The 58,856-nt window shown below is 44.1% G+C and overlaps 2 protein-coding genes and 3 long non-coding RNA genes across 9 annotated transcripts; 4 read left to right on the plus strand and 1 right to left on the minus strand.

Annotated features, from left to right (window-relative positions):
- The first annotated feature begins 7,350 nt into the window (after positions 1-7,350).
- Positions 7,351-10,787, plus strand: LOC137817548 (uncharacterized). 5 transcript variants are annotated; one of them, XR_011081981.1, is made up of 5 exons: positions 7,351-7,701; positions 7,806-8,288; positions 10,033-10,142; positions 10,245-10,275; positions 10,501-10,787. It is a non-coding gene; the product is annotated as an uncharacterized lncRNA (long non-coding RNA). The 5 variants fall into 5 exon arrangements; XR_011081980.1 differs by having other exon boundaries at positions 7,817-8,288; XR_011081982.1 differs by having other exon boundaries at positions 7,820-8,288.
- Positions 8,170-9,380, minus strand: LOC137817549 (uncharacterized). Its single transcript, XR_011081984.1, has 3 exons — positions 8,969-9,380; positions 8,704-8,778; positions 8,170-8,296 (listed from the first exon to the last, which is right to left on the minus strand). It is a non-coding gene; the product is annotated as an uncharacterized lncRNA (long non-coding RNA).
- A 1,092-nt stretch (positions 10,788-11,879) lies between the features above and the next one.
- Positions 11,880-13,028, plus strand: LOC137817546 (uncharacterized). Its single transcript, XM_068620834.1, has one exon. The coding sequence runs from the start codon at positions 11,880-11,882 to the stop codon at positions 13,026-13,028; it is 1,149 nt and encodes a 382-aa protein (XP_068476935.1).
- Positions 13,029-16,620: 3,592 nt separating this feature from the next.
- Positions 16,621-17,499, plus strand: LOC137817547 (uncharacterized). The gene has a single exon (XM_068620835.1). It carries the CDS (start codon positions 16,621-16,623, stop codon positions 17,497-17,499), a length of 879 nt encoding a protein of 292 aa, XP_068476936.1.
- Positions 17,500-17,570: 71 nt separating this feature from the next.
- Positions 17,571-18,274, plus strand: LOC137817545 (uncharacterized). Its single transcript, XR_011081978.1, has 3 exons — positions 17,571-17,818; positions 17,897-18,100; positions 18,182-18,274. It is a non-coding gene; the product is annotated as an uncharacterized lncRNA (long non-coding RNA).
- Positions 18,275-58,856: the final 40,582 nt, after the last annotated feature.

A 58,856-nucleotide genomic window follows, 5' to 3' on the forward strand; every position in this document is an offset into this window, starting at 1 on the left:
GGAGACCGGCGGCGGGGCCTTGTTGGCTAAGTACTGTTCTCTGAACAATCGTGACAATTGGCGGAAAGATGTGATATGACCCTCTGGGAGGCTAATGAACCAATCCATAGCCATCCCGGCATGGTGCTCATGAAGAGCTTGCACTTGGCAGCATCAGAACCGCCTATCAGGACCATCTGTGTGTGGAACACAGCAAGGTGTGTCTCTGGGTCCTCCATCCCGGTGAAGATCACCTTGGGTCCCGCGAACGTGTTCGGGATCACTGCGTCTAGGATCTCCTGTGAGAAAGGAGTGGAAAACTCCCTTGGTGGGGAATGGTTCTCCATCTCGTCATGCCCTTTCTCAGGCCCTGGCGCAACTCCTCATTCACACGGTGGAGCTCTTTGTTCCGCTCATGCGAGGCGTCAAGGTCTGCCTGCATGCGTTCCTGCTCCATTTTCGAATCCGCCATGTCCTGCTGCAGCCCCCTCATTATTTCCAGGACCTGTTGCATGGATAGTTCTGCTGGGGCTGCGCGTGCTGTGCTTCGTCTGGTGGGGGCCATTGTCACTCCAACCTCCTTCAACGTTACTGTAACTTGGTAGATTTTCTCGAACTTGTGATGGGACTGATGTTTTATATCGGCCCCACGGTGGGCGCCAAATGTTCCGTCCGGTTGACCGGGACGTCTTCGTGCGCGACCTCAACCGTAAGCTAGGGACTCCTTCCCACTGGTTACCTGTGGATTCCTGCAAAAAAGAGGACAAAGAGGCGCCCTAGCGGCCATTTGCACTCCGACGCTCAAGTCAGCCAGCAAGAAACACCAAAACTGTTCACCTACGTCTCTGAGCGCCGCGTATGGCACTCTGAAGGTGGTAAGAAATAACCGTGTATTGTGTATCTGTGTTCTCTCTTTCAGGCAAAAATATTTCCCAGTCCCTTGTTCGTAACTACTGGAGCACGAGCAAGCTACTAGAGAGCTCTGATAAATTTGCAGAAAGTTCGAACCCTCTTTCCAACATTCTCCGCGCTATTTAAACTACCCAAGCATTTAAAGCGCCTTAAAGCGCTTTTAATCACAAACGTAACGCACTCATTAAAGCGTTTAATTAGAAAACGTAGCGCATTTAAGACGTTGAAACGCTTGGGAGCCATTATAGTACCTGAATGCTCGAAAGGGGAACCGTATTGAATGATTTAATTACCTGGCACCTGACTAAAGGGTGTTTCCATTTTGACATGGCTGTTGTACACGTGGAGGGCCTCACGACGCCGTGACCCCATCTGGGGACGTTTCTACGCGTGAGTCCTCCTGCTTGGGAGTGCTACTGCGCTAGGGGTGACTTTTTGGGTGCCAACTCATGCCCCCAAGTATCTAGTCACTTACTTTGAGAGCGTATCTGCCTTCCTTTTGTACTCTGCACCCGGTTGCCCTGGGCGTGACTATCCTCTTGAGTCGTATCTGCCCCACAGGCGTCTCTGGGGCGGGAGGAGCACTTCACGAGTCAGGCTGCCCTACATTGGTACTATTACTATGGCCTTGAAGCCACATTTTCCTTCTCTTTATCACTGCCCCGGGTTCTCAAGACCTGAGCCCTTCCCACGGCGTCGCTCCCTCCATGGTCTTTCCTACCCATGGGTATCGGGGAACCACACCGTGATTGCCTTGCTTTAGCACTGTTTGATCTGGCGACGCCCTGGTTGGGCGACGCCTTGCCTTGGCGACGCTTCCTCTTGGCGTCTCTCCACCTAGGCGACGCCTTGCGTTGACTTTGACTCTCCAGCCGTTGACTTTGACTTTGACTTAGTCAACGCCCGGATACAGGACGGTACGAGTGTATTCTAGGAAAATTTGCCAAAAGTTCGAAACCCATTTCCAACATCCAAGGTTCTATTTAAACGCCTCTAGCATTTAAAGCGTCTTAAAGCGCATTTCATTATGAAACGTTCCGTGCCTTTAAGACGTTTAAACCGCCTGAAGCATTTAAAAACGCTCGAAACGTAAACTTTAATTACCTTTAAATAGCTTTAATTACCTTATACCTGACAAATAGATCTTGTTGTTCTGACTTGGCTGTTATTACACGTGGAGGGCCTCACAGCACCGTGACCCAACTTGGGGGTATTTCGTCGTGTGAGTCCTCCTTCCTTGGAGTGCATCTGGCGCAAGGGGTGACTTTTTGGGTGCCAACTCATGCTCCCAAACCTCTAGTCACTCGCTTTGAGAGCGTATCTACCTTCCTCTCGTACCCTGCACCTGGTTACCCTTGGGCGTGACCCTCTCATGAGTCGTATCTATCCCAAGGGCCTCTCTGGGGTGACATGGGCACTTCGCGAGTCAGATTGCTCTCCACTGGCGCTAGTACTATGGCCTTGAAGCCACCCTTCTCTTCACTTTATCATTGTTTCTGCACTTGGCGGGCCCGAAGCCTCCGTGGTGTCACTCCCTCCATGGTCTTTCCTACCCACGGGTATCGGGGAGCGACACTTCCGGTGGCTTGTTTGGCGACGCCGTATCTTGGCGGCACCTTGTCTAGGCGACGCCTTATCTCGGCGACACCATGTTACAACGACGCCCTTCTTTGGCGACGCCTTGTGTAATTATTCTGTTGACTTCCTTTCTTTGACCCCTTCGCATGGTCTCACCACATGTTGACCTTGGCCCCGACGTTGACTTTTGACTTTGGTCAACGCCCGGGGGCGGGACGGTACACAAGCCCCCCAGTCTTGAGCTGATGACTTGTCTTCAGCGAAAAGACAAAGGCCTCGCCCATGCTATCCACGTGGCATCCTGATGACGTGTCATTCTTGCTGACGCGGCACTCCTCAAACCATTGACGTGACATTCCCTGAGTAGTTGAAATGTTCTTAATGGCTGTTGGGACATCCTCTGAAACGAGAAAAGTGACGCTTTTTGGGCCATGCTTAATCGCTCGCCACGTGGCCCATCACGCGGTCATCATCAAAAGTCCCTTGCGCTCCCAGCGAGCGCCTAATCCTACGACACGTGGCATCATCGAACGGTCACCATCTATTGCCCCTCGCGCTCCTCGTAACTTTTAAGTTACCCAAACTACGCGCTCGAAACCATTGTTTCATCCACTCTCTTCGCATTCTTGCACTGTTCATCTTCTTCGAGCTCTCTCTCTACAATCTCTGTTCTCCCCTTCGCATTTCCAATCCTCCCCTACTTCGACACCCAAAGGTACGGTTTTTCTGCCCTTGCTGACTCTCTTTCTTCATTGCATTGCTATAATGTATGTATGAACTGCCTGGGGCTGTTTACTTTCTTGTGTTCTCGTGCTGTTCGTGTGTTTCTTTGTTTCCCCTCGTTCTTCTTTTTCTCGCGTGGGTAGGGTTTGCCTAGGGATTCTCCTTTTTCCCCCTTTTTCTTCTTCAACAACCCCCTTTCGCTGAACCCTTTCTTTTTTATTAACTCTTCAGCTTGTGACCTGATGACGCGAGACAAAGCTACTACCGATCCTCTGCCCCCCATGTCCCCCTACAAAGAGGAGTATCGATGGGCCTCAGATGACCTCCTCGAGGAGTGCTTCACATTGAACTCCATCACAGACGTAGAGGCCCATAGGGGTGACCCCACGGTCTATAATTTCAACGCCTTCCACAAAACTCATGATTCCCATGTCTTAGTATGTCGCGTGAAGCCCGGGGAACCCGTTTGTGTGGACGCAAGGGCTACCGGGGGAAGCCCCTTCTTCTTCGTTTACCAAATGGTATTCAAACGAGTGGGCCTGCGTCTCCCTTTTACTCCCTTCGAATGGGAGTTGCTCACCGAAATCAACACTGCCCCTGCCCAGCTTCATCCCAACAGCTGGGCGTTCGTGTGGGGTTTTCGAATCCTTTGTGGATATCTGGGCATCCCCTCCTCCGTGGATGTCTTTCTTCACTTTTTTGAGGTAAAGAAGCAGGGCAAAAGCCTATGGATGAGCTTTTCTGGCGTCGCCGGGCGCATCATCCTTTCTCTCTTCCAGAATTCATTCAAGGGGTGGAGGGGGAAGTTCTTCAAGGTGCGTGCCACCAAATTCGATCCCACTGCACTGGAGGGCTTCCCTTTGTACTGGTCGGAAAGGCCCATATCGACTAAAGCCCTGGCCTTGGATGATCTCGCTCCCGCTGACAGGGAGGTGTGCAAGGCTTTGGCTGGGCTTGGGGTGGTCTTTGATACCGCCAAGCTCGTTGTCAACGAGTTCAACGCCCACGGTCTCTCTACCTATTTTGGTACTTGCTTTTGATTTTCCCCACTAGAACTTGCTGGTACTCTGCTTGGTTTTATTTGAATGTGATTGCATTGCTTGATTGCTGCTCCCGTTCTGCCTTATCTGAATTAGTCTTTGCTACGATTTTCGCAGGTTCGGTGATGGCTTCTTCAAGGCGCCTTGCACTTGCCAAGTTCCTGAAGAAGGAAAAATCCACCAAAGGAGGTGGGGATTCCGTCACTCTTGATGTACCACCCACCACTCCTTCAGCTCCCGTCGCCTCCCTACTGACTCCGCCATCTTCTCCTCAAACCTGTCAAACTCCTACCTCCACTCCTCCCATTGCCGCCGCATCAACACATGCTCCAGCACGCCCAGACAATGGAAAAAGGGTGCTGGAGAAAAACTCCGACAGTGAAGACTCAGGTAGTCCCCTGGTCTTCAAGAAGAGGAGACCTGCGAGGGTTCCCACCCTGCCAGCCACATCTCCCGGTGGCAGGAACTCTCTAAGGGATGACCCTCCCAGCGCTACGTCGCCATCGCCCCAAGCAGTCCAAGAGGAACAAGATGAAGGGGCTGAGTCGGTTCCCCCGCCACTAACCCTGTCTGACGTGGCGGCGGCTTCGAGCTCTGTTCCTCTCGCGCCCGCTCTCGCCAACTACTGCTTCCCCCCTTGTCTACGGGCAGTTGGCACAGGGGTTCAATGAAGGGATGTCGCCAGAAAACCCTCAGAGGGGAGGAGGCATGCCTTACTATATGGGGGCGTTCTTGGCAGTAGCCCTCGATTGGTGCTCACAGGCTCAAAGTGCTGCCAAAGGAAAAGAGATCCTCCGAAAACTAAAGCAAGAGGTGGGGGCGCTAAAACAGGAAAAGCAAACTTGGGGGCTCAGGGAGGAAGCTCACCAAGCTTCGCTGAAATTGGCTCATGAGGGTAAGGAGGGGGCTGAATCATACGCGCATGAAATTGAGCAAGCATATGTTGACATGCTAGCCCACCTTACCTCCCAGCAAATTCAAAATATTGGTCTTCAGGAGGCGGCTCGTGCCTCCGAAAAGCAACAGGGAAAGCTCGAAGAACTGGATGCTGCTTGGAGGCAGAAGCTGGCTGAAAGAGAGGACGCCTTGGGGGTGAAGGTCGAAGCCTTGGACCTTCTCCAAGCAGAAGCCAATAAGCTCTGGGTGGAGAAGGAGTTCTTGGACAAACAGCTGGTGTCCAAGGACTCTAGGATCGCCGAGCTGGAGAGGGAGGTCCAAGAGCTTACTGGAGAGATGGCGGGCGTATTTGACGAGGGCTTCCAAGAGGCTCTGGTTCAGGCGTTATACCGTCCCGTGCCCGGGAGTTGACTAAATCAAGGTCAAAGTCAACATCAGGGGTCAAAGTCAACGCAAGGCGTTGCCTAGGTGAAGAGACGCTAAGCGCCAGCGTCATCAACCAGGGCGTCGTCAAGATGAGGCGTCGCCTACGGAAAGGCGTCGCCCAACCAGGGCATCGCCAGATCAAACAGTGCTAAAGCAAGGCAATCACAGTGTGGTTCCCCGATACCCATGGGTAGGAAAGACCATGAAGGGAGCGACGCCGTGGGAAGGCCTCAGGTCCCGATAGCCCGGGGCAGCGATAAAGAGAAGGAAAAGGTGGCTTCAAGGCCATAGTGATAGTACCAGTGTAGGGCAGCCTGACTCGTGAAGTACCCCTGCCGCCCCAGAGACGCCTTTGGGACAGATACGACTCAAGAGGAAGGTCACGTCCAGGGTAGTCGGGTGCAGGGTACGAGAGGAAGGCAGATAGGCTCTCAAAGTGAGTGACTAGATGATTGGGGCATGAGTTGGCACCCAAAAAGTCACCCCTTGCGCAGTAGCACTCCCAGGCAGGAGGACTCACACGTAGAAACGTCCCCAGATGGGCAGAAACGCCCCCAGATGGGGTCATGGCGTCGTGAGGCCCTCCACGTGTATGACAGCCATGTCAGAATAGAAACACCCTTTAGTCAGGTACCAGGTAATTAAAGTCATTCAATACAGTTTCCGTTTCGAGCGTTCAGGTACTATAATGGCTCCCAAGCGTTTCAACGTCTTAAATGCGCTACGTTTCCTAATTAGACGCCTTAATTGAGTGCGTTACGTTTGTGATTAAAAGCACTTTAAGGCGCTTTAAATGCTTGGGTAGTTTAAATAGCGCTGAGAATGTTGGGAACGGGGTTGGAAGTTTTGGCAAATTTTCCCAGAATACACTCCAGTTGCTTGCTCGAAGTCGTGAGGCTACGCACAAGGGACTAGGGAAAGGTTTTTGCTAGGAGGAGAAAAACACACACACAATCCACCGTTCCTTTTTATCACCTTTAGTCAGGTGCCAGGTAATTAAAGTCATTCAATGCAGTGTCCGTTTCGAGCGTTCAGGTACTATAATGGCTCCCAAGCGTTTCAACGTCTTAAATGCGCTACGTTTTTTAATTGAGTGCGTTACGTTTGTGATTAAAAGCGCTTTAAGGCGCTTTAAATGCTTGGGTAGTTTAAATAGCGCTGAGAATGTTGGGAACGGGGTTGGAAGTTTTGGCAAATTTTCCCAAAATACACTCCCAAAATACGCACAAGGGACTGGAAAAGAGGTTGTTTGCCAGAGCGAGAATACACACACAATACACAGTTCTTTTTACCACCTTCAGAGTGCCATACGCAGTGCTTAGATAGGGAGGTGCACAGTTTTGGTGTTTCTTGCTGGCTGACTTGAGCGTCGGAGTGCAAACGGCCGCTAGGGCGCCTTTTTGTCCTCTTTTTGCAGGAATCCACAGGTAACCAGTGGGAAAGAGTCCCTAGCTGACGGTTGAGGTCGCGCACAAAGACATCACAGGTCAACCGGACGGAACAGTTATCAAAGGTTATCAAGAACAAAGAAAAAAGCACAAAGAGTGAAGGTGGCAACTGAGAGTTGGCGCACTACAACATTTTTTACTTTAGGCAACGCTAAAATAGACCACATGTATAAAAGTGTTGCCTAAACATAGTAGAGCCCACGTTTTATAAATGTAGCTTAAAAATTATAAAAAACCACGCCTATGAAACCGTTGATATTTTAGGCCATGGTTTTAAAACCGTTAACCCTTTAGACCACGTTTATTTACGTGTGGCCATTTGATTTAAAAAAAGTTAAAATAAAATATAAACCAAATGGGAAACTCTTTTCGTATTATTCCCTCTCAAGTGAAAACTTACGTCTTCACCTTCAGTATTGCATTTCCCGCTCTGGTTTCACACTCCGACGAGCCCCTTCTTCTCCCCAAATTCCAGCGCCTTCTTCTCCCCAAATTTCATCACCTTCTTCTTTGTTTTGCGTGCGTTCTTCTTCACAAATTCTGGACTTGGCTGGTGTGCGCTGGAAACCCTAGGTCAGACGAAGTTCTTCGCGGTGAGGAGGTAGAGGGTTTCGATGAAATTGGTGACCACTCGAGCCAAACGAAGTTGTTCGTGGTGAGGAGGTAGAGTGTTCGCCGTTTGCAGTGAAACCCTAAAGGTTAGTGATTTCTTTGACTCGTTTTTTGTTTTTTTACCCAATATTTTCTTCTACCACTTTACCTATTTGCATACTTAGTTTTAGTCTTAATGTGTGAAATCTAGATGTGCTTCAGCAGGGACAGGTTATAGCTTCCAAGACTTATTGATTTTTTCACCAGGTCTTTTTCTGAATACTGGCCGAACTGTGGTAAAATGACATCTAAAAAATTTAATCATACGAATCTTCTGCATTTCTAAGGACATAATGACCTCAGTTTGGTGCTGAATTTTGGGAGTGTTTTGGACTTGTACTTGAATATGTAAAAGGGGGATCGGAAGCGAGCAATGGAAGTAGATTTAGAGGACAACCGTTCGACGTATAGATAGTTGCACACAAAATTGAATTGAGTTTGCTAGGAAGTAGGAAATATATGTATATCTAAAGGAAAACCTTTGCAGTTTATAGACTGCACTTAGTGGTTTCTGTTTCAGGTGACAGAGGCGAACCAAAGTCTATATTAGGAAAGACCCCAGGAGGCCTCTCCGGAGGCTCAATTGAAAGTAATTGGGTTGAATCACCCACAACATCCGCCCGTCCATAATGAGGTTCGGCCCTAAATTTGAGACATTATCAAATTCAAATTAGCAATATGCCTATCCTCATTCATAATGACAAACGTTAATGACATTATCAAACTCGGAATTTTAAGGATTAATTTGATAATTCAAAATATATTCTATTTTTAATGTGTACAAAGCATAGAGTGAACTATTACGTTTCATCCCGATCTAAGACATCTGTCACTGTATTGTAATGCTCGAGTATTTTGTGGCAATTTTTTTCTTTATAAAAACAGAAAGAATGTGTACTTGTGTGTTACCCAACAAGCAGTAGACACATACTTCTATATGGACTAAACCATTTAGATGCATCAAAGGCTTTTTTAGATTAGATAAAGGATGGATATACTCTTTACATTCAGTTTTTCATCTAGTTAGTAGTTGAAAAGAATGTTCTTACTCGTAATAAGTTTCTTCATCTACAACTATATCCCAGCTCTCACCAGTTGTGCTATTTCCATACTTATGGACTTTCCTGTTACAGACGAAAGCAAAACCAATCACCAATACGGCATACAGAATAAAAAGCTGAGGCATGGGATACGTATCTATTTTTTTTTTATCAGCAGGGATACATATCTATTTAACACTAAGAGCATTTTTAAACTGTTGCCATGAACAAATAATTCAACTAATCATATTTAAGTAAGCTTTAGATACCATACCCATTTCCAAAGTGTTCTTCTCCCAGGTTGTTGACCAACCTTGTAACAGAAAACCATGTTAGCAAGCATATAAAAGCAGGAGAAAAAGAGAGAAACCCAGCAAACAGTTCGATGCAGCTGCTTTCACTTGAAATATGAACTTATTGGGGAAAAAAACTCATCTCCAGAAAGAGAAGACCAATTTCCGGACCCAAGATTTGTTTGAACAAACTTCTTTATAAGCATTTGTAGGAGAAAAAAAAATCAGAAGAACTTTTCCACAAACTCAAATTAGTTTATGCGCAAGCTGATTTGTAGAAGTTCTTTCATATAACTTTTCTAAATTTTTATTTTGCACAAGTTAATTTTAAGTTACGAAAAAGCACATTTCACTTTTTTTTTATTTCCTATAACTTATAAGTTGCATGATTGATTTTGGCATGTGAAATCTTCAAACCTTGGTAGGTGTCACTGCTATTGTTGTAGAATATATGTGGTACTCTTGCCTAACTACTGCATAGTAGATAGAATCTGTTTTTGGGTAATTTGTTGGTGAGATTTTTATTTGTATCTTAGGTGGAAAATCTGTACTTTGGCCTTCGTTATTGGCTAATGTAGATTGACTTGATTTTCTTTGTAAAAGGGTTAAATAAATTGAATAGTATGAGTGGGATGGGAGGTTATGATTAAGTGAAGGAAAGGTCCTAGGTGTGAATAGGGAAGTTAGGTCACGTGTATCCTTACAAAACTTTTCTGAGACAACAACTGGTTTTCTTAACAATAAAACTGTACCCATCACTAACCCCATAGGCTAAGACAATATCCTTACAAAATTCTTCTAAGACAGCAACTGCACACAAATTAATCAAGGGCTTTATCATCATTTGGCTTCACAAATTCATATATATATATATATATATATATATATATATGTTAATTATATGTATTCATGGTGGCGTCTCGTGAGGTGATTTGCCTTTAAGGGGACTGGTGGGTCACATCCCACGTGATGGCTTAATGCCAAAGATCATTTGAAACCATATTCTACACGTTTTTTCCCCTAATTTACTTATATATTTATGCAGGAACCAAACACCAAGACCAATCACTATTGATCTTTTCCTTGACTTGTGGTTGAAATATGAGTTAGCATTGATCACTCAAATTTGATGATTCCCTTTTAAACTGTTTACTGGTATGTCTCAGTCTACTTCATTCACATAAATAATGACATTTCATCTTATATGTATTAAATTTTATTTTACTTTTTGTGATTTTTTCCATTTTTCAAATGCAGATATTTCTTTGAGGTTGAAATTAGAGTGCAGGTACAATTCTGTGTATTGCAATTTATTTTATTGCAATTTTGTATTTGCAGAAAAATTACGATTTATTTTATTGCAATTTTGGTCTCCATTTTATTCCTTTGTATGTGATCTTGCTCTTTGTTTTTTTTATTATTTTAGTCTTTAATTTTTTAATGAATTTCGTCTTAATTTTGCATAATTTTTTGGTTAGTACTCTTTGGATGATTATCATAGTTGAACTTGCAGTTTTGGGCCAAAAGTGAAGTTGGGCTTACATGTTTGCAGAGGAGGGATTTCTTTTTGCACTCCTATGCTTTCCTCCTACACTCCAGAGGGGTGTGTGAAAGACAAAACTAACCTTAGACATCCCTGTTTTTATTTCTTCTCTCTCCACTTCCCCTGTCTTGTTAGTTCTCCCTTGTGATCCAGGATTTTCCTAACTTGTAGAATTTGAAAATGTTTTTTAGGAAGAGTTGCTTCCGTATATTGTAAGTCTATTCTAAATTGTACAACATAAAACTTTTTTTTTTTTTAATTTTTAATTTTTTATTGTAAAATTCAGAAGTTATTTTAGAAGTCTAATGTAAATTATATAATTTAAAAGTCATTTAGTTTTATTTCAAATTGTATAATTTAAAAGATATCTTTTATTATACAATCCGAAAATGATTTTGATTGAGAAGCCTAATTTGAATTGAACAAGTTTTCGTGTAAGAAGGTAAAAAATAAAATTTTAATTTTTATGGAAGTGCACAAAATAAAAAACATATATGCAGAGGCAATAGCAGGCCAACTGAAGTCACATGCCATGAGAGCACCCCTTACCTTTTTTTGGCTAATTTTCCCTGCACCAGATCAAACTACACAAAATGTGTTGTATATTTTGAACAAATCTTTACAAATAGACTATAAAATTTGTTTCCATTGTATGTATAGGCAAGATTTTGATAAGACGTATAATTGTAAATAACAAACAACAGTGTCTCTGAATATATATCTAAAATTTTGTGCGGAAAGATTTTTTGTTTGAGTATCCTGTGACTGTGGCTTAGTTATATGTATTTTGTTAGTTTTGAACTTTATTATAATTATAAATATGAAGTTGATATTATTAAAAAAATGCATTTATGTGTATGCATATTGAGTTTTTAATGGTTTGGGATGTTTACAGGACGCACCCTGCCAACTCCAAAAACATCCACCGTGGAGGTTGGGCCAAACGTTTCTTGCTTATCCAAAAAAGAAGAGGTTACATTGTTGATTAATTATAATATTCATATTATTATCTTGTATTTTTAATTATTCAAACTTTAGATTTAATTTTTAAGGAAAATAAAGTTTAACCATAAGTAACAATTGATTTGGGTCAGTCTTTAGGTTTAACGTGTTTCCTTATATTTCTTTTATAAATGTTAATTATGCTTTGAGATTCATTTATTTGTTACCATCTTCTCTCACCAACAAACATACTAGCTATTCTTCCAAGAATTTCACTTGCTACCTCCAAGTCAAGTTTTGTAACTTGTAATTAATTCATATTAAATTGGAAGAGAACAAGTATTTATTTTCTTTTATTCTTATTATTCTTCAAACTTATTAATTATTTTTTATCTATTAGATTAAAGATGGTGGACAAAGAGTGGACTAAATTTCCAAGATTTAGTAAAGAGTATATCAATGGTGTTGAGTTATTTTTAGATTTTGCATACAGTAGTGGAAGAGCTCAAGGGAATGAGATTTTATGCCCTTGTTCTAAGTGTAGAAATTGTTGTTGGGCAAGAAGAGATGTGGTCTATGATCATTTAATAGCTATAGGCTTTTTAAAAGGATATAAGATTTGGGTAAACCATGGGGAGGAAATATCATCATTGCCTATTGTAAATGATGATGACATGGAAGATGATATTGACGGCTTATTGCATGATACATTTAGAAATGTGATAGAAGAAAATGGTGGAAATGATGGTCCTAACGAGGAAGCAAAAAAATTCTACAATTTGATTAATGAGGCAAAACAAGAGTTATACCCTGGATGCCAAACTTTCTCCACTCTTTCTTTCATAATTCGATTGTATCTTTTGAAATGTCTTCATGGCTGGAGCAATGCCTCATTTTCTGACCTATTACAGTTATTGAAAGAAGCCATGCCGAATTTAAACATTCCTGAATATTTTAATAAAACAAAGGCCATGATTAAAGATTTAGGCCTTGATTATAAGAAGATTCATGCATGTCCAAATGATTGCATGTTATATTGGAAGGAGCATGAGACTGACAATTTTTGTGAAAAGTGTAAAGTTTCAAGGTGGAAGGAATCTTGTGATGTAAATTTTGAGTTACAACAACAAAATGAACAAAAAGTGCCTGCAAAAATTTTGAGGCACTTTCCATTAATTCCTAGACTTCAAAGGCTATTTATGTGCTCAAACACTGCAGAGTCAATGAGATGGCATGAAGAAGAGCGGTCAAAAGATGGTAAATTGAGACACCCTGCTGATGGTGAAGCTTGGAAAGACTTTGATAGACTCCATCCTATTTTTTCTTCTGAGACACGAAATGTAAGACTTGGTCTAACAAGTGATGGATTCAATCCATTTAGGACTATGAGTATATCACATAGTACTTGGCCAATCATGACGGTGGTGTACAATTTTCCACCATGGTTATGCATGAAACCCGAATACACAATGTTGTCACTATTAATTCCTGGACCACAATCACCGGGAAATGATATTGATGTTTACTTGCAACCATTAATTGAGGAATTAAAGTGATGGAGATCAAGCTCAAGAGAACATGGAGGCCACTCACCAAGCTCAAGAAGAGGTGGAGGCACAAATGGAGGACGCCCATGGAGGTCAAAGTCCACCTCAAAGGATTACAAGAAGCATGTTTAAAGCTTTGGGAGCTAGAGGACATTTATTTTCTCTTTTTGTAGTTTCTTTAGTTGAAGGTGCTTAGAGGGAAACTTTAGAAACCTCTTTTGTTATAGCATCTTTTAGGTTTTAGTTAGGAGCTTTGGGGGGGTGTATTAGTAGATAGGTGTAGGAGTAGAATAGGGGGTGCCAAAGTGAAGGAAAGGATCACACCTTCCTTGCTTTGCAAATTAGCGCCGGTTCTAGTTTGATTTGGGAGGGAATTTTGAATTGTTTTAGCTTTCATTTTCAGCACCTTAGGCTATAAATAGAGGTGCCTTCCTTGTAAAATTCAGATTTGAATTTATCTAAAGAAACTATACTCAAAATTGGAGTGAGCATTTGGAGAGCTTTTGAGCTTCTACTCTAGTCTTATCTTGAAGGACCATGGTTTCCTCAAGTGGCGGCTTGCACACTCATCTAGGAGCATCCATACTTCTAGTGGCGTGATCATCCAACCATTCTTCCATCTTCATGAGCATTCTCTTCTCCTTCCTTTCTTCTTCTTCAATTGTTCATGTTGCCTTGTGTTTGAGTTGTTTTTTAGTTTCGGTTCTTCCAATTTCCAGCACCTATATTCTGTTTTGTTTCTTAATTCTGTTCGGTACAATTGATTGTGGTTTAATTCTGTTCGGTCTTCTCTTTTTAAAATTCCTTTGTTGATTCAATTTGACAATATTTGGTTCATCCAAATGAGTTTGGGATTTGGTACTTGTTATTGGTGAGTTCTTGACTTAGAACCATGATCCAACTTCTAAGAAAGTGCCTCTATATTTTCCAGCTCAAGGTGATTTCTAAAAGTGTCAAGAATCTTGTTCTATGTGGCTATTGGAATCACATCATAAAGGAATTATGGGAAATGGGTGTAGAAACATATGATGTGTCAAGAGATCAAAAATTTCAAATGCATGCAGCTCTTTTATGGACTATCAGTGACTACCCTGCATATGCTATGTTGTCAGGTTGGAGCACTAAAGGAAGGTTGGCATGTTCATGTTTCAATTATGACACTCATTCATCTTACTTGAGACACAGTCATAAGATGTGTTATATGAATCATCGTGTCTTTTTACCAGCAAATCATGCATGGAGACTTAATAAAAAGTCCTTTAATGGAAAGAAAGAGCTTGGGTCTGCACCAACTATGTTAGAAGGGATTGAAATCCTAGAAATCTTAAAGGATTTCAACAATGATTTTGGAAAGAATAAAAAAAAAAAAAGATGGCCCGTGGAAGAAGAGATCAATCTTTTTTGAGTTGCCCTATTGGTCACAAAATAAATTACGACACAATCTTGATGTAATGCACATTGAGAAAAACATATGTGATAACATTATTGGAACTCTTTTGGACATTCAAGGAAAGACAAAGGATCATGTTAATGCACGCTATGATTTACAGGATATGGGAATTAGAAAGAATCTTCATCCTAAGGAGATTGATGAAGGTCGTGTACAATTTGCAAGATCTTGTTTTTCAATGAATGCACATGAAAAGTCAATTTTTTGTGGTGTTTTAAAGGCTGCCAAATTACCGGATGGGATTGCATCAAATATTTCAAAGTGTGTGAATGTTAGTGAAAAGAAAATTAGTGGTTACAAGAGTCATGATGCACATTTCATGCTACACTACTTGTTACAAGTTCCTATAAGAAGCATAATGCCTCATGTAGTGGCTAACCCTTTAATTCATTTGGGGTCCTTTTTTCGCTCTTTGTGTCAAAAAGTTATCCAGTTGCATGATTTGGATTTCTTAGAAGCTGATATTGCAGAAGTACTTTGTCAGATGGAGACAATATTTCCTCATAGTTTTTTTGACATAATGGTTCACTTGCCTATCCATCTAGCAAATGAAGTAAGGTTAGGTGGGCCGGTGCAATTTCGATGGATGTATCCAATTGAGAGATATTTGTGCAGACTTAAAAGTTATGTTCGAAATAAAGCTTATCCAGAAGGTTCTATTGCTGAAGGGTATTTAGCAGAAGAAGCTTTGACACTTTGTTCAAGATATTTGCATAAAGGCGTAGATACAAGGCTGAATAGAAAAGGGAGAAATTATGATGATAATGATTTATGTGATGTATATTTGTGTGATTACTTTTCAAGTAGCGGTCGTCCTTTGGGGGGGAAAAAAAGGTAAACCATTTTCTTTGGATTTTAAATCTAAAGATCAAGCACATCGATACCTTTTATTCAATTGTGACGAACTAGACATATACATCAGGTATGATAATAGTTTTTTTTTTCATTGTCTCATTTATAAATTATAATTCAAATCACTAACAAAGTGTGTTTTTATTTATAGAGAGTATGATGAGATTTTAAATAGGAAGACTAAAAGAAGAAAGTGGATTAAGGCCAAGAACCAAAGTCAAGATTTTAGTGAATGGTTCAAAGATAGAGCCATGAAAGATGACGTATCACTTCAACTTAGAGAATTCTCTTGTGGTCCTAATAATGTTGCAAAGAGATTTTCAGGTTACCTCATCAATGGTTATAGATTTCATACTACAAAGAGAGATGCAACACACAAAACTCAAAATTCTGGTGTAACTTTGGTTTCATTGACTCCAAGTTATGCAAGTTCTAAGGATGAAAATCCTAGGATAGAACCTGTCACTTATTATGGGGCAATCAAAGACATAATTGAGTTAGATTATTATGGTCATTTCAAATTTGTGATGTTTAAGTGTGATTGGTTTGAGAGTGGTGAAGACAAATATGGACTTACATGTGTCTACTTTAACAAAAAATGTTACCAAAATGACCCCTTTCTGTTGGCTTCTCAAGTTCACCAATGTTTTTATGTTCAAGATCCTTTTGACATAAATAGACACTATGTTTTGAAGACAGTTCCAAGAGACTTATTCAATATGGGTGACCAATCACAACTAAATGCTTCTGATAATGATGATGAACTCAATTGGGTTAGGGAAGATATGCCTGTCACTATAGCTGAGAAACCTTCTAAACATTTGGAGAAAAATTATTCTGATGATCTTGATTTTGATGACACTTTGTTTGACTACATGGATTAAGAGGAGGATTGTTAATGTTGATAGGAGGATTGTTCAACACTTTCAAATATGCATTCAAAAACTAAACTTTACTTTGTAAATACCACCTTCTCTTACATATTTAAATTTCCTGTTATATTCTATATCTACCTTCTCTTACATATTCAATTGTAAAAATGCATGCGTAGATAAACCAGCGGTTGGATCAAAGTTTGAAACTAGAGGAGATTGACCATATTGAAGACAAAGTGTTTGCCTTTTAGTTAGTACAGGTTTGAAATGCAAAATTTATATTTTATTGTTTCATATGTACTATTATCTACTAATGTTACACCTTTGTTGTTTGATTGTCCTTCATATAACATGTTAATAAGATGACTAATTATGTTTTTTGCTTAACTTCCATGGTGCTATATCAAATTATTTTTTTCAGATAATGAATATGGAAGCAAACTTAAAACGACAGATGAAAGCTCAAGACAAGATTCAAATGAGTGCTGCAAATTTGGAACTTCCTCAAGTAAAATCAAGCAAAGAATTGCTAAGGAAAATGCAAATCAAACCTGAAAAAATGACAAACAAAGAATGTACCACTGCACCCACTATTGCTGCCCAAAGACAAGTGTACTTGCCTAATCTCAAGGTCAGTGACATGACAAATTTGGACAGGAGGTTTAATTCAACAAAACAAAATGTTGCAGTTGCAGGCTCTGTTCAACATAAAATTCATAGTCAAAACAAACTCCGATTGGAAGAATTGACATCTAAGAGCATCGGACATAGACAACTCCAAGAACCAAACCGAAAACTCATGAAAAAGGCAGCAATTGCAAATGATAAGTCAAAGGAAAGGCTACAAGAACTTGAAAGAGCATTCACTCAACTTAGTAATTCTAATGCCAATGAACAACTCAAGCAGCAAAAGGCAGTCTCACAAGAGGAGAATTCTAAGAAAAGACAATTGCATATGAAATCAGTACAAGCTGAAGTTGATAGTTCAAAGGTAAAAGGTCAACTTAAAAAAAAGACGAGAATGATGGATGACAATGAAAAATCTAAGGAGAGAGAAGTGATTGAAGATGTTGAATCAATGACAAAACAACAAGATGCTCCTAGTAAGTCACAAACAAAATTTTGTCCATCAATGTCAATAGATCAATTTCTTAAAGAAAATGGAAACAATGAAGATGAAGAAGAAAATGTTCAAAATGGAAGTGAGGATGAAGAACAATATGTTGGAGAAGAAAATGCATACCAAGATGAAGATGTTGAAGTGAATATGATAGAAGGTAAATGTTTTATTATTACAAGTTGACATTTTGTTTTCATATTTATGTCTTCTTTTTAATATTTTATTTAATAAGTTCAATGTTAAAATAGGAACAATTAAGAAAAAAACGCGAGGACCAACTCAATGTTTAGCAATACATGGAAGATCTACTCAAGAGCGTCCAGAAGTTATCTTAGACAGTGATGGAGAACCAATTGGTCCCACTGACAAGATTGTAACTGACTTAAGTTATTTCCTTGGCACGATAGCTAGGAATTCCACCTTTTGGCCATTGATTTACACAAATTTCAAAGCTTTGTTGAATGATAAAGATAAAAAGGCTCGTATATGGACATATGTTATGGTATGAAAAATAATTTTATATTCATTTATTGATCAAATATTTATGAAAATACAATCACTCTAATGCTCTTTTTTGTAGGAAAAGTTCATCATTAGTGATAAAGGAGAGAAAGCGATATTTACTCGCATAAATGATGCATGGAGACGCTACAAGAGTTTTATAAAAAAAAGACACTTTTTAAAGTACTCCACATTGAAGGATCGCCTCAAGCATCGTCCATTATTCATTTTTGAAGATCATTTCAAACAATTGTTGAAATATTGGAACACTAGCACTATGAAGGTTAGATAATTTAAAGTCTAATTATTTTAAAATTTCATTATTATATAAATTCATTGTTATTTTTATCTTATTACAATGTAGAGAATTAGTGAGCAAAATGTTGCAAATAGGGCACAACAAAAGTACATTCATCGCATGGGACCAACCAATTTTGCTAGAATTCATGCTGAATTAGTAAGATACTTCTAATTATGTTTGAATATTTTAAGTCCAAACAAAAACATTCTATTACTTTTTTGTTATTGTTTTTTAATATGTAATTGTTGTAGCATGCCAAGAAAAATGTAGGAGAAAAAGTTACCCAAGCTGAAATGTTTATTACAACTCGTCAACGTCGAGAAGGCCGAAGAGGAAAAGAAATGGATGAAGAAACATATAATATCATTGTAAGTTTACAAATATTTATGATGTACATATAAATATATTCTTTTTAATAATTAAAGTTCATTGTCTTTTATTAGACTAAGCTTCAAGGTTCTATAGAAAACTCAAGTGAATCTGCGGAACAAGCATTTCAATCAATATTTGGTAAAGAGAAACCGGGGAGAGTACGATGTTATGGAAAGACTATGACACCATCAACATTAAGAAAAAAGGAAGAAATTCTTGCTATAAGAAATGAACATGCAAATGAAGTGAGTGGCATGGCTAAGAAAATTGAAGTTTTAGAGGAAATGGTAAAATTTGTGGTAAAGCAGCAAAATCCAGATTTAGAAGAGGATGACATAAATAATATGATGACACGTGTTTTAAATAAAGAAAGTAGTGGAGTGGGGCTACATTCATCTGCATCCACTCATGATCCTCATTATGAGCAGTTATATATAATTGAAAATTGTTTACTGGACTTTGAGAAATATTTTCAAGTTACACATGAAATTACTTTGATTTGTGATGTTGGAGGAGTACATTAAGTTACTGTTTTGTCCTTAAGTTTCGTTTTTTTCATACATAATCATAATCATATTGGAATTTCAATCATGTTAATAAGTTTAGTGATATGGATTGGAATATGTGGTGCTCTTGATTTTGTGTTGTAAACACATACATGCAATTGTCTAGTGTTACATCAAAGTGTAATGGATTTGATTAAGACATGTTATTAACTATTTATACAATTATATTTTGGTAGTTGTTATATTTATTTTGTTTGAATTAGATTTAATTAGTATATATTTATGTATTTTTTGCAGCTTGAAGGCAATGAAGACTATGAAGACAAACTTGAACAAGAATGAACTTATTGATATGTAGTAAAGAAACAATAGAGTATGTTTTTTTAACTACGTTAGTAGTTTTAACTTTGAAGACATGATTGTTATCAATATACTTTAAAAAAGTTTTTGATTATGTAGTTGGAACACATATATTTAAATATGTGAGATTTCTTGTTGAGATATTTCAATACATATTATCCTTCAATATTTATTCTTGTTATCTTGAACCTTTATATAAGTAATTCTTCTAAAATTAAAGAAATGTATTGTTGTTTTTGTCAATACTTTAAGCAACGCTTTTAAAGTTGTGGCTGTTATCAAGGTTTTAAGCAACGGTTTTAAAGTTGTTGTCTTTATAAAAACCGTGGCCTATTACCAACAGCCACGCTCACCTAGACCACGGCTAAAAAACCGTTGCCTAAACCTTATGCCACGGTTTTAATGCTTTAGACCACGGTTTTATGCTGTTGCCTAAAGTAATAATTGTTGTAGTGGCGGTTCAGTCGTCCAATTCGAGAGGCACAACTTTTTCGTCGACGACATGGTGGGTAGGGTCAAAGTTGGAAACATTGATTCCCGGGTTCTTCCAAAACTCTTATATTCCGTCCGGTTGACCGGGACGTCTTCGTGCGCGACCTCAACCGTCAGCTAGGGACTCCTTCCCACTGGTGACCTGTGGATTCCTGCAAAAAAGAGGACAAGGAGGCGCCCTAGCGGCCGTTTGCATTACGACGCTCAAGTCAGCCAGCAAGAAACACCAAAACTGTTCACCTACGTCTCTGAGCACCGCGTATGGCACTCTGAAGGTGATCAAAAGGAACGGTGGATTGTGTGTGTGTTTTTCTCCTCCTAGCAAAAACCTTTCCCTAGTCCCCTGTGCGTAACCTCAAGGCTCGAGCAAGCAACTAGAGAGTTTCTGGGAAATTTTCCAAAAGTTCCAACCCCGTTTCCAACATTCTCCGCGCTATTTAAACTACCCAAGCATTTAAAGCGCCTTAAAGCGCCTTTAATTACAAATGTAACGCACTCAATCAGCGTATCTAATTAGAAAACGTAGCGCATTTAAGACGTTGAAACGCTTGGGGGCAGGGGTACTTCACGAGTCAGGCTGCCCTACACTGGTGTTGTTACTATGGTCTTGAAGCCACCTTTCTCTTCTCTTCATCACTCTCCCAGATCATCGGGACCTAAGGCCTTCCCACGGCGTCGCTCCCTCGAGGGTCTTTCCTACCCATGCAGTGCTCCCGAACACGTTCACGGGGCCCAAGGTGATCTTCACCGAGATGGAGGACCCGGAGACGCACCTTGCCGCATTCCACAAACAGATGGTCCTGGTAGGCGGTTCTGACGTTGCCAAGTGCAAGCTCTTTATGAGCACCCTGACCGGGATGGCTATGGACTGGTTCATCAGCCTTCCAGATGGTCATATCACATCTTTCCGCCAACTGTCACGATTGTTCAGGGAACAATACTTAACAAACAAGGCCCCGCCGCCAGTCTCTTACGATCTGTTTGATGTGAAGCAGTATCAAGGGGAGACCCTGAAGGAGTATATCAATCGCTTCGGGGCCCAGGTCGTGAAGGTTGGTACGACAGAGGAGCCTATGATTGTGTACGCGTTCGTGAAAGGCGTGTGCCCCGGGCCTTTTGGAGAATCCATCATCCGCAACCGCCCTAGGACCTTCGCTGAGCTACGGCGTAGGGCGGTAGAGCATATTGCTTCTGAGGGGGAGGTGTGCGTGAAGCGCACCAGCGTCGTACCCTCGCGCCCGAGGGGACCGGCGCGAGCTCAACCCGTCAGGGTCAATGAGACCACGACGGGAAGAAAGAAACCAGAGGCGAGACGCCCCTATGAGGCCAGAAAGCCCCAGCCCCGGGGTTCAGCAGGAGGCGATCGCTCGGCCAGAGAAAGGGGAGACCGGTGAGGTACAATTTTGTGGTAGAGCTGAAGGACCTGATCGCCGTGCCTAATATAGCCGAGAGGCTGAGGCGGCCAGCGAAGACTGACAAGGTGTTGGGGCCTCGCAAAGACTCTTGGTGCGAGTTCCACGGGGCTTTCGGGCACCACATTGATAACTGCCTGTCGTTGGGTTACCAGCTAGATGAGCTGGTGAGAACTGGGTTTTTGAAGGATTATGTCGCAGAGCCCACAACGACCGCCACCTTGCCGCCGGCGGAAGAACCAGCACACGAGATGCCTGTGCTTGGCGAGGTCCACACCATTGCTGGAGGTTTTTCCGGCGGGGACCCACCGCCTCCCAGCGGAAGAAATACGCGAGGGGGGTAAATTCAATCGAAGAGAGACTCTCGGGGGAGCCATGGGAGTCGAACCTCGTGTTCACGAGAAGAGACCTCCGAGACGTGGTACCCCACGACAACGACCACGTTGTCATCTCAGTCGTCACAGCCGGAAGGAAGGTGCACAGAGTGCTTGTCGACCAAGGAAGTTCGGCAGACGTTATGTTTCTGTCGACCTTCAATAAGTTACGGTTGTCCCCCGATCTGTTGAGTCCCTACACGGGGTGCCTGTATGGGTTTGGGGATAACCAGGTGGAAGTCCGGGGTTACCTGCAGTTGAGGACTACGTTCACGGACGGGGAGGCCTCCCGTACCGAAAGCATCCGGTACCTGGTCGTGAACGCCAACTCCGCCTATAATATTTTGCTGGGCAGGCCGGCGTTAAACCGTTTGAACGCGGTGTCCTCCACACGCCACATGAAGATGAAGCTGCTGGACCTCAGTGGCCAGGTGATAGTCATCAGGTCAGACTAGGAGGAGGCAAGGAAATGCTATGAGAACAGCCTGAAAACGAAGAGAGGCCACATCAGGGAGATTCAATACCCTGAGTGGCTTGCCAACGTCGTCTTGGTGAAGAAGGCGAACGGAAAATGGAAGATGTGCGTGGACTTCACGGACCTGAATAAGGCGTGCCCAAAGGACTCGTACCCGCTGCCCAGCATCGACGCCTTGGTAGATAGCGCGTCCGGCAGCAAGGTGCTGAGTTTCTTGGACGCCTTCTCGGGGTACAACCAGATCAAGATGCACCCAAGAGATGAGAGCAAAACTGCATTCATGATTGAGACTTGTAGTTACTGCTATAAGGTGATGCCTTTTGGGCTGAAAAACGCGGGCGCCACGTACCAGAGGTTAATGGACAAGGTCCTGGCGTCCATGCTCGGGAGGAATGTGTACGCCTATGTAGATGACATGGTGGTGGCGTCGCAGGATAGGGCGCAGCACATGGCGGATCTGGAGGAATTGTTCGTCACGATATCCAAGTACCGCCTCAAGTTAAACCCTGAGAAGTGTGTTTTCGGGGTAGAGGCCGGTAAGTTCTTGGGTTTTATGCTCACAGAGAGGGGGATAGAGGCGAACCCCGACAAATGCGCGGCGATTATCGCCATGTGAAGCCCGACGTCGGTAAAAGAGGTGCAACAGCTGACGGGGCGGATGGCGGTGCTTTCAAGGTTTGTTTCCGCCAGGGGAGAGAAGGGGCATCCATATTTCCAGTGCCTCAAGAGAAACAGTCGCTTTGCATGGACTGATGAATGCGAAGCGGCTTTCATTAAGCTAAAGGAGTACCTGGCGACGGCACCGGTCCTCTGCAAACCGGTAATGGGCGTGCCCCTCCGGTTGTATTTTACTGTAACGGAGCGGGCCATCAGTTCTGTGTTAGTCCAAGAGCAGGACCAGAGTCAGAAGCCCATCTATTTTGTAAGCAAGGCATTACAAGGTGCTGAGACGAGATACCAAGCGCTGGAGAAGGCAGCGCTAGCGGTAGTATTTTCTGCCAGGAGGCTCCGTCATTACTTCCACAGCTTCACGGTGGTGGTGATGACGAACCTCCCTATACAGAAGGTGCTGCAGAAGCCTGATGTGGCCGGGAGAATGGTACGCTGGGCGATGGAACTGTCAGAATTCGACATCCGGTATAAGCCTAGAGGATCCATCAAAGGGCAGGTATACGCGGATTTTATAGCGGAACTTTCGCCCGGAGGTGAGCAGGAGGTGGAAGTGGGCTCACAGTGGCTGCTCTCGGTTGATGGCTCTTCCAACCAACAGGGGAGCGGTGCGGGAATAGTCTTGGAGGGACCCAACGGCGTGCTGATTGAGCAGGCCCTACGCTTCGCCTTCAAGGCAAGTAACAATCAGGCAGAATATGAAGCCCTGATAGCAGGAATGCTCCTGGCCAAGGAGATGGGCGCGCAGAACCTCCTGGTGAAAAGCGACTCTCAGCTGATTACGGGGCAAGTGTCGGGTGAGTTCCAGGCGAAGGACGCATAGATGGCGGCTTATCTGAAATACGTCCAGTTGTTGAAGGGAGCATTCAACGCTCTTGAGCTGATACATGTCCCGAGGGAGCAGAATGCCAGAGCTGACCTGCTTGCAAAGCTGGCCAGCTCAGGCAAGGGGGGTAGACAGAGGACAGTGATCCAAGAGACTCTCAAAGCTCCGCGTAGATTCGTGGAAGACAACAGGGTGGATGTCCTCCAGATTCATACATCAAGGGGAAGGCCGAGGAGTCATTGCTCTTTGACCCAAGATACGCAGAGGGCGCCCCGCATCAGCACGTACGCGGATGCGCCCGAGGGAGAGCAAATGCAGGTATGCGTTTTGGCCAAGGGAGACACCTGGATGACGCCCTACAAGCGATACCTGGCGGATGGGGCTCTCCCAGTGGAGCCTGAAGAGGGTAAAAAGGTCAAAAGAAATGCCGCAAGATATACTTTGGTGGATGGGGTGCTGTTCAGGCACGGTTTCACTCACCCTATCCTAACATGCGTCAGTGGCGACGAGTGCACCAGGATAATGGCGGAGCTACACGAAGGCATCTGCGGAAGCCACGTAGGGGGAAGGTCCCTAGCCTCCAAGGTAATACGCGCAGGTTTCTTCTGGCCAACAGTGAAAGAGGATTGCGCACGACACGCCCAGCGGTGCAGGCAATGCCAAAAGCACGCCGACTGGCACAAGGCGCCGCCAGAAGAATTGTAGTCCATATACAGCCCGTGGCCTTTCCATACATGGGGAATCGACATCCTGGGCCCGTTCCCACTGGCTATCAGGCAGATGAAGTATTTGATCGTTGCCATCGAGTCCTTCACCAAGTGGATAGAGGCAGAGCCCGTAGCACAGATCACTGCGCACAAAGTACAGCATTTTGTGTGGAAGAACATTGTGTGCCGCTTTGGCGTACCTAGGCGCCTGATATCCGATAACGGGACCCAGTTTGCCAGTCAGCAGCTGAGAAATCTATGCGCTGAGGTAGGAATCGAACAAGTGTTCGCATCGGTTGAAGACCCCCAGACCAATGGACAAGTGGAGTCGGCAAACAGAGTTCTGCTAAGGGGGTTAAAAAGAAGGTTAGAGAAAGCCAAAGGGGCGTGGGCGGAAGAGGTACCAAGGATCGTATGGGCATATCACACCACGCCCCAATCCTCTACTATGGAGACGCCTTTCAGTTTGGTGTACGGGTCGGACGCGTTGATTCCGGTAGAAATACATGAGAGCTCACCACGTTTTCAAAACTTTGTGGTGGAGGAATCCAATGAAGAAAGGCGGGTAAACCTGGATCTACTAGATGAGGCCAGAGAAGAAGCCAGAATCAAAGCGGAAGCAGTGAAGAGAAGAGTAGAGCGGCAATACAGCTCTAAGGTAAAGTCGCGGTAGTTTCAGATTGGCGACCTGGTTATGAGAAAGGCTCACCCATACGAGTTGGAGAATAAACTGTCTCTTAAGTGGACCGGACCCTTCAGAATTACTGAGGCTAAGGGCAACGGTTCATACAACGTAGAGACCTTGGAGGGGGGTCCCATCCCACGCAGTTGGAATGCAGCCAATTTAAAATTTTACTTCAGTTGACTTATGTAAGCAGTTATGTAACAATTTAGTTGAAGGGGACGCTCTTTTTCCCTCTCGGGGCTTTTTTAATGAGGTCACCCAAATAAAAGGTAAAACCAGTTTGAGAAAAAGAAGTGCCTTGGTTTTCAGCCTTTATCTTTCTCCGTTTGAAGTAATGTAAGGCGTCGCCAAGAGAGAAGGCGTCGCCAAGAAAGAAGGCGTCGCCTAGGTCAAGGCGTCGCCAAGAAAGAAGGCGTCGCCAAGAAAGAAGGCGTCGCCTGGATCCAGGCGCCGTTGATGAACATGACGAAAGAAAAGCGCACAATATGCGAAACGTATGCAGAGTAAAGTAACATTGCAAAAATCAAGTATGATATAGAAAATTGATGTTACAAGCAATGTTCGATACAATGGGAGTAGCGCAAATGGGGCAAATATTACAACTCATGCAAATCACAAAAAGAGCCGCTTCTCAGTGGCCGTCGGAGTCAGCACTGGAGGAAGATGAAGCCTTGATCCCAGCCCGCAGAGCTCGAGTAAGTCGTGTCCTCCTGTCTTGGTTTATCTTCGAACCTGCACCAAAGGAGATAAATGTGTCAGAGATACCATGAAGCATGACATGCACGGTTGGAAAGCGATAAAGGCCAAAGTTTCTAGGGCAGTGACTCTTACATATGTACTTTTCGAGAGTCCCAGCGTTGAACTCCAGGCTGATCAAAGTGGCAGAGTCAAAACCTCCCGCCTCAGCAAGAATCCGGCAAGCTATTTGATCACTTGGAGCCAGCTTCTTCAAGGGTTTGGTTTTGAGGGCCCTCGCCTCTCTCACCCAGTACAGCAGAAACCCATCGAGAGCGTCGGGAACAAGGTCAGTGCGGCAGATCTTGAAGAACCGGCCTTTCCACCCGGTGAACGAGTTTTGGAAGGGTGTGAAGAGAACTCTCCCGGGTACATTACTGAGAGTTACCCAGAGGTTGTGCCTCTGCCTCTTCACCTCAAAGAAGTGAAGAAAGAGGTCAACCGAGGGTGCACAACCCAGAAACCCGAAGAGAATGTCGAAGGCTTTGACAAAGGCCCAGCTGTTAGGGTATAACTGGGCCGGAGCGACATTGATCTCCGTCAGCAGTTCCTTCTCGAACCAGGAGAAGGGTAGGCGCACTCCGATGGTCTTGAAAACCACCTGGTAAAAGTAAAAGAAAGGGACCCCTTCGTTGGCCCAATCGTCTCCGCATACTGGCTCCCCTAGAGTGCAAGGGAGCACAGCAATGTCATCGTCGTGCCTCCTCGCGAAGGCCCGGTGATCATAGGAACATGAATCCCCTTTGTGTTCCCTTATGGCCCTGGTAGCGAGTAAGCATGAACATTCGTCAAGAAGTTCGCTCGAAGCCCAAGGGTACAGATCCCTGGGACTGACCCTGGGAGAGACAGCACGAGAGGACATTCTTTAACAAGATCTGGGATCGTTAAAGGCGTATGACCCGCCGAAAATGCAAGAGTCGAGCGATGGCAGCGAATGCTGGAAGAACCCTTCGTGAGGAAAGAAAGGGTGCAAGAAGGAAGGGTGCAAGAAGAGAGAACGTGGATAGGTTATGAAGAGTGAAAAATGATGAGGATAGTTTCAGAGTTTGAAGAGTTAAAAAAAGCGGTTAGAGCGCCAAACGACGCGAATGGATGCACCGCACGATTGAGCCACGTGGCAGCAGATGGAAGGGTGGCCCAGGCATCCCTGGTTAAACCCAGAACACGTCATATCAGCAGAATACCCGATGGTACGATGCGCCGTCGAAAGGGGATCAGGAGCACAGTAGGAGTCAGGATCAAATCGAATGACTGGATGTCCCATCAGCCATATAAGAAACGCCACGTGGACCAAGTTGAATGACTGAACGTCCCATCGGCTATACAAGAAGCGCCTCGTGGAAGATACGGGAAGGGCCTCGAGCTCTTCGCTGTCCCCAGGCGTCGACCAAGCCCAAGGTCAAAGTCAATGTCAAGGTAGGGACGACGCCCAAGGCGACGCTAGCATGAGACGCCCGAGGCGTCGCCTGGAATGATATAAAGGACGACGCCAGTGTGGGACGTCGCGGGCGTCGCCCATCAAAATATCAGCGAGTTTGCCTCCCCAATACCCACGGGTAGGAAAGATTGTGAAGGGAGACGAAGTCGAGGAAGGCGAAGTTAGTTACTGGCGTCGCATCCCCGAGACCCACAGGTAGGAAAGACTGTGGAGGGAGGCGGGACCGCCAAAACGCCAGCCAATCACTGGTAGGGCGTTCCCCGATACCTATGGGAAGGAAAGACCATGGAGGGAACGACCCCCCCCCCCCTCAAAACACTCGGCATTTCAGACACCCGAGGACGATACGGCGCTGCTGTAGCAGGCCTCTCCTTAGGCGTGGGCGTCGAGCGTTAGGGATCAAGGGAAGGACCGTTTGGGTCTTAAAAGCACCCCGTGGACGATACGGCTCCGTTAGGTAAGCCTCTCCGTGGGTGTGGACATCGGCGCGTGACCTTTCCCAGGCCTACAAGGCCGCCCGACGAAGTAAAAGAAGCGTGTATAATGCAAGCCAAACAACCAAGGCACAAGAAGGCAAATGATGAGAATAAAATCATACAGGCAGAATTCTATGTCGCGAGGACACGAAAGCAAATGTAACAAAGTTCCAGAGTTGTATTAAGAGTGCATATGATTCAAAGAATTACAGATTTTCCAGAGAAGGTTAAAACAAGTATAAAGGAATGGAGGAGGGATGGCGATGAGATCTGGGGCGGCAGCGGCAACGGCGGGAGCAGGGGAGGCAGAGACTTCTACCGGCGGAGGGGGCGGGGCAGACTCGGCACCTTCACCCCCTTCCTCTTGGACTGTGGCGGGAGGAAGTGAGGTCGCGCTGGGAGGGTCATCCATGAAGGGATTCCCTCCCTGGGGCGACGCCTCAAGCAGAAGAGGAACCCGCGCAGATTTTCTCCTTTTGAAAGGTGCCACATCTTCCGAGTCCTCATCATCTGATAAAATCTCCAAGACCCGTTTCCCTTTGTCAAGGGGGTAGGAGCCGGCGACGAGGCCGCGGCTAGGGGAACGGCGGCGATGGGCAAAGGAGAGCCGGGAGCCTGAAGTGCTTCGGGGCTATGTGGAGATGACGGAGATGAACTTAGGGGAGCTTCGGCAGTGATCGGAGGAGGCGGTGACAAAGTCGGTGGGGGGACCGGATCAGCAGCAAGGGTGGATGAGGCGCCCGCCTTGGCGGCGCGAGCCTCCTTCATTGCTTTCGCCAGCATCATTCTTTTAGAGGCGTCCATCACCGATCCTACATCAAAACAAACCAAACAGCAAAAATTAGGGCCAAAGCAACTATGCAAAGTGGCAAAACGCATAGAAGCGTAAGATGCAAGTAACAGGGCACCATGAGAGACAGGGAAGGAAGCAGTGGGAACAAACATCCGGTAGCAGGGTGTTCACGGCAAAGGGGACGAGGGAAGAGTCTCCTTACCAAAGTATGTTGTCAGGGCGTGAGCGTTGTACCCGCTAGCAACAAGCTTCAAGGTATCGAAAACGATCCCCAGCCCAGCCAAAGCCTTGCTTACCTCCCTGTCAGCAGGAGATAGCTCTTCCAGGGCCTTGGCCCTGAGCAGCTTAGGGCGCTCCGTCCAATAGAGGGGGAAGCCGTCCAAGGCTGTGGGGTCGTACTTGGCGCTGCACACCCTAAAGAACTTCCCTTTCCAATTCTTGTAAGAGTTTTGGAAGAGGGAGAGGAGGATCCTGCCCGCGATCCCGGAAAAGCTTACCCAAAAGCTTTTCCCCTGCTTTTTCACCTCAAAGAAATGCAGGAAAACGTCTACGGAAGGGAGGATGCCCAGGTGTCCGCAAAGAATTTGAAAACCCCTCACGAATGCCCAGCTGTTGGGATGGAGCTGGGCGGGGGCGGTATTGATTTCAGTGAGGAGTTCCCGTTCAAAAGGAGTGAATGGGAGACGCACTCCTACGCGTTTGAACACGGTCTGGTACATGAAGAAGAAGGGTTTCCCCTTTCTAGGTCTGTCGTCCAAACAAACAGGTTCTCCAAGCCTGCCGGGACGGACGGATATGTGGGCGTCGTGAGTGCGGCAGAAAGCATTAAAATTATACAAATGGGGATCCCCACGGTGAGCTTCCAGGTCCTGGAAAGTGGTCAGGCTGGTACACTCGTTCAAAAGCTCGTCGGGGGCCCATGGGTAGTAGGCTTTGTAGTTGGATTTGGGGGTCTTGGGGGAGGAATCAGGCTCCGCGTTCGTGCGCGTCATGGTGTAAATAAATAGCTGGAGAAAGAAGAGAGGAAAAAGGTTTTAGCAAGTGTAGCCATGACAGGAAGGGGAGTGAACCCCTGGAAACATCACCCACGCGAGAAAACCCAGAAAGAAGGAGAAGGGACAAAGAAGGAAGGAGAAGCGAAAGAACACAGTGACGCATGAATGTCAACAGTCCCAGGCAGTTCAATAAATCATACAATGCGACGAAAGGGAAGAGTCGTGAGTGTTTGAAATCATACCTTTGCTATCAAAGTGAAGGCGGAAGAAGAGCACAGGAAGGAGAGAACAGCAATTGCAGAGAAAGGGGGTTTGAAGACGACGAACAGTGCAAAGAGGCAGAGGGAATGAATGTAACAGAAGGGTGAGCGCGGCGTTTGGGGATAACTTAAACGTTACATTTCGCAACCTAAGAGGCGCTAACTAAGAGCCGTGAGATCGTGCCACGTGTCAAAGGATCAATCGCCCAAGGGAAACGCAAGAGTCTCCAGAGGCTAGCCGTGCGATGGGCTACGTGGCGTGCGATCAAGGGTAGCCCCAAAAGGTGTTAATCTCCCCGTTTCAGAGGATGTCCAATCAGTCATTAAGAGCGCTCCTATGGTTCAGAAAGTGTCCCGTCAATAATTCGAGAATTGTTGAGTCAGCAGGGAGCGACACGTCATCAGGATGGCACGTGGACGACGTGGGCGAGGCCTTAGTCTTTACGCTGAAGACAAGTCTTCAGCTTAAGACTGGGGGGCTTGTGTAACGTCCCGTGCCCGGGCGTTGACTAAATCAAGGTCAAAGTCAACATCAGGGGTCAAAGTCAACGCATGGCGTTGCCTAGGTGAAGAGACGCTAAGCGCCAGCGTCATCAACCAGGGCGTCGCCAAGACGAGGCGTCGCCTAGGGAAAGGCGTCGCCCAACCAGGGCATCGCCAGATCAAACAGTGCTAACGCAAGGCAATCACAGTGTGGTTCCCCGATACCCATGGGTAGGAAAGACCATGGAGGGAGCGACGCCGTGGGAAGGCCTCAGGTCCCGATAGCCCGGGGCAACGATAAAGAGAAGGAAAAGGTGGCTTCAAGGCCATAGTGATAGTACCAGTGTAGGGCAGCCTAACTCGTGAAGTACCCCTGCCGCCCCAGAGACGCCTTTGGGACAGATACGACTCAAGAAGAAGGTCACGCCCAGGGCAGCCGGGCGCAGGGTACAAGGGGAAGGCATATACGCTCTCAAAGTAAGTGACTAGATGATTGGGGGCATGAGGTGGCACCCAAAAAGTCACCCCTAGCGCAGTAGCACTCCCAAGCAGGAGGACTCACACGTAGAAACGTCCCCAGATGGGCAGAAACGCCCCCAGATGGGGTCACGGCGTCGTGAGGCCCTCCACGTGTACGACAGCCATGTCATAATAGAGACACCCTTTAGTCAGGTGCCAGGTAATTAAAGTCATTCAATGCAGTGTCCGTTTCGAGCGTTCAGGTTCTATAATGGCTCCCAAGCGTTTCAACGTCTTAAATGCGCTACGTTTTCTAATTAGATACGCTGATTGAGTGCGTTACATTTGTAATTAAAGGCGCTTTAAGGCGCTTTAAATGCTTGGGTAGTTTAAATAGCGCGGAGAATGTTGGAAATGGGGTTGGAACTTTTGGCAAATTTCCCAGAAACTCTCTAGTTGCTTGCTCGAGCCTTGAGGTTACGCATAAGGGACTAGGGAAAGGTTTTTGCTAGGAGGAGAAAAACACACACACAATCCACCGTTCCTTTTGATCACCTTCAGAGTGCCATACGCGGTGCTCAGAGACGTAGGTGAACAGTTTTGGTGTTTCTTGCTGGTTGACTTGAGCGTCGGAGTGCAAACGGCCGCTAGGGCGCCTCTTTGTCCTCTTTTTTGCAGGAATCCACAGGTGACCAGTGGGAAGGAGTCCCTAGCTGACGGTTGAGGTCGCGCACAAAGACGTCCCGGTCAACCGGACGGAACAAGCGTCTTGTGAGAACCCGAGAATCAATGTTTCCAACTGCAACCCTACCCACCATGTCGTCGACGGAAAAGTTGTGCCTCTCGAATTGGACGACTGAACCGCCAACTCTCAGTTGCCACCTTCACTCTTTGTGCTTTTTTCTTTGTTCTTGATAACCTTTGATAACTGTTCCGTCCGGTTGACCTGTGACGTGTTTGTGTGCGACCTCAATCGTCAGCTAGGGACTCCTTCCCACTGGTTACCTGTGGATTCCTGCAAAAATAGGACAAAAAGGCGCCTTAGCGGCCGTTTGCACTCCGACGCTCAAGTCAGCCAGCAAGAAACACCAAAACTGTGCACCTCCGTATCTGAGCACCGCGTATGGCACTCTGAAGGTGGTAAAAAGAACTGTGTATTGTGTGTGTATTCTCGCTCTGGCAAACAACCACTTTTCCAGTCCCTTGTGCGTAGCCTCACGACTTCGAGCAAGCAACTGGAGTGTATTCTGGGAAAATTTGCCAAAACTTCCAACCCCGTTCCCAACATTCTCAGCGCTATTTAAACTACCCAAGCATTTAAAGCGCCTTAAAGCGCTTTTAATCACAAACGTAACGCACTCAATTAAGGCGTCTAATTAGGAAACGTAGCGCATTTAAGACGTTGAAACGCTTGGGAGCCATTATAGTACCTGAACGCTCGAAACTGAAACTGTATTGAATGACTTTAATTACCTAGTACCTGACTAAAGGGTGTTTCTATTCTGACCTGGCTGTCGTACACGTGGAGGGCCTCACGACGCCATGACCCCATCTGGAGGCGTTTCTGCCCATCTGGGGACGTTTCTACGTGTGAGTCCTCCTGCCTGAGAGTGCTATTGCGCAAGGGGTGACTTTTTGGGTGCCAACTCATGCCCCAATCATCTAGTCACTCACTTTGAGAGCGTATCTGCCTTCCTCTCGTACCCTCCACCCGACTACCCTGGACGTTACCTTCCTCTTGAGTCGTATCTGTCCCAAAGGCGTCTCTGGGGCGGCAGGGGTACTTCAAGAGTCAGGCTGCCCTACACTGGTGTTGTTACTATGGCCTTGAAGCCACCTTTCTCTTCTCTTCATCACTCTCCCGGATCATCGGGACTTGAGGCCTTCCCACAGCGTCGCTCCCTCCAGGGTCTTTCCTACCCATGGGTATCGGGGAACCACACTGTGATTGCCTTGCTTTAGTAATGTTTGATCTGGCGACGCCCTGGTTGGGCGACGCCTTCACCTAGGCGACGCCTTGCCTTGGCGACGCCTCTTCTTGACGACGCTGGCACTTGGCGTCTCTTCACCTAGGCAACGCCTTGTGTTGACTTTGACCTTGACTTAGTCAACGCCCGGATACGGGACGGTACAATAACCTTGTAAATATTTTGAACCATTTGCACTTTGTTGGAACGATGGGTTTTGTATAACGATTTCATACTTCTGAGGCGTAGAGTGCTATTTGGCTGATATCTTCACCTTCGTTCTTTATTTTTGTATGCTCCAATTGCTTTACCTGTACTTTTACCTGTGTCTTTCCCTGTGTTGGCCGTATCGTCGATGGAGTGTCTCAAACACCAAGGCGATCTGTCCCTTAATTCTTGGTGCTTGGCGCCCACGCCTAAGGAGAGGCCTACTACAGCAGCGCCGTATCGTCCTCCGAGTGTCTAGAAACGCCAAGCACCGGGAAGGCTCGAAGCCCCCCATGGGGTCGCTCCCTCGATGGTCTTTCCTTCCCATGGGTATCGGGGAGTAACCCTGCCGGTGGCTCGTTTGGCTTCTGGCGATCTCGTCTCCCTCCACAGTCTTTCCTACCTGTGGGTATCGGGGAGGCGACGCCGTCGATGACTTGTTTGGCTTCTGGCAATTTCGTCTCCCTCCACAGTCTTTCCTACCTATGGGCATTGGGGAGGCGACACCGCTGGTGCGTTATACTGGCGACGCCTTCAGCGTCTTATACTGGCGACGCCTTCAGTGTCTTGGCGGTGCTTGGTGCGGTCAACCTGTTGACTTTGGCCTTGGCATTGACTTTGACTTTCACTCTGGTCGATGCCTGGGGGCGTGACACTTGTCCTGGCGGAAAGCTTAAGGTCTCGCCCGCACCATCCACGTGGCATTTCCCATATGGCTGATGGGATGTTCCCTTGCTTGATTTGATCTTGACATTTTCTGAACTTTTGACAAGATGCTCCCATCTCCGACGGCGTGTCGTACCCTTGGGCCTTCTGTCGACGCGACCTTTTCTGAATGTTAACCAGTGACGCCAGGGTCATCCTCCCTTCCCCTGACACGTGGCTCGATCGCACGGTGCTCCCCTTTGCGTCGTTTAGCGCTCCAACTGTAATATTTGGGTCTTCGAAATTTTGCACCTGCGCTCATCATCTCTGTGTTTACGCACCCTCCTTGCACCGCTCCTCTTCCTCACAAAGAGTTCCTCCTGCGTTCTTTCTATTTGGCATTTTTCTTCTGCGCTTCAAACGCGTCGTTCTCCTTCGACCTACCTTACTCCTTCACTGATACTTTGTACCGACATGTCTACCCCTCCTCCTCCCCCTAGAGTCAACCCCAAGGACCTTTATGCATGGGCCTCGCACGAGCTCCTCGACGAGTGCTCCAGCTTACTTTCTACCAGGGCCATAAGGGAACACAAGGGGGGCCCGTGCTCCTACGATCATCGTGCCTTCGCGAAGAGGCATGATGACGATATCACCGTGCTCCCTTGCACTTTAGGGGAGCCGGTGTGCGGAGACGAACGGGCCAACGATGGGGTCCCCTTTTTCTACTTATACTAGGTGGTTTTCAAGAGTGTCAGCGTGCGTCTGCCCTTCTCCAGGTTTGAGAGGGAACTACTGACAGAGATTAACGCTGCTCCAGCCCAGTTGTATCCTAACAGCTGGGCTTTCGTCAAAGCTTTCGACGTACTCTTTGGCTTTTTGGGGTGCGCACCCTCTGTGGATATCTTCCTTAACTTCTTTGAGGTGAAGAGGCAAAGGAACAACCTTTGGGTGACCCTTAGCAACGTTCCCGGGAGGGTCCTCCTGACCCCTTTCCAGGACTCCTTCACAGGGTGGAAGGGTAGGTTTTTCAGGGTTTGCTGTTCTGATCTCGTGCCTTCCGCCCTGGACGGCTTTCCACTGTACTGGGTGAGGGAGACGAGAGCCTTGAAGTCCAAACCTTTTAAGAGGCTACCTTTGAACAAACAGGTGGCATGCCGGATTCTGGCTGGGGCGGGGGGCTTTGATGCTGCCGCTTTGATTAGTTTGGAGTACAACGTCGAAGCCTTGGAGAAGTATATATGTACGAGAGATTACCTTAAAATCTCCCATTCTTCATCTTTACTAGATCTTTGCATGACCTATCTTGTGGTGCCTTCACCATGCTTATTTTCTTTGGTGCAGGTTCAAAGATAAACCGGCAACAGAGGTCATAGCTTGCCCAGGCGCTGAGGACCGAGAACGGGGCTTCGTCCTCCTCCCATCCAGACTCCGGAGGCAACTGAAAGGTGGCCTGTTTGCACCTTTCATACGAGCGTAGGGCATGTACATGCTTGTCTCATTTGACTCCTTCGTGTTTATCTCAAACTTTATCTGTAACCTCAACTCTCGCGCCATATTTCGATTTTTGTAAACGCCGCTCCTTTATTTTTGCGCATTCTCGTCTACATTCGCTTGCTCTGCCATACTGTGCGCGTTCCCTCTGTTGTTTGTGGGAGGGTTTATTTTACCTGTACTGAGTGTCCACGCTTAAGGGGAGACCTGCTCTGGGTGTCCTTTGCGCGTCTGACACCAGGGATTCCCATATGGCGATGCCTACGTTTAGCGGTGCCTCACGCTGGCGACTCTTTATCTTGGCGGTGTTCCCTCCATGGCGGCATCTACCGTTGGCGACGTCTTGCTTAGGCGATGCCTGTGTTTGGCGATGCGCCTTCTTGGCGACGCCTACGCTCGGCGCCGCCCCCTTCTTGGCGACGCCTGACGTCACTTCGCGTCTTTATCTTTTATCTCTTTACCCCTTGATCTTACACTTCGCGTGGGAAGAAGGGAAAAACTGAGGCAAAGCTTTTCTTGAACTTCTTTTTACTTGGGTGACCTCGTTAAAAAACCCTAGAGAGGGAAAAAAAGTGTCCCCTATGATAATATTGTTACATTGTCGTTTACTTACATAATTCAACTAAAATAAAACTTCAAATTGGTCGCATTCCAGCTGCGCGGAATGGGACCCCCTTCCAAAGTCTCTAGGTTGTACGAACCATTTCCCTTAGCCTCGGTGATTCTGAAGGGTCCGGTCCATTTGGGAGACAATTTGTTCTCTAGCTCATATGGGTGAGCCTTCCTCATAAGTCGCCAACCTGGAAATGTCGTGGCTTCACCTTGGAGCTATATTGTCGCTCTACTCTTCTCTTTACTGCCTCGGCCTTTATTCTTGCTTCTTCCTTGGCTTCGTCCAGTAAGTCCAGATTCACCCGCCTCGCCTCGTTGGACTCTTCAGCCACAAAATTCTGGTAACGTGGCGAGCTTTCGTGAATCTCAACTGGGATCATCGCATCTAATCCATATACTAGGCTGAAAGGAGTCTCCATGGTGGAAGATCGGGGCGTGGTGTGGTATGCCCATACGATCCTTGGCACTTCTTCCGCCCACGCCCCTTTAGCTTTTTCTAGCCTTCTCTTTAGTCCTCTCAGCAAGACTCTATTCGCTAACTCTACTTGCGCATTAGTCTGGGGGTGTTCGACTGATGCGAACACTTGCTTGATGCCTACCTCTGCGCACAGGTTTCTCAACTGTTGTCTTGCGAACTGGGTGCCATTGTCTGATACCAGCCGCCTAGGCACGCCAAAACGACACACAATGTTCTTCGAAACAAAGTGTTGCACCTAGTGCGCAGTAATCTGGGCCACAGGCTCCGCCTCCATCCACTTGGTGAAGTATTCAATGGCGACGATTAGGTACTTCATCTGTATTATCGCCAAGGGGAAAGGACCTAGGATGTCAATCCCCCACGTATGGAAAGGCCACGGGCTGTATATGGATCTCAGCTCCTCTGGCGGCGCCTTGTGCCAATCAGCGTGTTTCTGACACTGCTTGCAACGCTGGGCGTGCCGCACGCAATCCTCTTTTACTGTTGGCCAGTAGAAACCTGCGCGTACCACCTTAGAAGCTAGAGACCTTCCCCCCACGTGGCTCCCACAAATACCTTCATGGAGCTCCGCCATTATCCTGGTGCACTCGTCGCCGCTTACGCACATTAGGATAGGGTGGGTGAACCCGTGTCTGAACAATACTCCGTCCACTAGGGTATATCTTGTGGCATTCCTCTTAACCTTCTTGCCCTCCTCTAGTTCCGCTGGGGGAACCCCATCCGCCAGATACCGTCTGTATGGCGTCATCCAGGTGTCTCCTTCGGCTAAAGCATATATCTGCGTATGCCTTCCTCCTTCGGACGTGTCCGCGTATGTGCTGATATGGGGTATCTTTACTGTATCCTGAGTCAAGGAACGATGACTCCTTGGCCTCCCTCTCGCAGTGCTAATATGGAGGACATCCACCCTGTTGTCTTCCACGAATTTTCGCGGAGCTTTGAGCGTCTCTTGGATTTTTGTCCTCTGCCTGCCACCCTTGCCTGAGCTGGCCAGCAGGTCAGCTCTGGCATTTTGTTCTCGTGGGACATGTATTAGCTCAAGAGCGCTAAATGCTCCCTTCAGCAGTTGGACGTACCTTAAATACGCCGCCATTTGTGGATCTTTTGCTTGGAACTCACCCGATACTTGTCCCGTAATTAACTGTGAATCACTCTTCACCAAGAGGTTCTGCGCACCCATCTCCTTAGCCAGAAGCATCCCTGCGATCAGTGCCTCGTACTCAGCCTGATTGTTACTCGCTTTAAAGGCCAAACGCAGAGCTTGCTCAATCAGCACACCATTGGGTCCCTCCAAGACTATCCCCACACCACTGCAATCCCAACTCCACTTCTTGTTCGCCTCCGGGCGAGAGCTCTACCACAAAATCCGCATATACCTGTCCTTTGATGGATCCTCTGGGCTCATACTGGATGTCAAACTCTGACAATTCCACCGCCCAGCGAACCATCCTTCCAGCTACGTCAGGTTTCTGCAATACCTTTTGTATGGAGAGGTTCGTCATCACCACTATTGTAAAGCTGTGGAAGTAGTGCCGGAGCCTCCTGGCCGAAAATACCACGGCCAACGCTGCCTTTTCCAGTGACTGGTACCTCGTTTCTGGGCCTTGTAAAGCCTTGCTCACGAAATAGATGGGCTTCTGCACTTAGTCCTGCTCCTGGACCAGCACAGAACTGATAGCCCGTTCTGTTACCGCGAAGTATAGTCGAAGGTGCACGCCTGCTACTGGTTTGCAAAGGACCAGTGGCGTCACCAAGTACTCTTTCAACTTTATGAAAGCTGTTCCGGCCGGTTGACCTGGGTCGTCTTTATGAGTGGCTTGTCCCCACGAGCTAGAGCACCTTCGTTCTGCCTTGTCTACGAGTACCTGAAAAAGAAGAACAAAGGGGCGCCCTCGCGGCCGTTTGCACTCCGACGCTCAAGTCAGCTAGCGAGAAACACCAAAAACTCTGCACCTCCGTATCGGAGCACTGTGAATTGCACTCTAAAGGTGGTCGAAAGAACTATGTGTTGTGTGTCTTTTCTCCCTCTGGCAAACAACCTCTCTCTATTTAAATTACTCTATCATTTAAAGCGTCTTAAAACGCATTTAAGGTTATGAAACGTTCAGCGCCTTTAAGACGTTTAAACCGCTTGGAGCATTTAAAGTACCTTAAACGCTCGAAACGTAAACTTTATTAAATAGCTTTAATTACCTTATACCTGACAAATTGATGTTTCTATTCTGACTTGGCTGCTATTACACGTGGAGGGCCTCACAGCACTGTGACCCCACTTGGGGGTATTTCCTCGTGTGAGTCCTCCTTCCTCGGAGTGCATCTGCGCAAGGGGTGACTTTTTGGGTGCCAACTCATGCCCCCAAACCTCTAGTCACTCGCTTTGAGAGCGTATCTACCTTCCTCTCGTACCCTACACCTGGCTACCCCTGGGCGTGACCCTTCTCATGAGTCGTAACTATCCCAAGGGCTTCTCTGGGGCGACATGGGCACTTCACGAGTCAGATTGCTCTCCACTGGCGCTAGTACTATGGCCTTGAAGCCACCTTTCTCTTCCCTTTATTGCTACCCCGGGTTATCGGGGTTTGAGGCCTTCCCATGGCGTCACTCCCTCCATGGTCTTTCCTACCCATGGGTATCAGGGAGCAACACTGTGGTTGCCTTGCTCTTGTGACATTTTACCTTGGCGACACCCTACCTTGGCGACGCCTGCTCTAGGCGACGTCTTATCTTGGCGACGCTTCCTCTTGGCGACGCCTTGCCTTGGCGATGCTTGCACTTGGCGTCGCCCCACCTAGGCGACGTCTTATGTTGACTTTGACCTTGGGACAAATACGACCCATGAGAGGGCCACACCCAGGGCGAACCATGTGCGTGGTACGAGAGGAAGGTAGATACACTCCCAGGGCGAGTGACTAGAGGTTGGGGCGCATGAGTTGGCACCCAAAATGTCACCCCTTGCGCCAGATGCACTTCGAGGAAGGAGGGCTTACACGATGGATTATCCCTAAGTTGGGTTACGGCGCTGTAAGGCCCTCCACGTAGAGTAGCGATCAAGTCAGAAGAACACGTGGCAGTAAGCATTGAAACATCAAGGTATCTTAGTCTTCCTGAAAGTTTGCTAAGGTACGTTTTATTCAGTTTACGTTTCAAACGCTTTAAAGCACTTTAAACGCTTTAAATGCTTTGAATGTTTTAAATGCGCTAAATGTTTTTAAACGCCTTAAATGTGCTTTAAGATGCCTTAAATGCACTTTAAGACGCTTTGAATGCTTTAGACGTTTAAAAGGGGCTTTAGACATTTGAGACGAGGGGGCAGTTTCAATTTTACACACACTCTAGTTGCTTGCTCGCGAACCCACTGTACGCACAGGCAATTAGGGAGAAAACCAGTTACTCAGTTATTTGACCACCTTCAGAGCATCCATTCACGGTGTTCCGATACCGAGGTGTGTCACCTTTGATGTTTCTCGCTTGCTGACTTGATTGTCAGAGTACAAACGGCCGCGAGGGCGCCCCTTTGTTCACTTCTTTCCAGGTAATCACGACGGCGCAGAACGAAGGTGCCCTAGCTCGCGATCACAAGGCACGCACGAAGACGTCCCTGGTCAACTGGCGGGAACAGTGCCCAAACGCCTCGTGGAACTCACACCACGAGTCTTTACGAGGTCCCAACACCTTGTTAGACTTCACTGGTGGCCTCAACCTGTCAACTATGTTGAGCACAACAATAAGATCCTTCAGCTCCATCACGAAATTGTGCCTTAACGGCCTATTTCCTTTCCTCACCTTCTTGTCCCCCTCTACTGCCCCCCTTGCCTGAGGCCTCCTCGCCTCGTATGGGCGCTTCCTGTCTTGGTTCTTCCTCCTTGTCGTGACCTCGTTGACCCTGGCGGGTTGTGCACGCGACTGCGCTCTTGGGCTTGCGGGTGCGACACTTGTGCGCTTCTCGCACACCTCACCCTCAGAGGCGATGTGTTCCACCGCGCGACGCCTTATCTCAGCAAAGGTCTTGCGGCGGCTTCGTATGATCGATTCACAGAAGGGTCCAGGGCACATTCCTTTCTTGAACGCGTAGACGATCATAGGCTCCTCTGTGGTGAAAACCTTCACCACCTGCGCTCCAAAGCGGTTGATGTATTCCTTGAGGGTCTCCCCCTGATACTGCTTTACATCGAACAGGTCGTACGAGACTGGCGGTGGAGCCCTGTGATGCAGGAGGGCGAAGCACACCTCACCATGGAAGCCAAGACCCAAGACTAGACCGTGATGAGCGTCTAGACTCAAGAAGAGAGCGTCTAGGACATGATGAAGGGAGGCTACACATGGAGCGTCTAGGAGGAGGCCTAGACCGTCTAGGCCCTATGACAAGGTCAATGGCTAAGCATATTCACGCCCAAATGGATCTAGCCACGGATGGAAGAGAGAAGACCTTGTATATGTTACATGGAGGCCCATTAGGGGTGGCTTAGTAATTAGTGTAGTGTTAGAAAGCACAGACTTGTCTTATATGTGATTTACCCTAGATTTTGTGCACATTCTACAACCTTAGCACACATGACCGGCCATGTGGTCCATGTGCCATGTGCCTTCTCATTTTCATTTCATTTTGCTCACATTTCATGTGTAATTAGCTTAGGATTTACGGCCTCCTTGTCTATAAAAGGAGAGGCCATCTCTTGTATTTTCCAAGATTAATGAGAGTAAAGTTATGTTGCCAACATTGTGCCATACTTTGCTTTTCCCTAGTTTCTAGGATCTAATCTTCACCTTCATCACCTACCAAAGGGCTGGCCGAACCTCCCTACTTCCATACACATCATGCACCTTCAAGATCACCATAGCTCCTAGGAGGATCTTGCACATTTACATCCATAGCTTCCGCACCATTTTTCACATGTTTTGAAGAAGAGCTCCATGAATTTGCCATCATTTGGTATCATGAGCATAGGTTCTTCAAAGATGAGTAGTTCTTGGTCTTTTCATTTTGAGTTCTTCTTTATTTCATGTTGTTCATCTTGTTTCCATAATTGTCTTGCTCTTTTTTAATTTTTACTTTGATTTGGTGTGCTATTTGGAAGATCCAACCGGTGCACTTTGTTCAATTGATCTTGAATAATCCTTGTGCAATTTGTGATAGGATTCCATACACCATGAGTTGCTGTTTTTTATTTTAGGTATTTGAGTCTTTATTGCACTTTTATTTGATTCATTTTATGCTCTTTGAGTCTTTTAATTTCTAAATCCATATATGTTTTGTCAAGTCATGTTCATCCACAATGTCATCAACTCATAGTAGTCCTTTGTTTGGCTTGATTGTTTCTTGATTTTGGGTAATTTAACTTGATTTGAAACTGCTGTGATATTGATCTTTTGGTGCCTTTTATTTTTAGTTTGAGTTCATATTTGTGTTTAGATCTTACACAAATTCCTTTTCATTAATTCCATTGTGTTTATCTTTTGGTCTCTTGCTGTTTTTTTCCAATTTTTACAGAATCCCCTGTTTTACATTCTCTGTGCTGGCTGTTTTGTTTCAGAAAATTATTTTCCCTCATAGGAAATTTTTGATTCTCTGGATTATGCAAGATTGAGGTGTTATGGAAAATAGAAAAAAAAATCAGCTTAAAAGAGTCAATAGAAAAAAAATGATAAATATTTTAAAAACAGTGTGCAAATCTGGGCGCTACAGTTGGCGTAACTGAACACTGAATTTGAAAAATTTATTAAAAAAAAATGGTTCATGCGTTTGGAGTGATTCCAACGCCAGATTTTGTTAAGATCTTGAATATTTTGCATATCAATTTTCAGAGGCAAATTCTAAAAGGGCAGCTCAGCATAAATTGGGGAAAAACACGTTCTCTGGCCCACAACAATTTTCCAGTGGTGCTGTTTTTTTATTTTGAAATCTATTCTAGTGCTATTCTTAGGATTCATTTTGTGTGCCTACCTTTATTTGAGTACCTTTATTTTCTTGTCTAATATTTCTTGGAACTCTTTCTAGTTGTCACAATCTAACTCCATTTGTGTGGTACAGTTTTCTTCAATTAAATTGTTTCTTGCTTTAATTCTTTGGCCTCTAAATTTGGTGTTGGAATTTATTCTCAATTGGTGCTTATGTGAGTGGAAAATTGACTTGAGTAAGGTCTAGTCTTCTTGATAGGTGCTGGAATTGGAGAATTAAGTCCTTAATTCTAAGGGGAACAAAGGCAAAGGCAGAATCAAACACTTCTCAAAACACCACAAACACTTGGAGGGCCCAACAAGGAAAGACAACCAAGGAAGTGGCAATAGCAAAAACAAAAAAAAGATCAACAAAGGGAGTTTTCTTAATTTTCTTTGCAACTTAACTTGTGTTAATTACTTCCTTAATTACATGATTAGACGGTGAGTATGTCTTCAAGGGCTCCAAGTGTCCAAGAAGCCTCACCTAGGGCCGACTAGTGTAGAGTTTTCTAATTAGCAATTGTTAATTGTTTTTAATTACTTTTCCTTGCCTAATTAGCTACGCTTTGCATGTGTGATTGCCTTGTTTAAGCTTTGTTAATTCGTTTTGCTTGGTTAATTAGTTAGCTTGCATTGTTTTCTTGCATTAAAATCTGATTTCTCAACTTAATTGTGTTCTAAGTGGTTTACTAAGAGAAAGCTTTGTGTGAAGACATTGAGGGATAGTTTTTGGCTAAGGCAAAGGCTTGGTACTTAAGTAGTCCTCTGTGACTCACCTCCCTTACCTGGAAAACTACCTTCTTTGACTTTCCTAAATTTTCTCAAGGTAAAATACTTGTATACACAAAGCTCTAGTCATGTCTTCTTCTTCTCATTCTGCAAAGTCTATTGAAAGTGAAGTAAAATCTATAAAAACTCTTTTGAAAGAAGTTTCAGAAGCTGTGCAATTGATTTCATTTAGACAATTGGAGAATGAGAATAAAATTAATGAGTTGACTAAAGCACAAGAAGAGAAATCACAAAAATCACAAAAATAAAAAAAACTCATACTCATGCATCTAAAAGTAATGAGTCTCTAGGGGACGGGAGCCTTAGAATCAATGATTACTACCAACCACCCCCTAGAAGAAATAGGCAAAGGGAGCAAGAGGGGCCAAGGGAGGTTAGAGTAGACCTACCTCACTTCCATGGTAAGGAGAATGTAGAAATCTACCTAGATTGAGAGATGAAAGTAGAACAACTCTTTGCATGCCATAGGGTGAGTGAAGAACGCAAGCTACCCCTAGCCACACTTAGCTTCCAAGGGAACGCCATGTATTGGTGGACCTCTCTCGAAAGAGAAAGGCGTCTTCATAAGGAACCTCCCATTACATATTGGAATGACCTTAGGGGAGCCCTAAGACGTCGCCACATACCTTCCTACTACCATAGGGAGTTGATGGACAAACTCCAAAGACTCCAACAAAAGAACATGAGTGTGGAAGAGTATAGGCAGAAAATGGAGCTCTACATGATGAGAGATCCATTAGGGAAGAGGAGGACACCACCATAGCTAGGTTCCTTATTGGCCTATCACTTGAGATAAGACATAGGGTAGAACTCCTACCTTACCAAGACTTGAATGACTTGGTTCAACTTTGCATTAAAGTTGAACAACAAATCTTGTGCAAAACTTCAAGTCAAATGGTGAGTTCCTACTCTAGCTTTTATCCCAAGAAAGAGTTTAGAAGGGAGGGTAGCACATCAAAAGAAAAACCAAAAGAACCTACCAAACCCTTAACCAAAGAAACCTCCACCCCACCCATCCGAGCTAGAGATGTTAAGTGTTTCAAGTGCTATGATAGAGGGCATGTGCAAGCACAATGCCCAAACCAAAGGACTTTGTTTCTTAAGGGTGTAGATGAATACACTAGTGGCGAGGACGAGCCTAGTGAGAGAGAGGAAGGGGGAGAGGATGAGAGGGTAGCTCCACTAGAGGGAGAATTGCTTATGATTAGGAGAACCCTCAACAATCACCCTAGCATATCCATGGAAACACAAAGAGAGAACATATTTCATACAAGATGCAATGTTTTAGAAAACATATGTTCCCTCATTGTGGATAGTGGATCTAGTTGTAATTGTTGTAGTGCTAGAATGGTGGAAAAGCTTAATCTACAAGTAGTTCCTCACCCAAAACCTTACAAACTTCAATGGCTTAATGAAAATGGGGAACTAAGTGTAGACAAGCAAGTGGAAATCAAGTTTTCCATAGGGAACTACAAAGACAAAGTTTTATGTGATGTAGTGCCTATGGAAGCTTGCCACATCTTATTAGGGAGACCATGGCAATTTGACAAGAAAACCTTGCATGATGGTCTCACTAACGAGATTTCCTTAACCCACAAGCATAAGAAATTTGTACTTAGTCCTTTACCACATTCTCAAGTGGTGAAAGACCAAATACAAATGAAACATAAGAGGGATGAGGAAAACAAAAAAAAAAAGCACTAGAAAAAGAGAGAATCCTTAGGGATAGGAAGGCGTGGGAGAAGAGTGTTCCTTCCCACAAGGTTGCTCAACAAGAAAAGCGTTTTGAAAACATTTTAGAAAATTTGCTTCTTGTTGAACAACCAAGCCTTATCTTTTGTAAAGGAGCACTTACATGCACTGTCACAAGTAGTGAACTCATGAATCTACATCCTCCAATAGAAAAACTTTTAAGTGAATTTGAAGATATATTCTCTAATGAGGGGCCCATTGGACTCCCTCCCATTAGAGGTATAGAACATCAAATTGACTTCATTCCGGGGGCAAGTCTACCAAATAGGCCCGCTTATAGAACAAACCCCGAGGAAACCAAGGAGATAGAATCACAAGTTCAAGACTTGTTGGAGAAGGGTTGGGTTCAAAAGAGCCTAAGCCCTTGTGTTGTACCTGTCTTGTTGGTGCCCAAAAAGGATGGAAAATGGCGCATGTGTTGTGATTGTCGAGCAATCAACAACATCACCATCAAGTATAAGCATCCAATCCTAAGGCTTGATGATATGCTTGATGAATTACATGGGTCAACCATATTCTCCAAAATTGACCTTAAAAGTGGATATCACCAAATTCGAATCAAAGAGGGTGATGAGTGGAAAATTGCTTTTAAGACCAAATTTGGATTATATGAATGGTTGGTGATGCCCTTTGGGCTCACTAATTCCCCAAGTACATTCATGAGGCTCATGAATCACACCTTGAGAGATTGCATAGGTAAATATGTAGTAGTTTATTTTGATGATATCCTAGTTTATAGTAAAACCCTAGAAGACCATCTAAGTCACCTTAGGGAAGTTCTTCTAGTGCTTAGGAAAAATAGCCTTTTTGCCAATAGGGATAAGTGTACCTTTTGTGTAGATAGTGTAGTTTTCTTAGGTTTCATTGTCAACAAAAGGGGGGTGCATGTAGACCCTGAGAAAATCAAAGCCATCTGAGAGTGGCCCACTCCACAAAATGTAGGTGATGTAAGGAGTTTTCATGGGTTAGCTAGCTTCTATAGAAGGTTTGTGCCTAACTTTTCTAGTCTATCTTCTCCTTTGAATGAACTTGTTAAAAAAGATGTTGCATTTTGTTGGAATGAAAAGCATGAGCAAGCCTTCCAAAGGCTAAAAGCTCAACTCACCAATGCACCAATTCTATCTCTTCCAAATTTTTCCAAAACCTTTGAGATAGAATGTGATGCATCGGGGGTAGGCATAGGTGCGGTATTGTTTCAAGGTGGACACCCCATTGCATATTTTTGTGAAAAACTTCATGGTGCCACCCTCAACTACCCCACCTATGACAAAGAGCTCTATGCCCTTGTGCGAGCCCTAAAGACTTGGGAACACTACCTTGTGTCCAAAGAATTTGTCATCCATAGTGATCACGAGTCTTTAAAATATTTAAAGGGCCAACACAAGCTCAACAAGAGACATGCTAAATGGATGGAATTTCTTGAACAATTTCCTTATGTAATCAAATACAAAAAAGGAAGCACAAATATAGTGGCCGATGCTCTTTCAAGGCGGCATACACTCTTTTCAAAATTGGGTGCCCAAATTCTTGGATTTGATCACATAAGAGAGCTTTATCAAGAAGGTCAAGAACTCTCATCCATCTATGCCCAATGTCAACATAGAGCGCAAGGAGGTTACTATGTGTTCGAGGGATATCTTTTTAAAGAGGGAAAACTTTGCATTCCCCAAGGCACACATAGGAAACTCCTTGTCAAGGAATCACATGAGGGGGGACTCATGGGCCATTTTGGGGTTGATAAGACCCTAGACCTTTTAAAAGCAAAATTTTGTTGCCCACACATGGGGAAAGATGTCCAAAGACATTGTTCTAGATGCATATCATGTTTAAAAGCAAAGTCTAGAACAATTCCTCATGGACTCTACACCCCTTTGCCGATTGCAAATGCTCCTTGGGAAGACATTAACATGAATTTCATTTTAAGACTTCCTAGGACTGCAAGAGGCCATGACTCTATCTTTGTGGTAGTGGACCGTTTTAGCAAAATGTCCCATTTTATTCCTTGCCACAAGGTAGATGATGCTCAAAATATTTCTAGACTTTTCTTTAGAGAAGTGGTTAGACTTCATGGTCTCCCTAGAAGTATAGTATCCGATAGAGATCCCAAGTTTATAAGCCACTTTTGGAAAACTCATTGGGGCAAACTTGGAACAAGACTACAATTTTCAACTTCTTGTCATCCTCAAACGGATGGCCAAACCGAAGTAGTCAATAGATCTCTTGGGACTATGCTTAGGGCTATCATGAAGGGCAACCATAAATCTTGGGATGAGTATCTTCCCCACATTGAATTTGCTTACAATCGAGTAGTTCACAAGACTACTAATGCTTCTCCTTTTGAAGTAGTATATGGTTTTAATCCTCTCACACCCATGGATTTGTTGCCTCTTCCTAACCCACAAGAATTTGTGCATAAGGAAGGAGTAATCAAAGCCGACTTTGTGAAGAAAATGCATGAGAAGATTAAACTCCAAATACAACAACAAAATGAGAAGTACACAAAATACAACAATAAAGGGAAGAAAGAAATAATTTTTGAGGAAGGAGACTTAGTTTGGCTTCACCTTCGCAAAGATAGATTTCCAACTCAAAGGAAGTCCAAACTAAGTCCCCGAGGTGATGGACCCTTTCAAGTCCTCAAGCGAGTCAATAACAATGCATATAAATTGGACCTACCTCTTGAATATGGAGTACATGACACTTTTAATGTAATTGATCTCTCTCCATTTGTAGGTACCAATGAAGACGAGGACGAGATGGATTTGAGGATAAATCCTTTCCAAGGGGGAGGGGATGATGGAGGAGGGCCAAGCACACCTCATCATGGAAGCCAAGACCCAAGACTAGACCGTGATGAGCGTCTAGACTCAAGAAGAGAGCGTCTAGGACATGATGAAGGGAGGCTACACATGGAGCGTCTAGGAGGAGGCCTAGACCGTCTAGGCCCTATTTCAAGGTCAATGGCTAAGCACATTCACGCCCAAATGGATCTAGCCACGGATGGAAGAGAGAAGACCTTGTATATGTTACATGGAGGCCCATTAGGGGTGGCTTAGTAATTAGTGTAGTGTTAGAAAGCACAAACTTGTCTTATATGTGATTTACCCTAGATTTTGTGCACATTCTACAACCTTAGCACACATGACTGGCCATGTGGTCCATGTGCCATGTGCCTTCTCATTTTCATTTCATTTTGCTCACATTTCATGTGTAATTAGCTTAGGATTTACGGCCTCCTTGTCTATAAAAGGAGAGGCCATCTCTTGTATTTTCCAAGATTAATGAGAGTAAAGTTATGCTGCCAACATTGTGCCATACTTTGCTTTTCCCTAGTTTCTAGGATCTAATGTTCACCTTCATCACCTACCAAAGGGCTGGCCGAACCTCCCTACTTCCATACACATCATGCACCTTCAAGATCACCATAGCTCCTAGGAGGATCTTGCACATTTACAACCATAGCTTCCGCACCATTCTTCACATGATTCCGAGAAGAGCTCCATGAATTTGCCATCATTTGGCATTAGAGCATAGGTTCTTCAAAGATGAGTAGTTCTTGGTCTTTTCATTTTGAGTTCTTCTTTATTTCATGTTGTTCATCTTGTTTCCATAATTGTCTTGCTGTTTTTTATTTTTTACTTTGATTTGGTGTGCTATTTGGAAGATCCAACTGGTGCACTTTGTTGAATTGATCTTGAACAATCCTTGTGCATTTGTGATAGGATTCCATACACCTTGAGTTGCTGTTTTTCTTTTAGGAATTAAGTCTTTATTGCACTTTTATTTGGTTCATATTATGCTCTTTGAGACTTTAATTTCTGAATCCATATATGTTTTGTCAAGTCATGTTCATCCACAATGTCATCAATTCATAGTAGTCATTTGTTTGGCTTGATTGTTTCTTGATTTTGGTCTAAATATTTGTTTTGAAACTGCTGTGATTTGATCTTTTGGTGCCTTTATTTTTAGCTTGAGTTCATATTTGTGTATAGATCCTACACAAATTCTATTTCACAAATTCCATTGTGTTTAAATTTTGGTCTCTTGCTGTTTTTGTTTCCAGTTTTTCCAGAATCCCCTGTTTTACATTCTCTATGCTGGCTGTTTTGTTCCAGGAAATTATTTTTACTCATATGAAATTTTTGATTCTCTGGAATATGCAAGATTAGGGTGTTACAGAAAAGACAAAAAAGAATCATCTCAAAAGAGTCAATAGAAAAAAAATGATAAATATTTTAAAAACAGTGTGCAAATCTGGGCGCTACAGTTGGCGTAACTGAACACTGAAATTGAAAATTTACTAAAAAAAATGGAGGCAAAATTCAAATGAAAATGGAGGGAAATTCAAATGAGAAGCATTTGAATTTGTGCCAATTTCCTTGTCACAAGGGAAGTGTGACTTGGTTTCTTTCTTTGGCACCTCCTAAATCTACACCTACACCTTCTTTTTATGTCACATGGAAGGTGTTCCGGCCGGTTGACCTGGGACGTCTTCGCGCGCGACCTTGCCCGTCAGCTAGGGACACCTTCCCTCTGGCTACCTGTGGATTCCTGCAAAGAAGGACAAAGGGGCGCTCTAGCGGCCGTTTGCACTCCGACGCTCAAGTCAGCTAGCAAGAAACACCAAAAAATATGCACCTTCGTATCGGAGCACCGTGAATGGCACTCTGAAGGTGGCAAACGAAACTGTGTATTGTGTATATCTTCTCGTTCTGGCAAACAATCCTTCCCTAGTCCCTTGTGCGTAACCTCAAGGCTCGAGAAGCAACTAGAGTGTCTCTGGAAAATTTGCCAAAGTTCGAACCCCGTTTCCAACATTCCAGGTTCTATTTAAACTACTCCAGCATTTAAAGCGTCTTAAAGCGCATTTAAGTTATGAACATTCAGCGCCTTTAAGACGTTTAAACCGCTTGGAGCATTTAAAGTACCTTAAACGCTCGAAACGTAAACTTTAACTTAAATAGCTTTAATTACCTTTTACCTGACAAATTGATGTTTCCGTTCTGACTTGGCTGCTATCACACGTGGAGGGCCTCACAGTGCTGGGACCCAACTTAGGGGTACTTTCGTCGCGTGAGTCCTCCTCCTTGGAGTGCATCCGGCGCAAGGGGTGACTTTTTGGGTGCCAGCTTATGCCCCCAAACCTTTAGTCACTCGCTTCGAGAGCGTATCTACCTTCCTTTCGTACCCTGCACCTGGCTGCCCCTGGGCGTGACCCTCTCAAGAGTCGTATCTATCCCAAGGGCCTCTCTAGGGCGTCATGGGCACTTCACGAGTCAGATTGCTCTCTACTGGCGCTAGTACTATGGCCTTGAAGCCACCTTTGTCTTCCCTTTATTGCTACCCCGGGTTATTGGGGTGATGTGATTCCAATAGCCACATAGAACAAGATTCTTGACACTTTGAGGAATCACCTTGAGCTGGAAAATGTAGAGGCACTTTCTTAGAAGTTGGATCATGGTTCTAAGATCAAGAACTCACCAATAACAAGTACCAAATCCCAAACTCATTTGGATGAACCAAATATTGTCAAATTGAATCAACAAAGAAATAGAAACTAGATCAACCGAACAGAATTAAGCTACTAAACAAAAGAACCGAACAGAATTTAAAAACAAAACAGAATATAGGTGCTGAAAATAGAAAAAACCGAAAGCTAGACAACTCAAAAACACAAGGTAACATGAACAATTGAAGAAGAAGAAAGAAGGAGAAGAGAATGCTCATGAAGATGGAAGATAGGTTGGATGATCACGCCACTAGAAGTATGGATGCTCCTAGATGAGTGTGGAAGCCGCCACTTGAGGAAACCATGGTCCTTCAAGATAAGACTAGAGAAGAAGCTCAAAGCTCTCTAAATGCTCACTCCAATTTTGAGTATAGTTTCTTTAGATAAAATTCAAATCTGAATTTTACAAAGGAAGCACCTCTATTTATAGCCTAAGGTGCTGAAAAATAGGTGGGAAATTTCAAATAAACTCATTTGAAATTCCCACCAAAAACAAGTCACATGGGAGGTGTGACCTTTTTCTACTATGACACCTCCCAAAAACTACACCTACACCTATCTACTAATACACCCCCTAAAGGTCCTATTTAAAACCTAAAAGATGCTATAACAAAAGAGGTTTCTAAGGTTTCCCTCTAAGCACCTTCAACTAAAGACACTACAAAAAGAGAAAATAAATGTCCTCTTGCTCCCAAGGCTTTGAACATGCTTCTTGTAATCCTTTGAGGTGGACTTTGACCTCCATGGGCATCCTCCATTTGTGCCTCCACCTCTTCTTGAGCTTGATGAGTGGCCTCCATGTTCTCTTGGGCTTGATCTCCATCACGGGGTTTGAGGCCTTCCCATAGTATCGCTCCCTCCATGGTCTTTCCTACCCATGGGTATCAGGGAGCAACACTATGGATGCCTTGCTCTGGTGACATTTCACCTTGGCGACGCCCTACCTTGGCGACGCCCGCTCTAGGTGACGTCCTATCTTGGCGACGCTTCCTCTTGGCGACCCCTTGCCTCTTGGCGACGCCTTGCCTTGGCGATGCCTGCCCTTGGCGTCACCTCACCTAGGCGGCGCCTTATGTTGACTTTGACCTCGACGCTGACTTTGACTTTGACTTTGTCAACGCCCGGGTACGGGACGGTACAGAAGGTGTGACTTATCTTTATACATTTGCACCTCTTATATTTATATCTACACCTTCCTTTATGTTCTACTAAAAACTACTCAAAAGTAATTACAAAAAGACACACCCAATGATGCTTTAGTTGGTCCAGATCTTTTATGTGTTGGGCTGGAGCTGAAGCTTGAACTTATATTTGGACTTGGGCTGGGCTTTGGCCTCTGCCATCATCCCCTCCCTCTTGAAAAGGATTTGTCATCAAATCCAATGCTTATTCTTTTTCATTATTATAGAATGTATGTGGCTGGATGGTTTCCATCATCCCCTCCTTCTTGAGAAGTTTTGTCCTCAGATCTACAAGGTTGATCTTCAACAACAGCCTTATTCTTTGTTTGAAAACTATGCTCGTCCTCAAGGATCAAATGTCCATGTATGGGAGTCATCAAACAAATCAAATGAGTTAGTTTCAGCAATTGTAAAAATTCAGTCTTACTAAGTTGCCATTCTTCTTGTTTTTCTATTGTTTTTGACAACTTCTCATAATATTTCTTTGTTTGTTTTTGTATAGAAGATTTGTGCCCAACTTTGGTACCATAGCCGCACCCCTCAATGATATAGTGAAAAAGGATGTGGTTTTTAAATGGGGAGAAGCCCAACAACACGCTTTTGATGTTTTAAAAGAAAAACTGACTAATGCTCCCATTTTAGCACTTCCTAATTTTGCTAAAACATTTGAGATTGAATGTGATGCTTCAAGTATAGGCATTGGGGTTGTTCTCCTTCAAGAGGGCCACCCCATAGCTTACTTTGGATCTCTATCGGATACTATTCTTCTAGGTATGCCATGTAGTCTTACCACTTCTCTAAAGAAGAGCCTAGAAATATTTTGAGCATCGTCTACCTTGTGGCAAGGAATAAGATGGGACATTTTGCTAAAACGGTCCACTACCACAAAGATAGAGTCATGGCCTCTTGCAGTCCTAGGATGTCCTAAAATGAAGTCCATGCTAATGTCTTCCTAAGGAGCATTTGCAATCGGCAAGGGGGTATAGAGTCCATGAGGCATTGTTTTAGACTTTGCTTTTAAACATGATATGCATCTAGAGCAATGTCTTTGGACATCTTTTCTCATGTGTGGCCAGTAAAATTTTTCTATCAAAAGATCTAAAGTCTTATCAACTCCAAAATGGCCCATGAGATCCCCTTCACGTGATTCCTTGACATGGAGCTTCCTATGTGTGCCTTGGGGAATGCAAAGTTTTCCTTCCTTAAAAAGATATCCCTCGGACACATAGTAACCTCCTTGTGCTCTATGTTGACATTGGGCATAGATGGATAAAAGTTCTTGATGATAAAAGTTCTTTTCTCATGTGTGGCCAGTAAAATTTTTCTATCAAAAGATCTAAAGTCTTATCAACTCCAAAATGGCCCATGAGATCCCCTTCATGTGATTCCTTGACATGGAGCTTCCTATGTGTGCCTTGGCGAATGCAAAGTTTTCCTTCCTTAAAAAGATATCCCTCGGCCACATAGTAACCTCCTTGTGCTCTATGTTGACATTGGGCATAGATGGATAAAAGTTCTTGATCTTCTTGATAAAGTTCTCTTATGTGATCAAATCCAAGAATTTGGGCACCTAGTTTTAAAAAGAGCACATGCCTCCTTGAGAGAGCATCGACCACTATGTTTGTGCTTCCTTTCTTGTATTTGATTACATAAGGAAATTGCTCAAGAAACTCCACCCATTTAGCATGTCTCTTATTGAGCTTGTGTTGGCCCTTTAAATAATTTAAAGACTCATGATCACTATAGATTACAAATTCTTTGGACACAAGGTAGTGTTCTCAAGTCTTTAGGGCTCGCACAAGAGCATAAAGCTCTTTGTCATAGGTGGGGTAGTTGAGGGTGGCACCATAGAGTTTTTCGCTAAAATATGCAATGGGGTGTCCACCTTGCAACAATACCGCACCTATGCCCACACCTGATGCATCACATTCTATCTCAAAGGTTTTAGAAAAATTTGGGAGAGCTAGAATTGGTGCATTGGTGAGTTGAGCCTTTAGCCTTTGAAAGGCTTGCTCATGCTTTTCATTCCAACAAAATGCAACATCTTTTTTAACAAGTTCATTCAAAGGAGAAGCTAGACTAGAAAATTAGGCACAAACCTTCTATAAAAGCTAGCTAACCCATGAAAACTCCTTACATCACTTACATTTTGTGGAGTAGGCCACTCTCGGATGGCTTTGATTTTCTCGGGATCTACGTGCACCCCCTTTTGTTGACTATGAAACCTAAGAAAACTACACTATCTGCACAAAAGGTACACTTATCCCTATTGGCAAAAAGACTATTGCTCCTAAGCACTAGAAGAACTTCCCTAAGGTGACTTAGATGGTCTTCTAGGGTTTTACTATACACTAGGATATCATCAAAGTAAACAACTACGTATTTACCTATACAATCCCTCAAGGTATGATTCATGAGCCTCATGAATGTACTAAGGGCATTAGTGAGGCCAAATGGCATCACCAACCACTCATATAATCCAAACTTGGTCTTAAAAGCGGTTTTCCATTCATCACCCTCTTTGATTCCAATTTAGTGATACCCACTTTTAAGGTCAATTTTGGAAAATATAGTTGACCCATTTAGCTCATCAAGCATGTCATCAAGCCTTGGGATTGGATGCCTATAGTTGATGGTGATGTTGTTGATTGCTCTACAATCACAACACAAAAGCCATTTTCCATATTTTTTTGGCACCAACAAGACAGGTACAACACAAGGGCTTAGGCTCTTTTGAAACCAACCCTTCTCCAACAAGTCTTGAACTTGTGACTCTATCTCCTTGGTTTCCTCGGGGTTTGTTCTATAAGCGGGCCTATTTGGTAGGCTTGCCCCCGGAATGAAGTCAATTTGAAGTTCTATACCTCTAATGGGAGGGAGTCCAATGGGTCCCTCATTAGAGAATATATCTTCAAATTCACTTAAAAGATTTTCCACTTGAGGATGTAGACTCATGGGTTCATTACTTGTGGCAGTGCATGCAAGTGTTCCCTTACAAAAGATTAGGCTAGGTTGTTCAACAAGAAGCAAATTTTCCAAGATGTTTTCAAAAGGGTTTTCTTGCTGAGCAACCTTGTGGGAAGGAACACTCTTCTCCCACGCCTTTCTATCCCTAAGGATTTTCTCTTTTCTAGCGCTCTTGTTTTTTGTTTTCCTCATCCCTCTTATGTTTCATTTGTATTTGGTCTTTTACCACTTGAGAATGTGGTAAAGGACTAAGTACAAACTTCCTATGCTTATGGGTGAAGGAAATCTCGTTAGTGAGACCATCATGCAAGGTTTTCTTATCAAATTGCCATGGTCTCCCTAATAAGATATGGTAAGCTTCCATAGGTACTACATCACATAAAACCTTGTCTTTGTAGTTCCCTATGGAAAACTTTATTTCCACTTGCTTATCTACACTTAGTTCCCCATTTTCATTGATCCATTGTAATTTGTATGGTTTGGGATGAGGAACTACTTGTAGATTGAGCTTATCAACCATCCTAGCACTACAACAATTGTAACTAGATCCACTATCCACAATGAGGGAACATATATTTTCTAAAACATTACATCTTGTATGAAAGATGTTCTCCCTTTGTGTTTCCATGGATGTTCTAGGTTGATTGTTGAGGGTTATCCCAATCATTAACAATTCTCCCTCTAATGGAGCTACCCTCTCATCCTCTCCCCCTTCCTCTCTCTCACTTGGCTCATCCTCACCACTAGTGTATTCGTCTACACCTTTTAAGAACAAAGTTCTTTGGTTTGGGCATTGTGCTTGCACATGCCCTTTCCCAAAGCACTTAAAGCACTTAATGTCCCTAGTTCGGATGGATGGGGTGGAGGCATCTTTTGCTAAGGGCTTGGTAGTTTCCTTTGGTTTTTCTCTAGATGTGCTACCCTCCCTTTTATAGTCTTTCTTGGGATAAAAGCTAGAGTATGAACCCACCATTTGACTTGAAGTTTTGCGCAAATTTTGTTGTTCAACTTTAATGCAAAGTTGAACCAAGTCATTCAAGTCTTGGTAGGGAAGGAGTTCAACCCTATTTCTTATCTCAAGAGAGAGGCCACTAAGGAATCTTGCTATGGTGGTGTCCTCCTCTTCTCTAATAGATGCTCTCATCATGTAGAGCTCCATTTTCTGCCTATACTCCTCTACACTCATATTTTTTGTTGGAGCCTTTGGAGCTTGTCCATTAACTCCCTATGGTAGTATGAGGGTATGTGTCGATGTCTTAGGGCTCCCCTAAGGTCATTCCAATACTCAATGGGAGGTTCCCTATGAAGACGTCTTTCTCTTTCTAGAGAGGTCCACCAATACATGGCATTCCCTTGGAAGCTAAGGGTGGCTAAGGGTACCTTTCGTTCTTCACTCACCCTATGGCAAGTAAAGACTTGCTCTACTTTCATTTCCCAATCTAGATAAATTTCTACGTTTTCCTTACCATGGAAATGAGGTAGGTCTACCCTAACCTCCCTTGGGCTTTCTTGCTCCCTTTGCCTATTTCTTCTAGGGGGTGGTTGGTAGTAGTCATTGATTCTAAGGCTTCCCTCCCTAGAGACTCATTTTCTTTGGAATGGGATGCATGAGTATGAGATTTTTTTGAATTTTTAGACTTCTCTTCCTTTGCTCTAGTTAACTCATTGATTTTAGACTCATTCTCCAATTGTCTATATGAAATTAATTGAACAACTTTTGTAAGATCTTTCAAAAGAGATTTTAAGGATTTTACATCACTTTCAATAGACTTTGCAGAATGAGAAGGAGAAGACATGACTAGAGCTTTGTGTATAGAAGTGTTTTACTTTGAGAAAAATTAGGGAAGTTAATGAAGGTAGTTTTCCAGCTAAGAGAGGTGAGTCACAATGGACTACTTAAACACCAAGTCTTGCCTTAGCCAAAAACTATCCCTTAAAATCTTCACACAAATCTTTCTCTTGGTAAACCACTTAAACACAATGAGGTTGAGAAATCAAATTTTAATGCAAGAAACAATGCAAGCTATCTAGCAAATAATCAAAGCTTTAAACAAGTTAAAAGAAACAATTAAGCGTAGCTAACTAGTTGCAAAAGGCGTAATTAAAACAAATTAACAAATGCTAAACTTGAAAGTTTAAGCTAGTCGGCCCTAGGTGAGGCTTCTTGGACACTTTGAGCCCTTGAAGACACACTCACAGTCTAATTGCGTGTTTAACAAGTAATTAAAAAGAGTTAAATTGCAAAGAAATTAAATGACACTCCCTTTGTTGTTTTTCCAAATGCACTCTCTTTTGTTGTTTCTTCTTTGTTGGGCCTTCCAAGGTATGTGGTGTATTTAGTATGTGTTTGTTTTTTCCCTTGCCTTTGATCCTCTTGGGATTAGGTAATTAAATTCTTCAATCCAGCACCTATTCAGCAAAGCTAGACTTCCCTCAAGTCAATTCCCACTCAACAAGTACCAATTGATATTTAATCCACCACAAAGCTTAGAGGTCAAAGAAATAAAGCAAGAAACAAATTAATTTGTAAAACAGATCACACAAATGGAATTAAATGTGACACAACTTAGAAAGAGTTTCAATGAAATTAGACAAGCAAATAAAAGGCACTCAAAGAAATAGATGGCACACACAAACGAAATCCTAAGGAATAGCACTAGATTTTATTTAAAACCAAAAAACAGCACCACTGAAACAAAATGTTGTGGTCCAGAATGCGTGATTTTCACAGATTTATGTTGAGCTGGCTCTTTAATATTTGCTTCTGAAAATTGATACTCAAACGAATCAAGATCTTAAAAAATTTTTGGCGTTGGTTTCACTCCAAACGCATGCACCATTTAATTTTAATAATTTTTTAAAAATCAGTGCTCAGAACCGCCAGATGTAGCGTCAGGATTGCACACTTTTTTTGTCAGATTTATCTTTTTTTTTCTATTTCTTTTTTCAACTGATTCTTTGTTTTGTTCTTTTTCTAACACCTCAATCTAGTGAAATCCAGAGGCTCAGAATTTTCTTATGTTGTATTTAATTTTCATAAGCAAAATCAGCCAAAACAGATGGTGAAAAACAGAGGATTCTGAAAATCTGGAAACAAAAAACAGAATGATATACCAACAAAAACACAATGGAATTAATGTGATGGAATTTGTGTGGATCTAGCACACAAATATGAACTCAAACTAAAATTAAAAATGCACCAAAGGATCAAAACAAAGCAGATTTCAGATCAGCATTCAAACAAAAACAAGAAACAAATAAACCAAGAAAAGTACTACTAGGATTTGTTGACAAATATGGAAACACATGACTTAGACAAAACTTATGGATTCATAAAATGAAAACTCAAGAACATCATATGACCCAAATGAAATTTCAAGCAAGACTCAAATACTAAAAATAAAAATAGCAACACAAAGATATCAAGAATCGTACAAAAAATTGAAAATAGATGTTCAAGCACAATTTTGAACAAAACCCACCGATTGAAATGAATAAACAAGCATTCAATCATATTAAAACACAAAAACAGAAAGACAACTTGGAATAAAGATGAACAACTTGGAAATAAGAAGAACTCAAAAAGAAAAATGCAAAGAGTACTCATCTTTGAAGAACCATAGCTCTAGATACCAACTGATGGCATTCCTTTGAGCTCTTCTTTGAAATTTGGAGATGGAACTTGCGGAACCTTGTGGAGGAGATGAGCAAGGCCCTCCTAAGAGGCATGGGTGCTTGAAGGTGCATGAGAGTAGGGAATTGGGGAGGTTCGGTCAGCCCCTTTGTAGGTTGTGAAGTGAAGATTAAAACCTAACCTAAGGCAAAGAGTAGTGTATGGCACAAAATGGCAGCATAACAATACTCTATTCAATCTTAAAAATACATGATGTTGGCTCCCCCTTTTATAGGCTAAGGTGGACCATAAAGGTTAACCTAATGATAAGAAAATGCCTTCTAAAATGAAATGTAAATGACATCACAAGGAAACCATGGCACATGGCCGACCCTAGTGGAGCAATCCTTCTAGAACGTAGCAAATCTTTAGCAAATCTAGGTCAAATCCTCATGGAATCAAGTTTGAGCTATTTACACTACAACTAATACTAAGCTACTCTTGATGGGCCTTCATGTAGCATATACAAGTAGCTCTCTCTTCCATCCGTAGCTTGGTCCAAGTCTTCATGGATTCGCTTGGCCATGGACCTAGTAATTGGTCCTAGACGCTCTCCCCTTTGCACTAGACGCTCTTCACTTTGCACTAGACGCTCTTCACTTGGCTCTAGGACGCTCCTGGTTTGGCCCTTGTCTTTCATGGGGTGTTGAGCTTGGCCTTCTTCACATCACCAAGGGTTTGGGAGGATTTACTACCAATGTTGAATTTGCTTATAATCGTTTAGTAAATTCTACCACCTCACATTCTCCTTTTGAGGTTGTCTATGGGTGTAATCCCTTAACACTCTTGATCTTCTTCCTATTCCCCATACTTGATGATGTCTTATGCAAAGATGGGGATGAAAAGGCTTCTTTTATGAAAAATTTGCATAAAGACATAAAGTTGAGAATTGAGAAGAAGGTTGGCAAGTATGCTGAATTTGCCAACAAAGGAGGAAAGCATTATTGTTTGATGTAGGTGATTGGGTTTGGCTTCATTTGAGGAAAGATCGTTTTCCTACTCAAAGGAAGTAC

Source organism: Phaseolus vulgaris, unplaced genomic scaffold (assembly GCF_000499845.2).
Source record: "Phaseolus vulgaris cultivar G19833 unplaced genomic scaffold, P. vulgaris v2.0 scaffold_132, whole genome shotgun sequence".
Lineage (NCBI taxonomy): Eukaryota > Viridiplantae > Streptophyta > Magnoliopsida > Fabales > Fabaceae > Phaseolus > Phaseolus vulgaris.

What these genes read in the sequence shown, in the direction of transcription:
- LOC137817546 (XM_068620834.1), top strand. Translation starts at nt 11,880, where the DNA reads ATGGTGGACAAAGAGTGGACTAAATTTCCAAGATTTAGTAAAGAGTAT.
- LOC137817547 (XM_068620835.1), top strand. Translation starts at nt 16,621, where the DNA reads ATGAATATGGAAGCAAACTTAAAACGACAGATGAAAGCTCAAGACAAG.